The 72,089-nt window shown below is 35.6% G+C and overlaps 5 protein-coding genes across 9 annotated transcripts; 2 read left to right on the forward strand and 3 right to left on the reverse strand.

Annotated features, from left to right (window-relative positions):
- Window positions 1-16,212: 16,212 nt before the first annotated feature.
- Window positions 16,213-18,257, forward strand: LOC145608942 (photosystem II D1 precursor processing protein PSB27-H2, chloroplastic-like). Its single transcript, XM_081664521.1, has 4 exons — window positions 16,213-16,341; window positions 16,558-16,675; window positions 17,434-17,837; window positions 18,016-18,257. Exons 2-4 carry the CDS (start codon window positions 16,567-16,569, stop codon window positions 18,151-18,153), a joined length of 651 nt encoding a protein of 216 aa, XP_081520647.1. The 5' UTR covers window positions 16,213-16,341; window positions 16,558-16,566; the 3' UTR covers window positions 18,154-18,257.
- Window positions 18,258-18,789: 532 nt separating this feature from the next.
- Window positions 18,790-26,668, reverse strand: LOC145608046 (imidazoleglycerol-phosphate dehydratase, chloroplastic-like). 2 transcript variants are annotated; one of them, XM_081663649.1, is made up of 9 exons: window positions 26,511-26,668; window positions 24,809-25,067; window positions 24,482-24,606; window positions 24,286-24,390; window positions 23,897-23,989; window positions 21,476-21,550; window positions 20,729-20,791; window positions 20,124-20,233; window positions 18,790-19,298 (listed from the first exon to the last, which is right to left on the reverse strand). In XM_081663649.1, the coding sequence occupies exons 2-9, from the start codon at window positions 25,014-25,016 to the stop codon at window positions 19,271-19,273; spliced, it is 807 nt and encodes a 268-aa protein (XP_081519775.1). In that variant the 5' UTR covers window positions 25,017-25,067; window positions 26,511-26,668; the 3' UTR covers window positions 18,790-19,270. The 2 variants fall into 2 exon arrangements, with proteins under 2 accessions (XP_081519775.1, XP_081519776.1); XM_081663650.1 differs by having other exon boundaries at window positions 24,809-25,054; window positions 26,511-26,667.
- A 7,675-nt stretch (window positions 26,669-34,343) lies between these two features.
- LOC145607172 (uncharacterized) lies at window positions 34,344-35,105 on the reverse strand. The gene has a single exon (XM_081662914.1). The coding sequence runs from the start codon at window positions 35,103-35,105 to the stop codon at window positions 34,344-34,346; it is 762 nt and encodes a 253-aa protein (XP_081519040.1).
- Window positions 35,106-36,115: 1,010 nt separating this feature from the next.
- LOC145609471 (uncharacterized) lies at window positions 36,116-37,428 on the forward strand. Its single transcript, XM_081664955.1, has 4 exons — window positions 36,116-36,272; window positions 36,359-36,589; window positions 36,978-37,053; window positions 37,145-37,428. The coding sequence occupies exons 1-4, from the start codon at window positions 36,189-36,191 to the stop codon at window positions 37,183-37,185; spliced, it is 432 nt and encodes a 143-aa protein (XP_081521081.1). The 5' UTR covers window positions 36,116-36,188; the 3' UTR covers window positions 37,186-37,428.
- A 181-nt stretch (window positions 37,429-37,609) lies between these two features.
- Window positions 37,610-49,600, reverse strand: LOC145609470 (uncharacterized). 4 transcript variants are annotated; one of them, XM_081664954.1, is made up of 9 exons: window positions 47,100-49,600; window positions 46,462-46,594; window positions 46,254-46,336; window positions 45,002-45,240; window positions 42,963-43,049; window positions 41,000-41,099; window positions 40,259-40,463; window positions 38,368-40,170; window positions 37,610-38,247 (listed from the first exon to the last, which is right to left on the reverse strand). In XM_081664954.1, the coding sequence occupies exons 1-9, from the start codon at window positions 49,239-49,241 to the stop codon at window positions 38,180-38,182; spliced, it is 4,860 nt and encodes a 1,619-aa protein (XP_081521080.1). In that variant the 5' UTR covers window positions 49,242-49,600; the 3' UTR covers window positions 37,610-38,179. The 4 variants fall into 4 exon arrangements, with proteins under 4 accessions (XP_081521080.1, XP_081521078.1, XP_081521079.1 ...); XM_081664952.1 differs by having other exon boundaries at window positions 37,610-40,170; window positions 47,100-49,266; window positions 49,459-49,579; XM_081664953.1 differs by having other exon boundaries at window positions 37,610-40,170; window positions 46,462-46,591.
- Window positions 49,601-72,089: the final 22,489 nt, after the last annotated feature.

The raw sequence follows: 72,089 nt of genomic DNA on the forward strand, positions 1-72,089 counted from the left end.
CTTAGAAGCCAGATTATATGGCCTAATTTTATCTTACAAATGTCAGTAACTATTTTTTAAGTCATTTACTCAGGAAAATTACACTATTATCGTACTTTATTATTGAACACTTATTTAATTAGCCTTCTCCTGAGCACACTCAATTATTGTACTTTATTTTCAGACAAAAGGCTAAAAAAAATCTTCAAAGTCATATTTCACAAGATTTTGGACAGTAGATATAGACAATTTACTCAACTATTCTAGATTCCACAGGCTTAATACATAACCACTCATTTTTAAAAATAAAAAAAAAATATATATATGAATTTAGGACAGCATTATCCTAACAGCTTTTATCAACTATAATGATTCTCCAGATTTCAATGAGCAACACAACTTATACACAATAGATATTGAATAATTATTTACAACATTGTGAAAAAAATTAGCTAGACAAAATATTTTCACTACTTAATATTATCAACAAAAATCCTCACTTATCTACATTTTTCATATCCTACTTCAAACCTGACATTACATTAGCAAATCAACCATTAAATTGGCAAATCACTTCAAATACTTATATCAATGCAATCAATAGATCCAAAATAAGAAAAAGGAAAAGGGACATAAGATCAAAGCAAGCAACAAGAAAAAATCTTATACATACTAAAGTTAGATAGATTCAAACTTTTTTTTAAAAAAATGAGAACAAATCTTGATTGGGAAATAAAGTAAATAGTTTTAAGTATATAGAAACACAAAAAAGAACACATATAGGAACATTAATCCAAACTGAGCATAATGAACATACTTAATAATAAATTTTCATATTCAAACAAAAGCTTATCAATCACATATCTACCAAACCATATCCATAACATATCCAACAACTATGACCTTGTAAAACTAGAACAAACAAAAGCATCTCTAATATGCAATAAGAAGGTAAAAATAAAAGAGAATTAAAGTTTTTCTAAGCAACCAAAAAATAAGATAATCATGGTCCTTGTTAATAATGGTCAATCACACTTGAAAAAAACTGACCAAATCTACAAAATCCTGCAAATAATTTTAGAACACTGAAAAAAAATCCAAACACAGTATTATCTTTTAAATGATTCACAATAATATATTGATATAAAGTATATACATATTCTGACTATATATACACCTTAATATCTACCTCATTCAACTACAATCATAAGTTAAAAAATATACATCTACTTCTCATTACCCAGCCTAGATAATGTCTCAAAAAACTACTCAGAGAAACAATAGTTTCCACCTTCCACTTATCAACCAGAAGTCATTTTCAGCTTACCTCAAAATACCATTTTGTATAAACTATGAATTTACAATTAGCATCAAAGTCATTGCTAATATAGGACATTAGCATCAAAGTTGTTGCTAATGTCACCCTAATAAGTAAACTCTAGAACAAGTTTGTAGCCACCAATGCAACTTACTAGGTGAGCAACATTCTTGTGTTAGAGTTTCACAATAGTTATTTAGATGTATTGTCAATAAAAAGTATCATATAATTATTGACAACTAAACATCCAAATAACACCCAAGTCCGAAATCTAAAGAAATGGAGCTGGTGTCTACAAGAAAGAAATGGTCATCTTCTACAAATGGCATCAGACTCCACCAAAGGACTTGGGAAAAAACAAAATAGTGTAATCTACCAAGGGCCTAAGACCCATGGCAGATGAAATTGCTGGTGGTGATTATGCACCGCTACACTATGTAATTAAGGAAAAAACTATATAATTTGTCAAAAAATCATGGTTCATTAAATATACCTAAAATACTTATTGTATAATTCCTAATTGTTTTATCACACTGTTGGTTCTGATAATGACTTTGTTATGTAAGTAATTTAATTTGTTGCTTTGTTTGGTCTGCTTTTGTTTGGTGAGTAGCTTTGTTTAAGTTTATTTCAATTCTGACTTAGCGATGATAAATGCAGCAACATCTTTTACATTTACCTTACATTAAATTTAACCAAACACCTTAATTTAAAATTGAAATAATTTTTTGGCAGATCTGAACAATGTATACTATTTACCTTATATATTGAAAAGTTTTATTCAATCAATTATTATGTTTGAGAAAAGCATAAATTTTCAATATCAAATACTTGCTTATTCATTAGCAAGGAAGATAATTCACTGAACAATTACATGTTGAAGAGATGTATTCAATTAATTATTATATTTTAGAGAAGCAAAAATTTTCAATATCAAATACTTGCATAATTCACTGAACAATTGAACACAGAAATCTGTTACAAACAACAAGAATTCGACAATAATTGTACATTCTAATCACGCCAAAAAGACAATAGAAAAAAGAAAACTCACCAGCTTTCTTATGTATTTTTTCCTTAATTCAATCTACACAAACCTGTAAAAACATTATAGTACAACCATCAAACCTCAATTCGATAATAAATTACCAAAAAAAATTCAAAAAAAATAAGAGCATTACTTCATAATAAAGAAAAATCGAAAGAAAACCAGAAGATATTAAGCAAAAAGCTTTGATAACTATTACTTTTCCAATCCATAAATAACTCAAAAAAAAAGGAACTAAAACAACGTTGTACAATAGACATATTTGTATCAACCCAGTACCGTGTTAAGTATAAAAAAAATCAATATTAAGTATTGGACCTATACTTCCATCAGGCCCAAGCATTCAAAACATAACCTTCTTTTAAAATAAACAACTCTAACGTTTTTATTAAAATCAAATAAAATACCAACATTTAAGCTATAAATTATGCAATAATTATGATTATATTCATATTTAATTATGATTCATATTTAATTATATTCATTATTAATTCTGATTCATACTTAACTATAATTCATTTTTAGCATATAATTATAATCGTAAATTCCAACAAAATGAATGGTGAAAAATTACGTGTTTTATTAACAGTTAACCATAAACACGCTGAACTGAGGTCATTTAAACGCAGGGTTGTGAGATGTTTATGCGTGTCTCGCAGGGGCAATAAGGTAATTTTGTATTGATTTTGAATTTGGGCATAGTTTTATCTCATTTCGAGGTAAATGAATCCCGTTATTGTACTTTTATGTGTCGTTTTCTCTCCTCTTCTGAAGTTTATTTCTCTCTCCTCCGCAAAACACTCTCTTTCCCTCTCTCTCCTCTCGTTCTCTCTTCTCCGCGAAACACTCTGTTTCCCTCTCTCTCCTCTCTGTCCCTGGTAGTGCTTTTCGAGTAAGGTCGGCGGTGGATTGACATTGTTGGCGAGTCCGAAAGTTTGTCGGAATTGTTGCGGTGGCCTGTGTTGTTGTAACCGGAAGGCCGTCGACTGTTGTTTGGTGGTGTTGTCGTCGCCGGGGAACGGGAATTTGTAAGGTGTGGATATACCTTTACCTTAAAACTTCTAAAACTGAATTGACTGTATTAGGGTTTATAGTCGAAATTGAACACTATTGTATTGATTTTTTTTTGCTGATATGTTTTGGTTATTATTTGAATTGAAAATGTTATTTTGATGTGATTGGGGTAGTTTTGATGTGATTTCACTATTATTTGAATTTCGTTATTGATTGTTAGGGTTTGTAGTTATAATGCCTAATTTAATTGAATGTCAGAGTTAATCTGTTGATTTAGTTGAATTGGTGAGTTTATTTTTATATACTTATTTAAATGAATTTGGTTGTGGGCTGTTGATGTAGTCGAACTGAATAGGGATACTCTGTTGATTTAGTTGAATTGAATTGCATACTTATTGAATTGAATTTGGAAGGGCTGATACATATTTGGGCTGCATACTTATTTATCTGGTATGGGGTGGTTATAATGATGTTTTATGGGCTGGTTATGTGCCTAGAGGATTGAGAGTGTACATTGTTGAAGAGGCCTGTTATATGATGTTATTTTTGAACATATGTGCCTTTTAATTTTTGTATTAGGATTGAGAGGAAGTTGATTGGTAGTGCTTTGTTGTAGTATGACCAATGTATTTGTGTTTGTTGGCAAAGTACTGTGTGATGTGGATTTTGATTATGTTTCGGATGGGTTTAAGTGGCAGTGTTACGGTAGAGATGAAGAAGAAGTCTATAGTTCGTTCGATGAACCGGACAAAGTGGGGGGTGAGTTTTTTTAAATTAGTTCATTTGCATCATATGGTTATTTTTGCAGGGTTCAGTGTGTGTATTGAATGGTAAACTTCACTCTTAATTATTGTATTGAGCAGGGTCCATTGAAACGGGAGGTACGTAAACCTGTGGGTTCGTCATCGAACCCGAAGACATTGGGTTGTTCCAAAGAGACGGGTAAATTAAAGGGAATATTGGAAGATGAAGCTGATGAGGTTGGTGAATCTCAACATTCCAGCAATGAGGGTTCATATTCAAGTTTCGGATTGGTCAAGGTACTGATAAAGGAATACATGAAGAGAAAGAGTAAGAAGAGAAAAGGGAAGTATGTTGAAGGAGGGATGAGTAAGAAGGTAATTATGTGTAGAGTTCTGTTTGGTGGTTAAATGTATGTAAAATATGTTAATAATGTGAATTAATGGCAGTAAGTGTGGTTAACAAATGTTTAGCTTTTAGCAGGGATTTGAAACTGAAGGACATAGAGTTATGGCTGATGGTGCTGTCCTACGGACACATTTTGAGAAAATTGGGAAGGTATAGAGGAGTTGCTTATGTAGAAATGAGTGTTAAATTTTTTTTTGGTTGACAATTGTTAATGAGAATAGGTTTGATTTGATGTGTTTTGTGTTTTTCAGCAGCTTAATGTCGTTTGTCGAGTGGAGAAGTTTTGTGATGTGGTGAAGATGTTTGATGACACGAGGCGTCAGTTGGTTGAAAGTATGGGTTTTGGCGGTTTGTTGCATTTGGATATGAAGGTGATCCCGAGGCAGTTATGTTATTGGCTGATGACCAGGGTGTTTGCTGATGGTACTATGTTGTTTGGGGATGGATCTATTCTTGCTTTGGGGCCTAAACAAGTTAGGTCTGTCCTTGGTATTCCAATGGGGAATAAGGAGGTTCCTTTAGTTCTCGGGGATTCTGAAGAGGATACCTAGAAGATAGTGCGGGTGTTTCAACAATATGGAGTTGGGTTGAAGGGAGAGACTGTTTCCCTTAATTTAGCAGCTGCAGCACTATGTCCTCAGCTGGAAGATGGTTCTCTCGTGAAGTTGGAGTCCGAAGTGGATAAGGAGGATTTTATGACCGCATTTTTAATTGTGGCTCTTGGCATGGTTGTGCGCTCCACTACAAACAGTTCAAATCTTGCTGCGTCGTTGGTTCCAACTTTGGCAGTGGCTTGTGAAGCTAGAGAGTATGACTGGTGCACGTTTACCCTTGATTGGGTTCGTGACACTGCTGATAGGTTCCAGCAAAAGTTTCAGAAGGATGGATTTCGTGGCGGTTGTGGTGGGAGTATTGTGTTTCTGTTGGTAAGCCTTATTTTTATGTTTGTTAATTAGGGTGTGTAAGTAATAGACATTGATGGGAGTGGTTTATTATGCAGATTTTTTATTTAGATCACCTGCACCGTGTACCAACACTGTGGGGCGTATACCCAAGGCTGATGGCGTGGGATACAGAATATGTTCGTGCTGTTGTAGATGAAGACAGGAAGACAGATGAAGAGTTTGGGCAGTTGCCGGTGAGTGTAAAAATGAGAAATATTTTACTTTGCTAAGACAGATGTACATTAAAATTTACTTCCTTTTAACAGATGCTTGACGTTGCCTACGGGGAGGACCATCCTCTAGTGCCAAGAGATGGTGATGTGGAGCTAGTGGATAGGAATTTGAAGGTGGTGGATAGTAATGTTGTTTTTCCTGAGTCAGCTGTTCGTAGTATGGCGGATCAGGTAACTAGGCTTTGCTATCTGCATGCTATACCTGTATTTGGTAAAAGGAGAGGGTACAAGTTATTTGCTATCTGGTATGTTGTGTCTGTTGCAGGTCCTTGCCATGTTAACCCCTAGGCTAGTGAGCCTAGTGGAGGGGATAGTGGGAACTGCTCTAGGTAGCGGTTGTAAAGCTGGTGGTCAGAAGATTGCGAAAGAAGTGAACACCCTTAGCATTGGTAAAGGGAGCCAGCCCCATCTCAGTGGCAGTAGTAACAAGGGTTTAAAGTCCAAAGCACCAATGGAGAGGTGCAGGACGACTGAAGGGAAGGACTCATCATCTGGAAGTTATTCGACTAATGGAGAACCACAAGAAGCTTATATCCGAGAAACAGCTTTTGATAAGCGGTTGGAGACATTTGTGAAAGGTTGGAAGGATTTGAAGGATGAAAACCAGTAAGTTATCTTGTTAGTTTTTGTTTTGGTAGTCATAGGTTTTTGGAATGGGTAATTGCAAGCATGTAATTTGATTGTTTTGTGATCTGTTATTGGGTAGTGACGGGCCGTTGATTATCAAATGTGATGAAATGAATGCTAGTCGAAGGGACTGTTACGGTGTGATAGGTCCTAGAGCCCGGGTTGGTCATCAATATGTGCGGATGGCGTCGGTGATGTACACTAAGTATTGGGGGGAAGTGGAGTTTCAGAATAGGAGGAAAAGGATTTTGATTGATCCTTCGTTCGCTGTAAGTTGTTGTGTTTGATGTACTTGGTGATGGTATTTGATATATTATATTTTTATGATGTCTTTCTATTATGTCTTTCTATTATGGTATTAGATGATGATAAAGGCTAACGAATGGGATTACGAGAACCTGGCAAGGAAGTATTGCAAGATGTTGTTGTCAACTCCAAATGAGGATATTCGACTTGTATGTCAGCAGTTGTGGTGCATTTTGTTTAAACCTTATTGGATGCTTATCTTGTATGACATTTATGTAATGAATTTTACATTATGAAGCAGATTTACTTCCCTGTGCTTGATGGGTGTGCTAAGAAGTCAGACGAGCACTGGTGGTGCTTGTGTACTGATATGGTGAAGAGGCAGGTGTGGATTATCGACTCTCTGTACACTGACCCGTATGAAAAGCATGCCGTGCCTGTGACAGAACTGGTCAGTTAGTTAGGCAACCACTTTTACCTTTAATCAGCTATATATTTTTTACAGAATTATGTTATTTTTTTGAAATAAATTACTTGCAATGTTATTTAAATGGAATTGGTCAGTTAGTTAGGCAACCACTTTTACCTTTAATCAGCATATCTTCGTTGGGTCTAAGATTGCAGCAATTCATGTAATGGAAGTGAACATGGACATTAAACTGGTGAGTTTAAATGTTTTCAGTTGTATAACTTCACTTAGGAAGAGTCGCTACCACCGTATCTCTGTTGTTGGCCATACCGAGGACGTTCCGGGCGCTCCCAATTTCCCAAAAGGTGCAACATTTATTGTATGGAATGCAAGGAATGTGAACCGTTCATCTTTCAAGGAAACGTTTAACAAGCTCTACAATGCATTTTCCCCGGAGGTTGTGATTGTGACCGAGGCTAGAGCAGACGCATCCTTGCTTGGGTATGTGACTGATGTCCTGCAGGGGGTATTCTCCGTAGATGGATTCGGGTTGGTGAATGGGTACTTCGGGGTGTTGCTTATTTGGCAAAAGGCCGATGTATACCCTTGGGTGACTCATAGGGGTGACCTTGCCTATGGGCATCAAATGGGGGTTGATTTGCAGGTATTATTTGTTAAATTATTTTAGTTTATTCTTTTGAATTATTTCAGTTAATTTTTTAAATTAATTCCGTTTATTTTTTATGTTATTATTAAGAACACAATTTTGTAATCTCCACAGCCAGGAGCTAAATTCTTCCAGAGTCCCGAACATGAACACCCGGCTTCAACCTGGTTCGAAGATGGTGGGGGATATGATGATGGAGCAATCAACTCAGACAATGACCACCTCTCCCTGTAGTATGAGTTGGGCTGCGATTTAAGTTCATTATGTATTATCAATAATGAACTCGTATTTTGGTGTGTTTGGTTAAGGGTCGTACTGTTTTGTTGGTTACAATGGCTGTTTTTAGTATCCTGTATCCTTGTTATGTTAGTAAGGGACACTTGTGGCTTTGTTATCTTGTTAATGTCAGGATGTTTTAATGTTATATCTGTTTAATTATATGATGTTTGAATGTTTTCTTTGTCTTCCTGGAGTAAAAACCAAACATAAAATACGACTACTTTTATGTAATTAAAAAATTGGACAGCGAATTGAAATAACTCAATTATTATTTATAGCTACAATGGACAAAATCCAACACATACAGCGAATTCATTTGCATTAGGCAATGACATTACATCCATTTTTATGAACTACAAATACAAACTACCAGCGCCACAAGAAATGCCAGAATTGCAAATTTTGTCATTATTGAAATTTGCTTTTTGACCACCTCAACCCTATGCCAGAGCTCCACCACCCCATTGTTGTTCGTGCCTCGAATGAAATCCTCCTCCCTCGCCCATTGCCAAAATGAACAACACCTGCACTTGTAGTAAGGTCGCCTCGGAGAGCGAAATACGAAATTCGGATAATGATTGCCCCCCGCAATTGCATCTCTTCGCAGCCACCCAGACGATGTCGCTTGCTCCGGTCATGAAATTGGTACCATGGCGAACCGAAGAGGTTGTGTTCAATGACATTTTGAAGTTTATGTTCTACCTAAGCAAACTGATGTCGCATATGTATAGGGAAGGGGAAAAGGTGTGATCGAAAAGTTTAGGCGGTAAAACAAAACAACTTTGCCGCTCCTTACAAATTTCATTTGGGCACATGGCTTATATAAATAAACAAAAATGTTCCATATCTCTGAAACATAAGTATTACCAACTCCAGGATAAACACGTATATAGTGGAACCTTTTCAACGCTTAGCTGTATACTGAAGACACTAAAAGGTACATCAACGTAATCTAGTGGTACCAGTTCACGTATTGCAAACACGAATGACCAAAATTATACAGTCGTCACTATGGAGTCATGTTTCATAACACTGTAATAAATATATGTACCACTGATACGTCAAAGGCACAAAGTCAGATTAAAATGGATCTACAAATATATCCAGTTGTACTTAAAGATTTGTGAATGGTTCTAACCTTTTTGTAGTACTTGTATTTAATTAAACAGATATAGTGGTACCTAATCGACCTACAACTGCTTATAATTCATCGTCAATGGTATATAATGGAACCCTGAATGAAAGCCTAATGTTTCCCATTTACAACATCAACCACATAATGACCATGTAACAAGGTTGTTGCACATTGATCCACTTGAAACCCCCCCCCCCCCAAATTGAAATTAGTTTTGTATTTACGTAGTAAGAACACCTAATGACATGGTATTCATGTAATATGAACACCGAAACCGTATTATTCTGCAACGCATACACATACAAATGGGGTAATTGTATTGCGGGTAATGCCACTACTAATAAGATAATTACTATAACGTTATGTTTCTAGAAGATTCTAAAAGAAGACATGCAGTTATCAGATTTGTTGGTACGTTTAGGAGAGACCAAACCATGTTAATATGCATTACATTGCCACACAACAACTGGTTTCCCGTTTAACATCTTATTGTAAGTCATCAATTGTTACATAATACTTAGGTGTTTCAATTCACATTCATGCAATTCCCATTTTGCCTTCTAGTAAATTAACAAATAAAACATGTTTTACGTAATTATTAAACACATATTGCATGTTTATCACCCCATGTACACTAATTAATTAACAGATAATACATGTTTTAAGTAATTTTTTCCTGTTACACAACTGAAGGTACCCTACAAAGAGTAAGAGGTACCCTAATGTATATCAGATGGACAAATATTTATCCTAAACGAAACCTTTCCATATCATTGGATAAACCAGGAAATGAGTTGGTAGTTCCAGACAGATTCTTGCTTCCGACAGTAAAACAGGCTAGTTAGGGGTACCCTAACAAATCTAAAAGGTACCTTTTTAGATGCCAGTTAAACCCCAAAATAATATTCCCCGAATATTAGTACCTATGGCTTACGATCTACTAAGACAGGTGTTTGTTCTATTTATACCATTAAACATACCGTTAATTGACATTGCATGTCCATCAAAAATTTATACAGTCGTACCATTAAGAGTTAAAAACATACTATTGAAATCACATAAGGTACCATTCCACGCCAAGTTATTTTTCGCCAAATTCACAAAGTCTATGTCATAGGAATTACATGAATTTGACTTATATAACACATACGTATACACACCTCAAAGCTATACGCACATAAAATAAAGCACCTCCAGCGCAATATACCTTCAATGTGTCCCCAACTGCAATACCATTATCAGTGACAAACGTTTCCCAACCTAGGTGAAGAAACACAGGCCTACTAGAGGTAACTTCAACACCAGATAGGGTTACATCCCAAACACGACCGTTATTACCACGCATGACTCTAACTGAATCTGTTGCCCGACGAAGCCAGGGTCTCCAATTTGGAGGAAGAGGCTACAAACCAAAGATGAATTGAATATTTAACACAACTATGAAATGGTACAACTTACAACTCAGATAATTGTGACTATTGAGTTTACAAACAAACTTACAAGCTTGTCGTTAAAACCATTTCGGAATGCTATTGACGCACAAGGAAGACCTTTGTACTCCATCCTCTTTGAAGCTCCCTATTCCTTAACAACGATAAATTAAAAGTACAGTTACAGGGGATTTTTGTGATGGAGTATGAAGTAAGAGACATATATCTATACACACCTTAAATAGTGGTTGAATTGTGGCTGCAATCCATAGAACCATTGAACTAATAAAACCAGTACACCAATTGGGAAAATAGTCATCCCACAATTTATGTCTAAATTTGACTTGTAATGTAAAATGATGACCTTTAATCAACTTTTTTGGAGCATTTATCCTAGGAACAAGGTATACCATTTAAGTTGCATTTGTGTTAGTCATTTTAGCCTAGAAACATGGTATACCATTTAAGTTGGATATGTGTTACTCGTTTAAGCATATGAACAACTCCACCAGCCGTTGGAACTGCTTGGAATTCCACTGCTTCTTTAAGAGGTACCCTAGGTAGATTTGGAGGTACCCTAAGTAGATTTAGGGGTACCCTAGGTAGATTTGGAGGTACCCTAAGTAGATTTAGAGGTACCCCTTAAGTGGATTCACTGTAACATAACATCATTTCAGCACCTACCTGCCCCTAATGGCCCTTCCAGTCGAATGTTACCTTAATGTCAAACAATGGTATCTCACAGATATCTGTTGTCATCCAGCTCATGTGTGGCTTCAGATATCTGTAAACGCTAATAGTGGCTATACGCTTTTCAGTTGGAGATTGACAGTTTTAAGTGGAACCTTTACGTTGGTCAGTTGGACCTTCACAGTTTAAAGTCGAACCTTTACGTTTTTCATTTGCACCTTTCACAGTTATTAGTGGAACCTTACCGTTTATGTTTTCACAGTTGGACCTTGACAGTTGTAAGTGTAACTAGAAACAAAAAAAAAACATACTTACAAAATCAACAGATTTATGTTTCCAAAAGATTTTGCCTTCATTTACAAAAAATGCCATATAACTGGTACTCATATAACTTCTTACACCGCATCATATACCTTCTTATACCCCATCATATACCTTCGTATACCCCCCATCATAAGTTAGAGTTAATAAGTTTGAGTTTTTTTTACAAAAAAATGACCTGAAGCCCATTTACAACAACTTAAGCCCAATTAAATAACAGGCAACTCACTTCAGGTAAATGTTAGCAACTAACATTACCCACATCCCAGAATTACTACACAAAAAGGGTGGGGCGCATTGGATTGTTAAGCTACTACTTGGTGCTGCTAGACCCAGCACGGGTGGGAGTTTGGCTCATAGTACCAGGTTTTGTGCCATTTCCAGGCCTCACAGAGTACGGGAACTGAGAAACAGCCGTATTAGGCGACATGTAACCACCCCCTATTTGCATCGGCACTCCATGCATTTGATAGTACTGGTACGCCATAAAATGAGGGGGGTAAAAAGGCCTCGGAGTAGGAGAACTGCCAGCCCCAACAGACGGAGGACGCTGCACTCCAGACAATGTGGTGAAGTACCCCAAAGAACCATCTCCATCAGTCATTTGAATGTCTCCTACACAATGAGGACTGTAACCCATCATAGGAAATGGATGTTGCACCTGATCAAAGACATTCAATGAAGCAATCACTTCAATGTAGGACTGAAAGGTGATTCACAGAAACAACAAAAATTTTAAACAACGAAGGTCTTCTCCAGAAATTCCTTAATTACCTGAATAGAAGACTGGAGGTTGGATTGAGAAACCCCTGCAGCAGCTGCGGTTTGTTTCCCACTGCTCCTCTTACCTGGTTTCTTCGGATTCTCAACACACGACTTGTACCTTGACGTAGTAGTACGATGAGGAGGTTTCTTCGGAATTGGCGGGTCCTTTATGGTACCAAGTTCTACTGAAAGGTCCTTCGCACAACTCCCTTGCTTTTCAGTATCAGGTGGTGAAGCCTCTTTTTCCAAACAAACAGACGAAGGTGTCCCATTACACCCCAAAAGGTCTGATTTGTTACCGGTCAACATCGACAATTTCTCTTCTACTTGTATATCAAGCAGCTGCAGACCATTCAACACAACATCCGACGCACTCTTGCAAACAGATGTCTTACAACAAATGGGAGAGAACTTCACCATCATCTTATCAAATCTACACACCGCCTCCGTCTTGCTCGGATCGTGGTACTTCACTTTGACTCTGGTGTGCTTCCTAATTACATCTTTCCTCCAACGATGCAGGATGTACTTATCAGGAATTTCTCTGCAGTCGTTCATCTGATACACCATAATCATATGGCGACATATGATACCATGGCTATCAAAGTACCTGCATTCGCAATCTACTTCTTTTGTGATGCTATCGTATGTCACCTTGTACACACGTTTCCTCTGAGAGGGTACTTCCTTCCTTGAGTTCTTAGGTTTCCACCAAACAATATCCTCAAGAACATGTTCGATGACTGCATTAGAGATTTGCCGCTTCTCCAGACCTGTACAACAACATAAATATCCAATTCAATTTGGTAAAACATCACCTAGCATCATTCTTATAAATTGAATAACTATGCTATACGTGTGCCTCCCTACCAGTCACATACAGCAACCTAGTGCACTCCCTTTGGACTTCTTTAAATTTGGCATCCGTATATATTTTTCGAAACAAAGACTCCGCCGGGAATGCCGTCATGGGTTGCCTAACATATCTGGAGTTGTTATCATCAGCTCTTTTCTCACTAGTAGCCCTGACTTCTAGAGCCTCACAATATCTCTCCACAAATTCACAAAGCAATGTGTGCCGGCTCAAATAACCATCGAAAAAACTATGTATACTCTCAATCCTCTGGGTTGTCTTCATAGCGGCCCAAAACAGATGCTTCAGAAAGGTAGGTACCCACATATCACGTTCAGAAAACAGCCCTGTGAACACCCAACACAATTTACCAAAGGTGGCTCAACAAAATACACATCCTTACGATATATTTTACATCACAACTCAAAATTCAAAAACAATCACTTTCTGGGGTGTTGTATGTATCATAATTTGACAACTCAAAATTCTAACACACTTCACAATTAATACTTTTAACATGTTGTATCATAATTTTACAAAAAATGATTTATTAAACAACAGCATCTGATTACAACAGTAACAATAATACAACCAGTACTCTTTCAGTAACGACAGAACTACAACTGCCAACAGGTTCAATTAACAATAATTAATAACTACTGCTACACCACACAAGGTCAGAAACACATTACAAAACAGAGTTCAGAAACAAAGCACACACCTTCCAGCCACTCGTCTGCTTCACACTTATACTTCTTGATCACCTCAGGCCACCGTATTTCGAACTCTTCGCAGTCCAGACTATCGTAAACCGCACTCTCTAACTCTTCCTTCAACTCAGGGTAATTGGGATGCTTTCCAAGCTTTGTAGAAAACTTATGCAATATATGCCAAATACACCACCTATGTGTAGTGCCTTTCATAGTGTTCTTCAAAGCTTTCCTCATTGCAGGGTCCTGATCTGTAAGTATTGCTTTCGGTGTTTTGTTATGCATACACCTCAACCAATTGCTATAAACCCACTCAAAGGTTTCAGAAGTCTCTCTTCTAACAAGCGCACACCCAAATAAAATTGTTTGACCATGATGGTTTACTCCAACAAAGTTGCAAAATGGTAACTTGTATTCATTGGTCAAGTAGGTGGAGTCAAAACAAACCACATCGCCAAACTCCTCATACGCCATGCAACACCTTGCATCTACCCAGAGTACATCCTTCAGCCTCCCCTCCTCGTCCACTCGATATGTGTAAAAAAAATTTGAGTTGTCTTCAACCATACTCTCAAAATAGGTAAACATAGCTTTAGCATCACCTTCCTCAAAGATTCTTTTCTTCTCCTTAGCAACTTCTTCATGAAGATCTTGCGGGGAAAAAGGCATGTTCTCCACACCATTACGCTCTCTCGCCATTTTGTTATATATTTTCGCCACGGGAACCCCAGCTCTCCGTTCATTAAACAACTGCCTCACAACATGTGGATTCTCCACCAGAAACTTCTTCCTCAAGCGATTGATATTCTTCGCCTTCCCTGGAGTCGGAGTGTGTCCTCCATGCTTCAGTTCAGCCCTCTGAATAACCCATTCCCCACGTTCGTTAACATTAGCATACACATTCACAAGACACTCTACTTTCTTACTCCTCCTCTTCACACCCACAGAAACAATGTCCTCAACTATATGAGCATCAGTCACTAATACCTCCGCCTTCTTCCGCTTCCTATCAGGCAAACCAAAGCACTCACAAGTCCACAAACAATTCCTTCGCATTTTTGCATTAGGTCCTTTGCCTACTTTACAAGCACTTGTACGAACTACCCCAAACCCATTTTGCTTCCCGTATTCCCTAAAATATTCATCCAGTTCCTGCCATGTCTGGAAAACCATCCCTATTGCAGGAGGTGGAAGACCAACATTAACTTCAACATACTCTTCTATCTCGACTGAAATTGCAACACTACTAAACCCTTTCTTTGGAGTCTTATAAGACTCTTCACCAACCACAACCTTCATCAAGACACACAAAAATCATATATAGATATGGCAGAGAACTGTCACACAATATAAACATAAACAAACTCCAAAACCACCAGTTATTCAATCTCCTTTAACAATCACACTACAATTAATCACCCTAACCAATACAAACATTCTAAACACAGATTTAACAACACATATTTAACTCACATAAACCTTATCAATTACGATTAATATTAATTCACAATGTTTCAACAACAACTTATATTCACACATCAATTTCATACCAATCGAACCCAATTATCAATTTCAATCTCAAATTTCAACCACAATTACTATCTAATTTGCATATCAAAACATACTATAAAGGAATTCACAATATTTGCACCACAACTATAATTTCAATCTCAATTACAGCCTCCATAAATGAAACCCTAATTTTTCCCCTAAAATTTTACCAATTTATCTACTCAATTAAAATTAGCAAATAACTAACCTCTTTCAACAGCTCCTTCAAAGCAGCACCGTCACCCAGATCTTCGAACTGTCCTCCACCATCGTCGTTGGCAACATCGAGCGCTAATTCTTCCTCGCCGGTGTTACTAACGACGACATCGCCGTTGACAGTAACACCACCCATTCCAGTCGACGAAATTTAACCATATTAATTTGCGTGCTGTTTTCAGCGAACCCTCAGGCTTCTTTTACATACTCCCATGGTGTTTGCTTTCGGGGAAGAAAACAGTAGAAAGGCTCAGTTTTTCGCTTTTACGAAAATTCTTCTACTTTTGTTTTTTTTAATCAGCTGTCACTTTCGTTCTTTGGGACCACACCGTTGTAAATTTTACTATTACGTTATCTTTTCCCTCCAATTTCCACCACCGTTTTGCTTTTTTTCGAGTTTATTGCGAAAATGCCATTGAAAGACACTCTCCACGCATCTCACAACCCTCGGTTTGTACTTCCTGCGCTGAACTATCGCGCGCATCGCGCGCGATAGGGCAACTAGTATATGAAAAATGAGTCACTTTTCGCAAAATATTCGATGTACAATAAAATTATTGTAAACCGGAGACATGCAAAATGTTTTGTACACAACATATATACAAGGCTTCGAGCAACAGTATAGCATTATCAAAGGATTTTTGAGCTTTTGGCAAGCAGTCAAGCACCCCTCCCTGTCTCTTTCCTCCACTGAGCAGCTACCCTGAATTCTCATTTGGACCTGCTTCTGAGTTATCTCTCCTCCGTTGAAGCCTAGGTAAGATGTTTTTCATAACCATTGAATAACAGTTTCACAATCTAATGTCAATCGTTTATTTAATTTAATTCAATTCATGGTTCTTTTAAGGTGGATTGCTTATTGAACTGTTTGGTTATGGTTATATAATTTGATTACTGAAGTCCTAGAATTTGGTATTGATATCCTTAATCTGATGATCGAGTCAAATTTGATTGCTATTGTGTTGCTATTTAGGATTGAACTATGAAAATGGAATTTTTCTCCGTTGGCCGAGCTCGGCCGCCCCTTCTTCCCTGTCTCAAGGATGGGCGTCCGAGTAGTTGCAAGACGGCGATAAAAGTCGACAAAGACGGTAAATTCCGTGCACTTTTCCTTTCTTCACTCCTAAGTTTTTTTAGCAACCTGAGTTTTATACTTCGTATATGGTATACCGGTATTCATTTATCCATATGATAGTATTGTTACATTGCATAGTGTCTATTTATGCAAATAGCCAATAGTTTTGTGAAGATAATACGCCACATGGGAGTTGAGACTAGTAGTCTTACGTCGAAGATGAGGAGGGACTAGGGAGGATGAAGTTATAACTATTTGTACGAGTTTGGTGGTTATTCCATCCATAGTCAACTGGTTTTGTGATGATGTCTTGTTTAAATTCTTCTCCTATGTGAGCTTGGTTTACTGAATTAGTAAATTTTAAAATGCAATATCTTTGTTGTGAAGCTGATGAATTATATATTTTTTGTATACTATCGATTACAAATTGTATGAATGTAGAGAATGTTAGAATTTATATGGTTTTTGATGAGGATTTTAGGAAGAAAAGGTTATTTTGTGACTAATGATCTTTGAGGAGGAAAACTTACTGGTCTTTCGGAGAGAACGTTTTCTTGAGTTCTTGAATTTTCAAGATTCAGAAAAGGAAATGGGAGTTTCATCCTTCATGAGGTACATCAATGGCTGCAGCTTCTAAAGCTCTTTTTAAGAAAATGTACTTTGTTAAGCATAGAATGATACCAACCATTACATAATCTTTTAGTAAGAAACTCAGTAAAAGCCTACCTTTTCCTTCGAGTTTCATTCTCAGATGCAGTTCTTTTTGTGTAACAGGCAAATGGGAGTCTGAACATCAGTCAGTGCTATTTCTTGAGGAAACCCAATTGAATCGGAGACAGTTATGTACTGCAGCTTCATTGGTTGCCATTTTAACATTCCAACAGGGTATGATATCGGAACCAGTAAAAGCCGTAGATAAAGCAGATGATAATCAACAGGATGACAGTTTATTGGGCCCAATTAAATCATTGTTTGATCCCAATGAAAAAACAAAGTCAGGCAAAGTGTTGCCAAAAGCCTACCTAAAGTCAGTCAAGGAAGTTTTGAAAACGCTTCGAGAGTCGTTGAAAGAGGATCCACAAGATATGTCTAAATTCAGACGAACTGCAGATGCTGCAAAAGAATCTATTCGAGATTACTTAAGTAACTGGAGAGGGCAGCAAGCTGTAGCCAAAGAGGTAAGTGTTTTGTGATAGTATACTTGCAGCACACTGCAAAATTTATCTCTCAACTTTTCTTTTGATACATCACACTTACAAACACTACTAAGTTTAAGATTTATAATGAAGACAGAGCCAAAGATAAATAATATTTGTACCACTAAGCATTCTGCTAAGAGGTGTTTTGGTCTTGCAGGAATCTTATATGAAGCTGGAGGAAGTATTTAGATCGCTTGCTCGCTTTTATTCAAAGGCAGGTCCATCTGCTTCACTCAGTGATGAAGTCAAGTCTGAAATCTTGCACGATTTAGATATTGTTGAAGAATACCTGTAGGCTATTGCTGGATAAATTTTGCCTGTATAGTTTGATTTCCTGTTCTTTGTGTATACATTCTTACTGAAAGAGCTGTAACCTGTGTTTTCTGCTACCTTTTGACATATTTCATGCCGTTCAACCAGTCTCTGCACTGGTATACTTAAATAAATTAAGGTGGATTCAGCATAACTGTATAATCAACAGGCATTCCGTTTTATGATTTTGCAATGTACTTTATCCATGCTAGGCTTCAACCTTTTGCATTACTACTAACTTGATTTCTGGTTTGTTGTAAAAAAACCCTGACTTCTGGTTTTATTACCTCAAGTTGTAGCTGATATATGCTCCCTTTATCCAAAATTTTCGCGTTAACTTCTTTTATCATGTCCTAAAACCATGGTTGCCTTTCTAAAACTGGTAAGGACTTAGAATTGATTTTCCAGGTATACCACAACGATACGAATCGGACAGTAACTGAAATATTATAAAGATCTTTTTGTTATATCAATAATACTTTTAATCAAGAGGGATTGGGACAATATGATGCCTAATTTCATATAGAGATAGCAGATAGTTGCTAGCATTATAATTCAGTCAAATTGAAGTGCATCAGTAGGAACCTTAATGAGTCGAGGCTTAGCATAAAAACAACAGTTATTAGAATATTACAAGCCCTTTATATAATAGATATAAGGTCTCAGCTTGCTGCTCATTGATACATTATTTGAAGCCCAATTTGAGGACAGAAAATTCAGATACAATTCTACGGACATGTTTACTGAATTTGAGTGTAATATCCAAGCGTATACAACAATAATACCATGTTTAACTTCTACAAAAGTTGCTCAGATCACATAAAAACAAAAACAAAAACAAAAACAAAAACCCAGCTCTATTGTTCATTTCAATTTGTGATCCTAGCCTTTGCATTCCAACAACAATACTGGCAAATGTAGCACACCCTTAGTGTGCACTAAGATGTCAAGCAACACAATGATCTGTCTGTACCGAAAATAATAATCAGGCTTGCTTCTGCAGACACTTGGATAGAATACTTTAAGAAGTTGAGGCATCATGTAGGTGCAGAATCAATAATGGAAATTGCCTTGGACACAATTCCTGGATGAACTAATCGTCAAGCACGTGATAGAACCCCCTTTGAACTGGCCAATCAGAAAAACACAATTAGACATCTTGAAAATACAACCTACAAGGCAAAGCTTCAGACAACGACGAGTATCCAAGAAACTGATTGCCAATTTCCAGTTAAAGCAGGTGAGAAGTAGACGCTTTCCCTCCCATCCTTAACAACAGTGTATAATACAATGAAGAGCACATCCACAACATTTTTAACTGTTCATCATACAAAAATTTTACTCCTTTCATGCAACTACTCATCCTCTATCTACTTGGACACTCTGAAAGTACCTTTAGGATTTACCTCATTCACACTTTCCTAATATCCTGAAGCCTCATGGTAACTACGATGAATACATAAGACTACCAATATTTCTACTAGCAAAATTCTGCACATGTTGATACAGGAGACCAGAACTAAGACACAGGACAGCATATCACGTTACCTAATCATGTAACAGGGTGCAATGGTAAACCCCATCAGCATACTATAGGTCTACAGGAATAAGCCGAGACAAAATGTGAATTTAATGATCATTTGTATTAACACCAATCCGCGTGCGGTTGGGGGGGGGGGGTGTGGGGGCAGAAGTGAGTAAAAACACATCATATGCAACGAAATCTGGGGGAAAATATTATCCAAACATAAAAAAGTTCCGGGGGGGGGGGGGGGGGGGGGGGGGAGGGGGGTGGGGGCAGAAGTTAGTTAAAACACATCATATGCAACGAAATCAGGGGGAACATATTATCCAACATAAAAAAAAAAAAAATAATGGCTGAGTCAGGTGTGAATTTTGTAGGCCGATAATTCTAATATCAGCTATGTTTATTTTGTGCTAAAAATTACAAACCTTGGTACTGTCCCTGCACGACGGTAGTCATATTCTGTAGCCTGCCTGAGAGCCCTGGCAAAGGCCTTGAAAGTTGCCTCAATAATGTGGTGAGAATTTTTCCCAGCAAGCTGTGTCATATATAAACCTTTCTTTCATCAATAAAAATGAAATGCCAATACTTTCTCAATTGCTCAAAAAATGATGGAAGCTGAAGGCCTGAATTTTTTTTTTTTTTTAAAAAAAAAAAAAAAAAAAATACAACGAGCAATCATTATTCATTTCAATATTTTTATTAAAGCTTTCTATTTTTAAGCTAAGAAATAAGTATATTAACTGTGAACTTTAACCTCTAACTCTGTAAATATCATGCCTAGCTTAATTAGGCAATTATCCATGTCCATCACCTAACCCAGCTTGAACAAAATGAATACTAGGGTATGATCTTTGACAAATAATAAGAATAAAGGACATTATAAAGCTTCAACATGTTTAATACTAGTACGAGCATGATTAGCATAGCTTGTGACTAGAATGCATTACATTCATTCACAAAAGTTTCTAAATGCACCAAAAATGCTGGCTTATTATCTAATTTGGCTGCTAGTGTAAGAAAGAGAGCAAACCTGCCGAATGTGAAGCGTCATGCCAGAAGTATTCACCAAAGACTGGAAAAAGTGCTCCACAAGCTAAATACAGAGACCTCATGGTAAGTTATATATTTCATTCTTGCTTAAAAACAACAAAGGGAGCAAAAAAAAAATACAGGACAGGCAGCCAAAATGTTTCAAAGTTCTTAAATGTGATGGTGAGAAACACATTATTAGATTAAGTCATCTTAGGATTCTTAGCGTAATTGGCTAGGATAGAAGGTGTTCAATTTATATGCAGCTATGTTAAGTAGAAACATTAAGATCAGGCATATATTTTAATAAATTTAAAATGTACAAATACAGCAACTTATATATGCAAAAACCGCAGCTTATTTCCCAGATTCCAGAAAACTAGCAGAGCTATCACATAAGGCCAACTTGCAAAATTGCTATCTTCACAAATTATTTACTTCCAAATTTAGGTTGCAAGTTAAAATCTTATGACTGAATAAACAGGGGGGGGGGGGGGGGGGGGGGGGGGGGGGGGGGGGGGGTATGAGTACAGTTAGGTAATCCAAGTTTTAACAGAGTTCACACTCTAAGCAAATTTGCTTTCCAGCTAACAAAAGTGCAGGTGGGACAAAACCAGCCTTTTTTTCCCAAAATACAGGCATTAAATTTTTTGACATTATAAACTGATATCTTAATAATAAATATTCAACAAAAAACTATGTACTGCTTATCCCAACAATACTTAAATCATAGGTGTATAGAAGTAACCTGGGTATCATAAGTTCCAACTCTCTCAGTAGGTATTTGTAGATCATAGCTCAAGTGGGGTCTTCCAGATAAATCCTGAAAAAGAAACATGTGTGCCTCAAAAGCTCAATAAACAAGCAAATTAAAGGAAGTTGAAGCTTTGCAAATCGCAATAAAATCTATACATTTGTCATTCATATCAAATATCTATTATTCAGACAAAACATGGTGAATCTTCAATGGGAATAGCCATGGTATATGATAATATTATCATAACTTTTCTGGTAGTATGAATCGCTACGCTTCACGGAAAAAAATTAAAAAATAAAAAATTTAAAAAAAAAAAAAAAAAAAAAAAAAAAAAAAAAAACACACACACACACCCGTTAAAAAGTCAAATGCAACAGTTTTTCATCTTCATTAAGTAACTGAACAACAAACAACATTTAAAAAATATCAAGAACCCTAAGTGTTATGGCAGGGCAAAACAAAGACAACTAGATCTAGCATTGGCTCATCATCCTGTTGTTTCAGAGCCAAGGGGTTGAGAAAAATCAGGTCCTTCACTTTGCTTCTTAATGTCTTCTGGTTTTCTCGAAGTTCAGACATTCATAGCAACAATGCAAGAAAGAAAATCATTATATAGATTTACTCCAACAGATCAGAACATGCATACTTCATGCCAAGCACAGATAATGTTTCAAATAACTGAGTCCTTCAAACACTCACTGTCATAACACAAAAACTGGTTTGAGGAATACTGATAAATTTACAGCAAACATGTTCATTCATAGAAGTCACAATCGGTACTATAGCCTGTGTCCTCCCCTATAAAAGAGTACTGTTTATTGACAGTGATGCTACTTTTTTCAGACAGGAGAGTGTCATATTTTTTTTTTGCCTCGATTATTTAGGGACCATGAGAAATTTGGCAATTCCTTCTAATGACATATTTCTTCAAACAAGTAGTAAGATTTATTGCCTAGTTTTCATAATAAAACAAGCACAGAGAAATGTCTAATTTTTTTATGGCTAATTTTAGTCAATTTAATTAGAGAGGCACAAAGGTATGGTATATGTGTTACTGACTCAACTCTTGTTTAGCAATTCCAAAATTATAAATCCTCAACCTCCAAGTTTGAAGTCTTTTTGCAGAGTTACAACTGGCAGACTACATAACTTTTGTCCTTCACTCTTTCATTAGTATTATCCATCTTTCCTAAACCACCAGTAGTTCAATCATGCTCACTCAAATAAATGACAAGTCATTGTAGTATTAGACTTAATTCATATTAAAGTTTCAGTCTTGGATCAGTAGTATAAACTAAAGTCTTTCAAAACCCAACATTAAGAATCTCACAACATGCAAGAATGGATAAAATTTCATGAATGGTGTGCAGAGGATTTGTTCATGATATAGTTCATAGAAGAGTTGTCTCCTTTTCTTATGTAAACTACATTCACTTCAAGGCTGGTTCTCAAGGCTTCGTAGCATCAGCTTCATCCAACTTCCAAAAATACATATCTTTCAGTGTGGCCTTCCCAACTTAGGTTTTCATTGCATGTAACAATGTATATAACCTTACATCTAACAAACTGAAATGATACTTTGATATCTCTCTGAACATGTTTTGGCTTGCTTAAACCCTCCCAAGAATCATAAAACCATTCGTGGGTATTTCCACTTCATTAGGAATCTCCATCACAGTCTGAAGATTCTTTTTCTTTTCACTTTTTGGTTGTGGGAGGGGGGAATTGGGTGGTACATAAATTTCATATGTTTTTAGACTAACTGTATCCGTTATAACTTAATATCTAACAGACTGCAAAAGATCTGGAGTTGGGACCCCTTTTATCCCTTCATCATTCCATAAGGGCAACATTGGTAATAAACAACAGCAGCAACATAGACTTAATATCAAAATGATTTGGGGTACACTAACATGAATCGCCATAAGGAACCATCCACAAAAAATGAAACAAAGATAGAAAAGTTATAAAATGAACGTGGACAAAAAAAAAAAAAGAGAGAAATCTTAAGAGCAAAAGACAAGGGCAGAGTAAAGTGAAAACACAAAATGAGAATACGGAGTATAAAAATAAAATTTGAGAAAGTTTTATAAAAGAGGGCTATATGAAGATAAAAAGAAAGGATAAACATGCTAGTAAAAATATACAGAAAAAGTATGAGAAAAAAAATACTTAAAAACATTACTATAATTTCAGCTAATGGCCAATGTTATAACAAAAATCAATGTGCTTCAGCTTGTTTACAAGGTCATCATGGTTCTGCTAGAAAGCTCAGCAAAACATTATTAAATAAAGTTGAATACTGCGTACATACTTAAACCTCATGTGTAGTCAACAACTCAGCTGGCTCATTTATGGAATGGAAGTGTACAACAGTATAAGATACTAAAGGAGCACATAATGACAACATACCAGTGATACATGAATCAAAGCTTCATCCAGAGGTGCAGAGAAGTCACCGAATCTATTGATTCCTTTTCTGTCACCAAGAGCTTGTAGCAAAGCCTACATCAAGAAAACAAGAAATTCTAATGTAAAAGCATTTAAGCCGAGTTTTTATCTAGATTTTAGTTGAAACAGCCAGTAATACAACAGCAACAAACTAAACTCATAGACTCGATTGATAATCAATTCATAGCGACCCAATAAAGCAAAAAAGAATTTGTTAGACGTAATTGCACAAACTAACACATTAGCATTACTAGCTATTCAAAGTACATAGCACATGAAGAGTTTGGATTAAAGTTCATGGAAGATAATTAATGCCCAAAAAAAAAAAGGGACCGAATTTCTAAGCATACCGTTCCAAGGGCAAGCGCAACATCTTCATTAGTGTGATGATCATCAATATGAATATCACCCGTAGCTCTCACATGTACATCAAATAGCCCATGTGAAGCTAGTTGCTACATACACAAAAATCCATGATCAGAATATCTTCAGCCTTCAGAAAACAAAGAAAAATAATAATAAGCAAGTAGGATTGAAAATACTGACATCCAACATATGATCCAGAAAAGGGACTGAAGTGCTGCTATCAGTAACTCCTTTACCATCCAAGTTTATCTTCACAAACACATTTGTCTCTTTAGTTACTCTCTTCACCTCCCCAATTCGACCGACTAATCAAAACACCACAAAAAAAGAGAGAGAGAGATAACAGTCACAAACCTCATTAAATGTACTTCGCATTAATTAAAATTTGAATTTCAGTGATTGGGCAACTAAAGTCAACTTCAATTTCTCAGCTATTGCAATATTTTCAATATATAAAATATAAAAATTTGAACAGAAAATGAGAGTATAAATAATGAAGATGATCACCGGTGTTTTGGGAGGCGGAAATGGCAGGAGAGCCATTGTCATCCGCCATTGAAGCTCGAGGAGTTGCAGTAACTGAGTTCGTTAATTTGAGATTCTTAGAAATGGGGTTGTTGAAGATGGGTAATTGGGCAGGGAGATGGAGAGTGGTTGGAGAAACCCTAATTTTGGGGTTGATGAGGTGACAACCACCAGGTGTACAGAGTGCCATAAAATGAGAAATACCACCAGGGAGCGACTGCAGAAAGACTTGAGCCGAAACCTATTCAATTAATAATTTAATAACGCAGTAAAAACAAATGTCATCACATAAAATGTTGCAAAATCTAATATCATATAATCATATCATATTTATAAGATAAAGAAATAGGATCAGAACTTAGCACTTTTAAAATGGAGTAGCAACATACTCTTTCTTGAAAGGTTGAAAGGAAAGCAAACTTACATGAAGTAACCCCAAGGGAGTAAATTATTTATAGGTAAAATTGGTATAAACCACCTTTTTTGAAAAAACCACCTTTAAGTTTTTTTTTTAACTAAACCACCTTTTAAGTACCTAAATTTTTTATAGCACCACCCCTATTTCAAATCTAACATATTGCATCTCAACCATCCACTTCCAAATCATCAACCATAGCAAATCTTTCCCTTCCATATCAACCATCCACTTCAATTACCTCAATTTAGGTTTTGAGAATAAACAAATACTACAATTTAATTTTTGTAGCAAAATTAAGTTTGGTTTTATAGAGCTTTACTCAATTTAGTCATGCATATATTTAAAGGGGAGGGTCAAATGTTTTTGGAGGTGAACAAAATACATGATTTAGGAGCAAAAATCACAAGTTGTGGGCCCCTTTGACGTCTTAGTTAATTTTTTTGTCATAATTTGAAATAGGGGTGGTGCAATTAAAAATTTAGGTACTTAAAAGGTGGTTTAATTAAAAAAACATAAAAAGGTGGTTTTTTCAAAAAAGTTGGACATAAAAGGTGGTTTTTACCAATTTTACCATATTTATATTACCAAACAACTTTCATAAGTTAATTCAGCACCCATTCTTTTCAAAACTTCATTGGTAGGCTACTATCTATCCAAAATCAATAACAAGATATTTCCATTTTGAAGAATCAAAGTTACACAATAATGCATTATCCCTTTATACTAGAATTATCTAACTGTACCCTTCTCTCTTTAATTCTTCATATCCATTCAACAATACACAAGCCCAACCAAAATAATTAGAAAAATAAATATATAAATAAAATTTTTATGATAAGAATATACTCAATATTACAAATTGCATCCAAAATAAGAAACATGCACATAACATGAACAAAACTTTAGGGTAGTGATTAATCCATAAATTTCAATAGAAAAGAAAGAAAATCATCCAAAACAAGTATACTCCAGTATCATTGACCAACTCTTTATTGATTAACACATTAGCAACCAAATTTGATTCAAGTACCAAATTAGGTTCATAAGTTTACGAAAAGGTACAAAATCATAGTTCCAAATTTGATTCAAATATCAAATTAGGTTTGAAAAATCACATAAGTTCAAAACTGGCAATAAAATCATATATTATGATGTATCATAACCTTGGTAATTATAATCAATAGTTCAATAATCCACTTTTGAAGAATCTAAATTGATTATACTGGACAATAAAATTAACGGTAAACCCTAGAGATTGGTATTCACCTCAGAAGCTGCTTCAATGGAGGATGGAATATCAGAAGTCGCTGAATGGAGACCGTTGAGTGCGCTTCAATGGGGGGAACTGAGAGAGAGGAGGCTTATTGATGCCACACAGATTCTCAAAATGAAAAACAAAATTTATTTCTCAAGAGGTTAAATTAGTAAAATTACGGGTAAAATCCGCTACTTATTTACAAAATTGCTAGAATCATACTTGTATTTTGTTTCACTTGTTTAAAATTTGGAATTTCTCTAGTTTATTTGTTTACCTTTTGAAATCTATCATATTCTAAATAACTAGATTAGTACGCGTGCGATGTACAAATTTAACCAAAAAAATTTAATTTTGCGTAAACTAAAGTTGTTTATTATTGAAGTAATTTTAAAATCAATACATAACTTACTACAACAATGTCAACAGTAATAATAATGTTTGATACTCTATCCCTTAATACAATGATATATTGGTATGTACGAAGTGAAAAACAAAAACAAACAAAATAGGGATGTGATATGATAAAATGAGATTAAGGCTCTGTTCTTTTGAGCTTCTGGGCATAGCAGAGTAGATTAAATTTCAACAGAGTAGAGCAGAGCAGATTTCATAATAGCAGAGCAGAGCTGAGCCGAGCAGAGCAGATTTCAACATTATAATTAATACTATAATTAGTGTTATTATTATTAATGTTGTTGTTATTATTATTATTATTATTAAGTGCATATAGATTTAGGTGAGTGAAAACATAAATGTATGTGTACCATATTCAACATATGTTAATAGTAGAAAGATAAAAGACAACGGTTTACTTATATTTATTTCACAAAAATTTAAATATAATGATTTAATGAGTAATAATGATTTTACTTATAAATTTGTCTTAAGCATATATTTTTAACCCTAAAATAATGATAATATATAAAGTATTACTTGAAAACAACCTCTTTTTTTTTAATTCTTAAATTGTATGGAAAGATTTGAAAATTAAATTTAACTCTATGAACCAACAATCAATACCCACATAAAATGTTTCTACATATTGTGATTCCAATATCAAATGTTTATAAAAGAAATTGTTATTAATTGTTATCATTATTATTACTATTTATTTTTTTTGAAAGAATTGTTATAATTATTAGAAATTATTAATTAATAATATTATTAAATATTAATTCTTAATAGTTTGAATTATTAAATATTATTATTGATAATTATTTTTATTAATTATTATTATGATTAATAAATATCAATCATTATTATTGTTAATAATTATTAAAATTATTTTTAATGTTAATAATTATTATAATTATTCAAAAAAATAAATTATTATCATCAATACAATATTAATTATTATTGTTGTTATTATTAATTATTATTTGGAAATAGAGCAGAGCATAGCAGAGCCGAGCAGAGCAGATTTCTTTTGAGCTGAGCTGAGCAGAGCCGAGCAGAGTAGAGTAGATTTCTTTAGAGCAGAGCAGAGTAGCTCTAAAGAACGGGGCCTAAAAGAGTTTAGCTAATAGTTAAAGCAATCTTGCAATTTTTTGGGAAAAGAAAATAGTTCCATTAGTCTATTTTCTCCAACACAATATAAGAATGCATCTCATTAAATAAAAAGCATGATTACAAAAAAAAAAATGACCATATAGGAAATCATATTATACATTTTTTTTTATAAGAAATCATATTATACAATTAAATATTATTTTTACAAGATTTTGGCAAGAAAATATACGAATTATAATATATTTTGAATAAAATTGTAGTTAATTGTGTATATATAGAAGATTTAAGAAAACCAATAACAAATCATATTATATAAATATTCTCTAAAACTTCTTTGACAAAAGAAGATGGGGGATGGTTTTGGAGGGAAAAAAAACAACACCATGAAGTCATTCTTGGTATCTGTTTTAGTATTATGTTATTGATTGCTAGAAACATATTTTGTTTCACTTGTTGAAAATTTGGAATTTCTCTAGTTTATTTGTTTACCTTTTAAAATCTATCATATTCTAAATAACTAGATTAGTGCCCGTGCGATGCACTGATTTAACCAAAAAATTTTAATTTTGCGTAAACTAAAGTGGTTTATTATTGAAATAATTTTAAAATCAATACATAACTTACTACAACAATAATAATAATGTTTGATATTCTAGCACTTAATACAATGGTATGTATGAAGTGAAAAAGAAAAACAAACAAAATAGGGATGTGATATGATAAAATAAGATTAAATAGAGGAAATGGAGTTTAGCTTATAGTTAAAGCGATCTTGCAATTTTTTGGGAAAAGAAAATAGTTCCATTAGTCTATTTTCTCCAACACAATATAAGAATGCATTTCATTAAATAAAAAGCATGATTACAAAAAAAATTGACCAAATAGGAAATCATATTATACAATTAATTTTTTTTTTAAAAGATTTTGACGAGAAAAGATACGAATTATAATATATTTTGAATAAAATTGTAGTTGATTGTGTATATATAGAAGATACAAGAAAACCAATAACAAATCATATTACATAATATTCTCTAAAACTTCTTTGGCAAAAGAAGATGGAGGATGGGTTTGGAGGGAAAAAAACATCACCAAGAAATGACGTGTGTCATTCTTGGTGTTTGTTTTAGTATTATGTTTTTTTTTTTTTTTTTTTTTTTTTTTTTTTTTTTTTTTTTTTTGACAACAAGTATTATGTTATTGATTATAATAATTGTCATTCATCCAACAATTATATTCTCTATGTTCCTAAATAATTGACACATTTTTTGCTCAAAAAAAAAATGACACATTTGACTTTTACTAACTTTGACCATCATTTTTTTACTAACATATAAAACACAAAATTTATCATGAAATATATTTTTAAATAGGTATTAATAATACTTATATTTTCTATTATTTACACCTTTAAGGTATTATTTGTGAGATATAAAATATTTATGCGATTTAATGAGTACTAAACAACTTTATTTCTATATGCACAAACATTTATCGAAATTATGTAGGTAATTAAATAGTGCAAAAATCAAAATGGATACTTAATTAAAATCAAAATCATCCTCTTTCTCCACACCATTTCCTTCCAACCTTTGCCCCCTCTAGAATTTTAAACCCTACTAGCCACCTTATCTTTTTTTTTGAGAAAACGTTTAGGATGCCTTATATTGATAAATTGTCCATCAACACATAGGGAGACACCTCACAAGGACTATGGTTCTCCCAAACTTGTTCAACACCAAAAGGAGTTAAACGAGCTAAATTGTGGGCAACGGTATTTCCGTCCCTTTTTACATGGCACCATAAAACAGAAGAAAATGTAAACAAGAGGATAGAATATCATTAAGAATAGATTCAAGGTTTGTGAAGAAGATCGAGGCCTTTGATAGACGATTGATGAGAATCTGATTGTCGGATTCGATGATGATGTCAGAGAGGGCATACCTCTTCGCTAGTTTAATAGCCATGGCTGCAGCTTTGCCTTCAGCTACTATCGGAGTCCAGTGAGCTCTCGTGCGACGGCAGGCAGCAAAAACAACCTCCCCTTTCCAATCTCTAGCCACGACCCCTAGTCCAACCCAACCATCCACAGATAACGAGGCATCGCAATTGAGCTTCACAACTCCCTCTGGTGGGGGCTTCCACGATTTCGGGCTGCTGCCCCTTTTAATTCGAGCTCCCCCATAAATCTTCTTAGCATATGTACTGCAATCAGCTGCAAGGCGATAAGTTCGCTCAATGATCAAAGGATGGTAAACCTCCTTTGAATTAAAAATCATGTCATTTCGCCTACACCATATGTACCACATAAGAATCGATCCCCTGCAAACCATTTTCGAATCCAACTTGCTCTAAGACTCAATAAGCTCCAAAAAAGAAAAATCAGATGGCCATAAGGACATAGCTACATAGTCACACTCCTCCCAAAGTTGTCTTACCATAGGGCAATCAAATAGGGCATGTTGTACAGTTTCTGGGCTGCCTTCACACCAAGGGCAATCAACGAGATCAGTCATATGTCTATAGTTAAGATAAGCTTGCACGGGAAGAGTTCCAGTGCTAACCCGCCACAAGAAATGCCTGACTTTTGGAGTGACGTCCAATTTCCAAATTTCCACCCAAGCTTTGTGGAAGAGGTCGAGGTTACACGACTTGCCGAGCATATAAGCTGATTTTACAGAGTAGGGACCATCATAGGAGAAAGCCCACGCCACATTATCCGGACCAGCTTTGGAGCTCAATGGGATGGCCAAAATACTACGCACATCTACCTCATTGAAAATAGCTTCAATGCGTTGCACATCCCATTACGAGAACCATGATCAATCAAGTCACTTACCCGAGAGACCTCATTGGAAATCGGAGAAGTAATGAACCTACTCTCGCCATTATCGACCCAAGGGTCGTGCCATATATCAACCGACGCTCCATTACTTATCCTCCACAACAACCCCTCCTTAAATAGAGCTTTGGAGGACCAAATGCTACGCCATGAGTAGCTGCCCCCAAGTCCCAAATTCGCATCAAGGAAAGATTTCCCCGCTTAGTACTTTGCACTTAGGACTTTGTTTAATAAGGAGTTCGGGTTGCTTGTTAATCTCCAAGCTTGTCGGCCTAAGAGAGCATCATTAAGCACTCTCAAATCCCTGAAACCCATGCCTCCAAGGCATTTTGGAGTACATAGGTCCTTCCAACTTTTCCAATGCACACGCTTTTTCCCATCCTCTTGACCCCACCAGAAACGAGCAATCATAGCATGAATATCATCAATAATCCCTGCCGGAATTTTGTAGACACCCATAATATAGGTTGGAATAGCTTGAATGACATATTTAAGCAAAATCTCCTTCCCTGCTCTCGATAGAAATTTTTCCTTCCATCCCGATAATTTTTTCCATATTCGATCCTTCAGAGCCGAAAAAACCATCTTTCTTGATTTTCCGATGATGGTCGGAATCCCAAGATACTTACCATGTTTATCAACTCGCCGCATAGCTAGGATTTCCAACAATTCTTCTTGCACAGTCGTACTGACAGACTTACTGAAAGAGACCTCCGATTTGTCATATTTAATTTTCTGCCCGGAAGCTTGTTCATATATGTTGAAAATTTTGACAATTTTTAAACACTCCCTTCGGTTGGCTCTTGCGAATAAAAGACTGTCATCTGCAAAAAGAAGGTGAGAAATCACCGGCCCACTCCGGCTAGCTTTAGCTCCATGAATAGAGCCATCAACTAAAGCTTTACGCGGTAGACCTGAGAAAGCATCTGCAACTAGGATAAATAGATACAAGGATAAGGGGTCTCCCTGCCGGAGACCTCTAGAAGGAACAACCGAGCCACAAACATTGCCATTACCAATGAAAGAATATTTGACTGTAGTTACACAGTCCATAATGGTGTCCACCCAACGGCTGGAAAAACCCATTTTCAAGAGCAATTATTCGAGGAAAATCCATTCAACTCTGTCATAGGCCTTACTCATATCAAGCTTCATCGAAACCAACCCCTTCCTGCTTTTACATCTCGTTTTCATCGTATGAAATACCTCTAGAGCAACGAGGGCATTATCTGTGATGAGTCTGCCCGGAACAAAAGCACTCTGATTTTCAGAAACAATGCCAGGGAGAATAGACTTCAACCGCATAACAATAGCCTTCGATGCAATTTATACAAAACATTGCAGAGGGCAATAGGCCTAAATTCCGCCATTAGAGTAGGGGATTTCACTTTAGGGATCAAAATAATGTTAGTATTATTAACAGGGCCGATAGATTCATTTCCCTGTAAAATATTACTAAATGCCAGGGAGAATAGACTTCAACCGCATAACAATAGCCTTCGATGCAATTTATACAAAACATTGCAGAGGGCAATAGGCCTAAATTTCGCCATTAGAGTAGGGGATTTCACTTTAGGGATCAAAACAATGTTAGTATTATTAACAGGGCCGATAGATTCATTTCCCTGTAAAATATTACTAACCAAACTAGTGACATCATCGCCAACAATATGCCAAAATTTTTTAAAAAATATAGCATGCATACCGTCAGGTCCCGGAGCCTTGCAGGGGTGCATTTGGTTCAGAGCGGCAAAAATCTCATCTTTCAAAAAGGGGCGCAAAAGCTCAGAGTTGATTTCTGGGGATATCCTACATTCCGTCGACTCAAGAACTCTATCACAAGCTTCTTCCGAAGGAGTACCTGCTGTAAACAAATTTTGATAAAAGTTCTCAACAATCTTCTCTAAATCCTCATCATCCTCTTTCCATATGCCGTCAGAATTAAAAAGACCCTTGATCTCATTTCTGCTTTTTTTCTGCGAAGCTTTATGATGGAAATACGAAGTTTTACGATCTCCATCCTTGATCTCCGAGGCCCTAGACCGCAAATACCAGTGAGCTTCCTGCTGATCATAAAGGTTATCAAGTCTTTTTTCAAGGTCGGCACAATTCGCTAAGGATTCATCTGTCACTGTACCCCTCTGCGCCTCTCTCAAATCCTTCTCAAGAGTATCAATTTGCTGCTCAAGGTATTTGAATTTGCCCCTACTCCAAATCTGAAGGTCATTAGCCACAAATTTGATCCTATCTTCCAACCTTCCCACATTGTCACGCCAAACTCCTTTCACAATCTGCTCACATTCATCATCAAGCAGCCAACAAGTTTCAAAACGAAACCTTTTCTTTTTTTTCTTCTTTTTTCGTCTGTGAGTCCCAAACTTCAGAAAAATCGGGGCATGATCAGATTTGCCACGATCTAAATTCTCTACTCTCGGGTATAGCATTTTGTCGAGCCATTTTCCGTTAGCCACAAAACGATCTAGTCTTTCTCTAATAAAAGTTCGAACTGACAGGCCTCGTTCCCAAGTGTACCATTGTCCCTCAAAGCCAAGGTCATGGAGATCAGAAGTGCATTACGGAACTCTGGCATCTCTCTTCTCTCAATATCCACACCCCCCTCCTTCTCATCATAAGCAAGAATCTCATTAAAATCTCCCCCGACCAACATAGGGCCATCAAAGTTCTCACATAAATGCCTAATAAGAGACCAAGTCTTGTGTTTATTACTAGATTCGGGCCAACCATATATACCAACAAAACTCCATCATAACCCCTCTTTTGTTTTAACATCCCCATAAATATAATTTTGAAAGTAAGAGACAAGAGCATAATCAATATTATCATTCCAGTACAAACATAAGCCACCCAACCTACCAATGCTACTAACACCAAAAGCATACGGAAAACCAAACATATTTTTTTTTTGTTATTTTCTGCAATACTTTTATTAATTTTAGTTTCAGACAAAAATAAAATTTCAGGAGCTAAAACATTGCACCACTTGCGTAGTACTCGAACTGCTCGGGGGCCTGCCATTCCCTGGCAGTTCCAACAAAAGGTACTCATTGGAGAGGGCGGGGTTGAGCCATGTCAACCTCCGCCGGACTAGTAGAGAAAGGAGTCACCTCAGGGCTGGTTTTAGACCGTTTCCCAAATGATGCCTTGCTCACTTCCACTTCTTCAGAGCTAGTAGATTGTTTCCGTTTTCCTGTAAGAACAGCTTGGTCCTCCATAGATGAGTCAAAATCTCTATCAATGCGCTTCCAAGTCCTCTTAACTACTCCTTGTTCACCTTGTGTTGCTTGAAAATTATTTTGTGTTCCCGAGGAAGGCACCTGATCTGCTGTAGAGAGAGTTAAAGGGGGTTCAAATTGATGATTGAGGGCATGCTACTGCTCAAAACCAGGTGGAGCTCGAGGGGTTTCTACACCAGTCTCAATCACACCCCTCGAAAGAGATTCACCTTGGGTCTCTATAGCTTGCTGCTTGTCTAATCCTGCTTCGGTATTCTGCTCTGATTTTGCTGGTGAAAGAAAAGCTTCCGGGCAGCCCCTGGAGGACCCTTACGAATGGTTCGCGAGTCATAATAACCTGGAAGTTTAAGAGTGCCGTGACCCTTCAGCTTGGCCATCCACGACATTTCTTTCTCTCGATCAATTGCGGACAGACGACTTGGTTTCTTTGGTGAAACGCCCAGCCAAGGTCCATACTCATAAACAACCCCTTTTTCCACTTTCTCTGCCTCAACAAATTGACACTCAATGTCAGTGTGATCAATTCTACCACAGTAGTAACAGAAACCAGCAAGCCGCTCATATTGCAAACCACACCACTTCGAAGAAAGAGGACCAGTAGCAATTTTAATCCCTCTCCGCAGTGGTTTTTTTATGTCAACTAGGATTTTTACCCTTAGGTATTCATCCCAGCCAAGAGGGTCAGAGTCATCGTACTCAAGAAAACCCCCTAAATGTTGCCCTACTTCATAGGCGAAATCTGCAGATCGTTTATTAAAGGGAACGTCCCTAATTCGCACCCAGAACGGAGAGTTCTCAAAGCAAACTTCCAAAGGTTGTTCATCGCCAAATACCTCCGTCAAGATTAATAGTTTTTTGTCAAAAAACCAAGGGCAACTATCCATTACCCTTTTCTTATCTTCTTCGCTAAAGAATTGAAAAACAAACAGGTTTGTTTCCACCATTCTAATAGCCACATTATCCCTGACCTTCCATACATTTAGGAGAGTGCGCTTCATCGCTTCGATGTTGAAAGGCCTTCCAGTCAGCAGCTACCCTACCAATGATAAGGAAATTCGAGTCTTAGTGTCCTCATCGACACCAATTTCAAAGTTATCACCAATAACCTTATTTTCCTCCTCCGTTAGGGACAATTTCTCTAAGTCATCAATCAAATTCGAAGCCATAGGTAAAATCGCGAAACAGAGATGAAAGAAACGGAGCAATTGAGGGGAAAATCACAGAAAAACCACAGGAGAACGAACGAACGAAACTGCCCTAGACGAGGGACGAGGGAACCCTAGACGAGGGACTTTTTGAAATTACTAGCCACCTTATCTTTCTTCCCTCATCTTGAAACTTCACTAATTATTATCTTTTTTAAATATTTCTTTCAAATTTCTAGGTAAAAATGTCATCTTTAGGAAGTCATTGGCCAATTGTCACTTTTGATGAATTGTAAAAGTGAATAATTCATGTAATGTTTGATGAATGAATTTTAAAAGTGAATAATTCATTTAATGTTTGATTAATGAATTGTAAAAGTGAAATCATATAAAAGTGAATTCATGTCACGTTTGTTCAATTCTAAAAGCTTTCCAATAAGAATTTCCCTTTTTATGTTTTGTTTAAAGTGAATATAACCTAATATTTTATCTATATACTACCTCCGTTACACATTATTTGCAACGATTAGACATTTTTCCTCTCTACTTTATGTCAAATCGTTGTAAATAATGTGTAACGGAGGTAGTATCTAAATAGTTTTATTACTTTGATTTTTAGTCAGTGCACAAACTAATTTTTAAACAATCTAGATTAGTTGTTAAATTTTTAAAAGATTGGTTGAAATAAAATTTGCATTATCTAGACCACAACCAGCTAACCCAAAAGCTGAATAAGGGTTTCCAAATTTAAAAAATAAATTAATTAAATAAAATTACAAAAATAAAAGAGAAAATTAGGAATATCTGCCATAGTGCCACGAGATCATTCCCGAATCATACAAAGTACATATACCCATATGTGTTGTAAGCCAAGTTTCAAGTAGAAAACTATTTCATCCAGGGGCACCGATCAGCAGCAAACAATTCTCCCGAAAGATGGCGCTTGCCAAAGGAGTATGCCTTAACCACATAGCCAGAGAATCCGCTGACATCAAACGCCTCGCCACTTTCTACCAACAGGTTGTTATCGTATTTGTTCAAATTGTGTTCTCCGAACAAATTATTTTGGGACGGAGGGAGTATAACTATATGCTTTATTGTGGCAGGTACTCGGATTTGAGCAAATAGAGAGTCCTAAATACGGTGAATTTGAGGTAATACGGATGAAGTTACCCCCTTCTTTTTCTCTCCATCTCATTCAGAGGAATCCTTCTACCAAACTTCCAGAAGGTCCGTACAGTGCTGATTCTGCTGTTAAGGATCCTAAGAACCTTCCTAGAGGTCATCATGTCTCCTTCGCTGTTTCCAATTTCGATGAATTTGTTCAATCTCTCAAGGTATTTCATCAATTTCAATTTCAATTTCAATTTCAATTTCTGATTAATCTGCTATTTTGTGATTATCTATTTTTGTTAAGAACTGAGGAATTGTTAATTTTCAAGTGCCTTTTCCCTAAATGGAGAATAATACTTGGGTTGCTTGATTTCTGTAATACACCCGAGTGTATGATATACACTGTAAACCCGTACTATGAAATTACGAGTAGTTAATATAGAACTTTCCTTGGATTGTTTAGAGTATTGTAATTGTACGCGTATAGTATAGTATTAGAAGGATGTATTGATGACAATGTAACAAAAATGTGTTAATTCCTGCGTTTAGAGAAACAATAAACTGTTGTTGACGTTGAAATCATGAGATAATAATGTATTTGCTGATATACAGGAGAAGGGAATTGAGACATTTGAAAAAACTCAACCTGATGGAAAGACAAAGCAAGTGTTTTTCTTTGATCCAGATGGTAGGTTTTTGATTCTCTTGCTAAGGTTAATTATTTGAAGTTAGATTTTGTTAGCTTATACTGTAATTTTTAACTTGTGAATTGACTTCAGGTAATGGCTTAGAAGTGGGGAACTTCGGAACTTCTCAGTAAAAAAAAATATCCGAAAATTCAGTTGTTGAATAAGATCTGTATTTTGGTTATAACTAGAAGTAAGCCTGTATAAGTAGGTCTTGGATTTCAAGGTATCACAAGTTGTAATCTCAAAGTACAAGTGTAAGCAATTGTCTTAAATAAATTCGAACATTTGTAATAAGTAATAATCCCAAGAATGGAGGTACTTTTAAACTTTTTTGAAAGTACTGAAACAAATTGCATATCATATTATTTTGAAAAGCTCTACTCTTTAGTTTTCAGCTCTTTACCACAAGACCAAAACTAGCCTGAGTATACCCCAAGATGGTACTTGGCATATTTATAGCACAATCTCAGAATTGTGAAAATATTTAAAGTAAACCAATGTTCTGAAAATTCAGAAAATTGGTATATCATGTTACCGATTAATTTCATCAAATCATGATAATTAATAATCAAATTTAACATTACGAATAAACAGCAGCAACTGCTGTCATGAGATCAACCGGCATAAATTACACATGATAATGGGTATATAATAAAGCCTGCCCTTAATCTATACGCCAATTTATACACATCAACACAACGTTACATTGGGTTTACGGACAAAATTCAGTGCTGAAGCTCCATCTCCAAAATTTTGTAGCACTCATATAGACTAGCTATCTCACCTTTCAGGATCAACCTCTGATTAATTAAGGGCCAGAATACAGAACCCTCTATGAAGAAAAATCATAGCCACATTGAGTTGTTCAGCGGCACAGCCATGTGGTTTAGAATATCACAACCAAACCAAGTGGACTGAGGAATTCATGACCAGTTGGTTAACAACCTCCCAACCACATTGAAAATGATGGAAAGTCGTCAGATTCCAGAACTTTTGCCAAACTTTGTGGACAGTTCACATGGAGCAAACTAAGCATCAACATGTGCCCAATCTACGGTATATGTCAAGCTCACCTGTTCTAGCACAGGTGACTCCTGTCTCTACTGTCATCATCTGATGTCTATTTTACATAATACCTTGATCATGGAGCTCAGAGACACACACCAAGCCCGTAACTCCAATGCTGCCATCATCTGAAACAAGAGGAGGATCCTCATCACTATTTGTGTTTGCATCAGCAGCATTGACAGAAACTTCACAAGAAAAATTACTCATTGGTTGGACATTTGCAACTTCTACAGGCTGCACCTCACCTTCTAAAGTTGGCTGCTTAGCAATACCAGGCTTCTCTATCGGACTGGTACTAAGACCTGCATATTGTGGAGAATTGCATGCCCTGTCATCAACAGGCATTGCTTCTATGCTCTGACCACATTCCATAACATTGATCTTAGGCTCATGCACCAGATCTTGATTGATATTGTCAGATACATTTAAGGATTGTGAACCAGAACAAACATCAATTTCAGCTGGGAGAGCATCGTCTGCTTCAACTTTTGGGGGATTAGAAACATTATCTTCAGGAGGTTCTACCATAGGTTTGTCCGTTACAACATCAACATGAGATGCTTCTGATGAAGATATATCTTTTCCATTATCAGCAGAATTTCCAAAAACATGTATTTTTGGTTCATGAGCTGCATCTAAATCATTATTTTTGGAAACATGCAAGGATTTTGAGTCAGAAAAACCATCAGCTTCAGCTGGGACTATATGAGCATCATTTGCTTGAACTTCAGGAAGATGGAATATTTTATCTTCAGCTATCGGTTCTATCATTGGTCTTTCCATTACAACATCAACATGAGATGCTTCCAAAAGAGAGTGAGCATTCTCATAAGCAGCAGCGTTGCCAGAAACATGGATCTTGGGTTCATGAGCTGCAACTGGATCAGAATTGTCAGATACATGCAAGGATTGTGAACCAGAACAAACACCATTTTCCTCTGGGACTACATGAGAGTCATTTGTTTGAACATCTGGAGGATGATGAATAATATCTTCAGCTGTGGGTTCTATCATAGGTTTATCCATTAAAACATCAATATGAGGTGCTTCTGATAAAGAGTGATTTTTTTCATAAGCAACAGATTCAGTTTCGGAAAATAAAACCTCATCCCTCTGGTATTCATTATCACTCCTTTGAAACTCATTTAACAGATCATTATCAGAAGTAACAGCTAATTTACCATCTGCAGGTGGTGACCCTAATTCGGCAACACCCATGTTGGCTCCCTGTGTCAATTTACAGTCAGCAGATACCCCCACATAATGGCTTACAGAGGAATCATCCAAAAAACTTTCCTCACTTGCATCTACAAAATTATGATCTTTCACATCACCAGCAGACTCATAGAATTTGTTATCCAACTGCTTTCCAGAAGCTGTAGACCCCAAAATTCCCTCATCTGAAACCAGTGGCTTAACTTCACCTGACACAGGCACAGCTGCAGAATCAGTTTCTAGGTAAGGCTTACAGAAATCATGTGGGGCGGCAGTTGCTGCACTTGCATCTGCAGAAATGTGATCATTAACGTCACCAATTGACTCATTGAGTTTTGTGTCCAGCAGCTGTTCAGAGCATGTAGTTTCTAGGATTCCTTCAATTGAAACTAGTGGCTCAGCTTCATTGAAAACAGCTGCAGAAGCCGTATGCAATGAAGGCTTATTATCATTGGAATCACATGGAGTAGCAGCCTCTACATTTGCACCAGCAGAAATGTGATCCTTTACATCACTGGCAGACACGTTGAGCTTGGTATCCAGCTGCAGTTCTGAGCTAGTAGTAACAGAATTTTCTCTTATCTCCTCATTTTCAGTAGGCAAAGTATTAACTTTGTCACAGCATTCTGCATGTGCACTATGCATGGACTTATCGTCTGTGCAAATGGCATCATGATAACCAAAATCAGTAACAGGTATGTTTTTCAACTCTTCTTTCTCTGGCTCTGCCGCAGCAGAGCAAAGATCGGGAGGGGAGTGAAGATCAGATTTCTTTCCTAAACCAGGCATGACTGAGGCATTCTGATCATTTTCAAATGAATGTGCTCCTGCCACTACAAAATTATGCATCATTTATTAAAACTCGATGAAGCAGGGTACAAGACTATTCAAATTTAAATCCTCTTTCAAACCAGTTTTTACCTGCTAAGCCTCTATTACTGATGTCTTGATCCAATAACTTCTTTTGGAGCATATCAGTTCCTGGAAACACCAACATGTTTCCTGTCTTCATGATTTGCTTATCTGATTCCTCAAGAGTACTGAAACCAAAAACAGTAGTCCAGGTATCCATCAACTCGGAGATAGCAGGAATAAGCAGTTTCTCAACTTTAAGTGAGCGGAGAGCCTGGGACATGGAAGACAAAACCTCATCATTACAACTGTACATAGCATGTTCTACAATAAAAATGTCAATACATCTTGCAATCAAGAAGTTGTATAGGAGTGTATCAACAAACAATAAAATCTCAGAAGCTGAAGTAACTAGGCATTTGCTCAAAAGTCAATTTGTAGAGATTCCAAATTCAACAATAAGCAAGCACACCACAGATATCAATTCCATTCATTGACAGTAACTTAATGATCAAGAATCATCAAGGCTCTGGATTTTAAAAATCCTTGCTTGAACTCAATAAGGTTACCGCCAACTACTGTGGGAAGCAAGCAACTTGCTGCATGTAATAACACTGAAACTATATGAAATCACTCAGGTACAACCTTGAAAAAGTACACATCACATCGGCAAAGATGGACTATTCCATGAACATTAATGTAATGATTGCCGACCTTATTTTTACATACCCATTGGATGGAAATTGCAGGATTTTCCACATAAAACATGAAATATTAAGAATACATAGAGCGGGAAATTTGCAGCCATACCGACTCAATGGCTGAGAAAAGTCGACGGCACATCCCTTGACGCCTATAAATGTGACGGGTTCCAATGAATGGCATCTCAGCAAACTGTGTACTCCGTAACCTGGCAAAGAAAACCCATAAATGTAATCTCAGGCAGACAGAAATATCAAATTTAGTAATGGAAGTAATCCAGATGAGAAAGCATCCAAAAAAAAAGACATTCGAATACAGAATCTAGCATGCATAAAGGTGTCATAGTGCGGAAGCTAATCATAGTCAAACTCTGCATTGGCCTACACAACAGACAGATAAGGCTTGAAGAATAAATGGTAATATTGAGGTCTCTATCTATATAAGCTTCAACAAGTCAGATTCTTGATAGTTGATGATTTTAGCATTTTATTTATTATTTAATTTTATTATTTAATCAACTCGTGTTTTTGCAAACTTTACTTATTTCCTTTACTTATCTCCTCTCCTTTTTATCCCTAACCACTCTTTTAAAACTCTCTCAAATTTTATTTGTATACTCTTTCTGGCTCTCACTTTACACACCTTTTTTATTCAAACTTTTATTCAATCGATCATCTGTTATGCAAATGTTCCTTGTTCGGACGATTCCTTATGACAATTCATGTTAGCAGACCCCAAATCATTTCTGTTCAAACCAACCAAGAATTTTCAAACTAAGCCAAAGGCAGGGAGCTCAGAATTTTATTAGTACCATGGTTAATTTGTCTCAATTTGCAAACTTGAAAACTCTTTCAAAGAGGAGATGTTACATATATTTATTATATGGAATATTTGTCTGAAAGGGACATATATGTTCACTATTATGTTTAAAGTAGTCTAAAAGGACCTTATAAGTTTATTCTATTGTTTGGGGGGACCTTGAGGTCGGAATCCAACAATAATTGATTTTTTTCCCTGATGTTAACCTCTCATATGAACTTAAAAAATGACCCCCTTTTCTTTTCTTTTTCCTCCACGATTTCCCTCAAATTCCCTTATTTTGATTTGTGTCATTTGGGGATTAGAAAAGAGAGAAGGGGGTATTGGAGGGAAATCGTGAAAAAAAAGAAAAGGGGGTCATATATAAGGTCATGTGAGAGGTCAACATCAAAAGGGGGGAAAAAAAAGGCAATTATTGCCGGATTCCAACCTCAAGGTCCCCCCCACCCCCCCAAACAACAAAATAAATTTATAAGGTCCTTTTAGACCACTTTAAACATATAAGGTCCTTCCAGACAAAATAGTGAACATATACCCCTTCCAAACAAATTTTCCTTATTATAATTGAAAAATTAAGAAAGATTTCTTGTGAATTTTGATGAAGCTGGAGCAATAAGAAAGAGATCCAAAGCAAAGGACAATAGAATGATTAGGGATGAAATCAGAGGGTCAAGCTTGCAGAGCCTACAAACTACAAGAGCAGCTCAGCTAATAGCCTAAGTAGGGCTCACGCAAAAAAGTTATAACCTCAATATTCTTCCAAATAAAAACATTCCTACTTTAATTTTTGCTAATACTTTTAGGCCTCATCAGTATAACTTGTGCTGGTTTACACAAGACATAGCTTTCTTATTCTACTGAAATTCAAATAAAACACAAGCCTTCTAAACTGAACATGAACCTGGCTATCATAGGCTTAGGAAGCTAAACCAAACACAAAATTGCAATGAAATAATTTTCAGATACAATCTCTGTGGTTCTGTTTAAAATCACATTGACACCCTTGAAGAGGGGGGGGGGGGGGGGGGGCGGTGTTAAGACAGGTGACTGGTGATGAGAAGCTTGTAACTCAAATAAGCAATTCAGAAAAAGAAAAAAAAAAAAGCAGAGTTATACGACTATGAGAATCATGATGAGCATTATGGCTCTTACATCAAATACAACGATATTCACTGATCCAGAACAACTTATTAATATAAATAAAATAGCAAACAATAAACAGTTACCACCATAAAATTTTGCAGCACTATACCTGATAGAAGCTGCGGCTATAATCTCATCACCCTTCTCTAGAATAGCAGTGTAAAAGCCACTGTAATCAAGTCTAGTGATATTTGACCTGCATAATGGAAAAAGCAGTTAGCCTTGGTACTCCAATTTTTACAACTTGCTAGTATATTACACGATATTTCTACATACAAGATCTATTCCTCGTCCACCCATCCAACTAAGCACATGCATTTCACCACATTCGTCTTAAGAGCATGACAATGTTCAAAGCTAACATTCCGCCTCATAAAATACTACAGGTCTAATTGCCGAATGATACAATTTCCCTTTAATAAGACATGGCATGCTATTAGCACTCTTCCAATTATGAGCGGCATCTTTATTCAATCCCCATTTGGGTGATATATCCAATATAGCTGAGAAAACCATCACCTTGGGATAAACCACCTATCCAACATGAGTAACTCTATTAAATTGACACTCTAGATACACCATCTTATTTTCATTCAACTTAATGCCTTGAGATTTCAAAGTCTTTCTATGAATCACTAACATACTTCCACACCTTTCTGTCTCATCTAACACAATATCAACATGATATCATCTGTAAACAGTTAAACACCATAAATTATTGTATGTTATGAGTGTGGTATATCATCTTGAATTAAGCTCATCAATCAGCCCATGACTTGGTAAAAAGTAAACGATAAGCCAAAATGAAAAGAAAAAAAACTATTGTACTCTAACCATAGTAGTTGAAAGAGTGGTGCATCTCTCCCATACATACCATTAATGATATAATTATATCAATAAATAATAGCAAGATGCCTTTCTACTCAAAGCCCACCAAAAAAATTCCCTTTTACATTACCATATGCTTTCTCCAAACCAATGAAAGACATGTTAACTCTTCCTCTTATCATGATAGTTCTCTACTAGCTCTATTGGTTGTCTCATACAATAAATGGTATCCATACTTGATCTTTCCTACATAAAGCAAATTAGCTATCTATGATTTTGATCTTCACACTTTTCCTTAACCTTTGCTGAATTACTCGATTTCATAGTTTCATAATGTAGCTCATATCTTGATTCCTTGATCGTTGGCACTTCTCACAGATGTCACCTTCATTCATATACAAATGGATTAGGGTACATTTCCAACACTCCAATGTCATCTTATTATTTCCCAAAATCTTTATGAAGAATATTGTCAACCATTCGATTCCTATTTCTCCAAATGTCTTTTCAAGATGTCCAATTTATACTCCCTTTGTCCCAAAAATGGTTGCACACTTTTCAAAAAGATTTGTTTAATTAGTTAACACAATTCATTTTAAAGAAAGGGGCCACATCTTATTTTTTCTCTCATAGATTAATTTACCTACTATCACCTATCTCATCTACTTTTTTTCTCAAACCTCAATAAATTAAAAAAATAAATTATCCACTATCTCGAATCACATTACTTTTTCACTATAGTTCCTCAATTTACAATTACCCACTACCTCTAACACTTGTTCTCCCAAACCATTTTGTAAATGTGGAAATTATCCCGAATTACTCGCATCACTTTTATTTCAAAGTTGTCCTATACTCCTATATTACTTGCAATACTTCTATAAAAAGCATGAATACTAAATTTCTTTATTATTTCTCTCACTTACTTTGGGACATCCACATGCACAACCTCAAAAAATAATGATATATTTCCCACTTAAAAAAAAATAAAAAATAAAAATAAAAACAGCGTCAACTACCTCAAAAAAATATAAAGCTAACTATAATGCCTAAAAGTGTTGCATTTTTTTTCGGGAAGGAGGGGTAATAAGTAATGAAAGATATTGACTATCAGAATTGTGAGTAGGAGATTGCAAAATAAATCAATCAGGGCTTTAATTTGAAGAACGAATACACTGCTTTTAGCATACATCAAAACAAGACAACTTAAGAGAGTAGACATGGAGATTAGACTTGGGATCACACATAACTTAAAGGGAAATGCAAATACAAATATACAGATGCAGCTAAAACTCAAGCACAATGACTCTTTGTTCTTACCCACTGTTGTAGAGAACACTGTGAATCATATTAATCCCACTTCTCCTGTCAACTATTGGCAAAAAACATTCATCCATAACATTAAGAGCAACAGCCAACTTCGAATTCCATTCCACCCTCTGTGGATAACCTCGAACAGAGGTGTCAGAATCAAGATCTGTCCGATGTATAAGAGACCAAAACAATCCAGCTTCCAATTCATGTTTGACCCCAAGAAGCTTTTGAAAGTGCTCAGAGAGCTGTGCAGTTGACAAAGACCCAGAAATAAGTTAACAATTTAACAACCAGTTAGAAACATAGAATATCTAAAATGATGAAAACATAATGCTTTTGATATAGCAAACCAAATATTATATGTTTGGATCTTGTGTACTCATAGGGAAGGAAAGCAAGACTAATTTCCTTGCATGCAGAGCTGCACTAAGCTTTTTTCTCAACAGGTCTGTTACTAAGCAAAAATATACTCCGATACAAAAGACACATTGTGCATTTTCTCAAATGGTATACTTAATTCCGCAACAAATGTATATAGTTCCTCACACACTAATAAGAAAACAAGATGCTATCCTCATTTGGACCACATGTTATCAAGGAATACATGACACCAAATCATAAATATAGAAGCAGGCACAAAATAAATAAGTTCTAAAATCTCAATCTTAAAATTCTCATAGAAAAATTCCTCCGTTTTTTTACACTTGCAACAATTTGACTTTTACACTATCATTTGCTTCACTTTGACTAGCTTTAATGATTTATAGCTAAGCACAAATATATTGATGTGGAATCTTGTTAGATACGTCTTGATTTGTACTATTTTAATATCAAATGTGTATAATTTTTGCATATTGATAATTAACAATATTAACGATTGAAGTAACACATCGGCAAGCGTGAAAAGAGAAGTGTTACAAGAATAAAAATAAAAAAATGAAAACAACCGAGGAAGTAATGAATATGTAAATAAATATGATTTTTAAAAAATGGAAAATTGTATGTACATGATGCAAAATCATGATAAGAGAAGCAGGCGCAAAATAAATATCACCCGTCAACCAACCAGAATAAGACACCTCTTTCTAACTCTAAGTTAACATATGGTTAATCATAGAACAATTTAAGTTCCAAACTCCCAATCTTAAAATTCTCCTGGAAAAGTAAAAATGAATAACTTTTTAAGAAAGAGAAAATTGTATGAATAGACATACACCAGCATAGGCACAAAAAGACAGCATTAAAAAAAAACAAATACCTCTTGACATGTCTTCCCACAAAAAGGAGGGCGGTTCAAGTAATTAGAAGTATCATCGAAGTCCTCCGCACAGGAGCAATGATCTAGAGAATATAAATAGTTATATCAAAAAACAAAAATAAAACATGAATTGTTGGTCTGGAACCAGAAGCTCATAGGACGAATACTTGATTTTACTAATAGAGAAACGTGAGAAAAGAAAACTTACATTTTCTCTCACATAAACTGCAAGTGAGCACTGCATCCTGTCTATTGTCATTTTCCTTACTGAAACTCATGTCTGCAAGGCCACAGAATTTGCAGGAACAATGTGGGCAGTGCCAATCACCAGGGGGAAGCTTCTACAAGAAAAGTGCATTCTCATAAGAGATGAGCCGCTTATGTGATCTACCCACCATTTTATGATCTTAAAAAATAAAAAAATAAATAAAATTTAACAATGCAACTAAGTAACATATTGCATATGGCTCAGGAAGCAAATGAAGTCCTTAATTGAACAGAATTTATGAACCCATGAAGATCAGGAAAATCTCCAACAGTCCAACCCCTCAAAATCAATTCCCCCCCCCCCCCCCCCCGGCGGGGAAAAGTAATAATAGTTAAATTAATTAATTAATAAATATACATTAATATATATATATATATATATATATATATATATATATATATATATATATATATAACTGTCTTAAATTGTTTTCGCTTAAACATAAGTTTATCATGCAGTTTTAACACCAGTTTGAAGAGGTAACACAATATAGTTACATAGAAGCCTAATGACAATGCTTCCATAGGTTGAAATCTTATCCTGAATAAATTTAAACATTAAGTAATGCAGTAGCTCACCTCAATGCCTAAGCAGTTCTGATGAAATGTTGATGGACAGCTGTCACAACAAATCAAATTCCCACCATCACAGCAGATGGCACAGGTGTCATCATTAGGATCATCCCCATTAACATCTATCTTATTATAGCCATTACGTAGAGACTCCTCCTGTCTGTTCCATGCGTCAACCTGGCACTGCATCAGGGAAGCCCCAGAGCTTAAATATATGTTTTGGTATGGCTGGCGAAGTTTGCTTGCTGCATGAATCTCAAACTTAGAAACAGTAAGAATTTTACTACAACAGCCACAATGAATTCCTTCTCTTGTGATCCAACCCTCGAGCATGACTCGTGTGCATCTACGGTTCATGTAATGCACCTTCTCACTAAGATTCACAGTTCCAGAATCAATCAACCAGGACAACAAATTACGTTTTCCAGTGTATGGAATGAAGCCATCACTCACAGAATTCAGCCCCTTCCCAGAATTACGAACTAGCAACGTACACCTGCCAATCTTTTTACTTTTCCTTGCATGAATAAATTTTTCACCCCTGTCCTGCATCTTACTATTTGAATTGCTTTTACCCCTATTAGATTCTTTCGGTGCACCTTTCAAGGATTTACCACTGCGTTTCATGAATGAACTCAACTTGTCGTCTCGTCTGCCACTGTCTCCACTGTCAGTATCTGACTCATCTTCTTCGAAGCTACCACTGGTGACTTCTTTCTTTACTTTACTCCCTGCTTCCTCTCTTTTCTTCCTTTTCGACTCCTTCTCCATCTTCTTTCGCGTTTGCCTCGTCAGTTTACTCAATACATTCTCCGATATTGGAGCAAACGAAGAGCAGTCATCACTAGCCTTAATGCTGCTCCCTTCTTCCTCGAGTTGCTTTTGTAGTGCGTCATAAGCTTTTATGATTGACCAGTAAGCTGTACCAGTAGGGTTAACATAAACCGCATCAAAGTAGTCTCTTCCCCGCCTAGGTCTATAATCTATTGTCCAGCCTGCAGTAAGAAGCATGTTCCGTATTTTCTCACGTAACAACTGCTTCTCTGTGCCACTGCCACGCTTGACTTTCCCTTCCTTCAGCTTGATTGGCTGAGCACTTTGAGGTGACTGCATACTTCCTCCACTCCTCCCTCTTTTCATGGACCGCTTAACTTGCATACTATCAGTTTGCAGCTTTGGAGAAGAGTCATTATCCTTGGCTTCTTCATCACTCTCCTCACTGCTCTCAGCTGGTTTCCGCTTTCTTCGTTGATTTTTGTCCAGCCTATTCGCTGTAATTGGCTTTTTGGGCAGATTTTTTTCTGAATATGGTGAAGCACGGATGGCAATGTTCTTTGCAGCTAGTTCTTGAGACCTAAGAGCTACATTATTTCCTTTGACATGTGTATACATTTGTGAAAATTGTTCACTAATCTCCTCCTTATGCTTGACCCTCACTTTAAGTACACCGTTCTTGCCCTGTAGTCTAATAGCTTCATCAGACCCACCAAGTTTCTCTTTCCCCAATGAAACAGGAAGCTCACTCCTCATTTCAAACCCTCTCTTACCAGAATAAACATCACCCACACTAATCTTTTCACTACTGGAACCCCCACGGAATGAATTCCTTCTCTTATAGATAATATCACCCTTGCTCGACCCACTATCGAATTCTAACCCACTACTATTATTCATCCCTGGCATCGCGCCCATAAACCTTCTCTCCTCACCCCCAATTCCTCGGTCATAATAATGCCTCATCCTCATCATTTCAACATCACTCAAATCATCATACTCATCAAATTCATAAACATCAAGTTTACTTCGTTTCGGCCCTGCCCCCCTCATCAACCCATTACTACCAAAACCCATCTCCTCATCGAAATCGTTATCATCATACATAAGTGAACCACCACCACTAACTTGATTCACCCCACTCACCCCTCGCCTCGGATAGAATTCCAAAAACTCTTCATCACTCGACTCAGGCTCACTAACATTCAACCTAGGTCTCTTCTTCTCTTTCTTTGATTCATGGAGCTTTCGGCTTTTCGAAGATCCCACCCCACTAACCCCATCAGTCTTTTTCTTAATAATCAAACAACCTGAGGAGCTCCTATTCTTCACCACACCACCCGAATGACGCCCACTACGATTTCTTCCCTCCATTTCAATAACAAATCATCACCATCACCTGAACCCCCCAAAAATCCCCAATTTTTCACATGGAAATTCCAATCATATTCGCCAAAATCACAAAATCAAACAAGCCAAAATTGGAGTCATAGAAATTAATTCTACAAACAAAAATCCTCAGATCTAAACTCAATTGAATGACAAAACCCTAAAATTTTGGCGAAATGAAGAAATTGCAATAAACTCGTACCTTATTTGGAGCAGCAAAATTGAGGGGGAAATTGAAGTGGCAAAGTAACAATTGATTAATCGACGAAGCGATCCAACCAGGAAATGAGGGGAGGAAGAGAGAGAAGCACGAACAAAGCTTCTTGGTGCGTAAAAAGAGAGACTACTTTATTTGCAGGTTTTTTTTTTAAAGATAATAATAATTGTGTTAATTACTGTACGTATTTTTTTCGTGTCAATATGTCATATGGAGTATAATACTCCCTCTGTTTCTTTTATATGCATCATTTTGACAATTACACGACTTAATTTTTTAACCTCTAAAAAATGAATAAATATTATTATATTATATATCTAATAATATCTAGTTTCATAATATAATTTTGTTACAATTTTTACTAATACACAATTAAAAATATTTATGGTTAACGTAGCGTCTCGGCAAATGTGCCGGTCAAACTGATACATTTAAAAAAAACAGAGGGAGTATAAATAAAAATGTTGTTGTTTTACAACAAACAAAGGATTTTAAGGAGATTAAAAAAAATTAAAAAAAAAGGTTATATTTTTATTAGATTGTACGGGATCAGAGCATTATGCCATGAATAGTATTTGCTCGATATATTAAACATGCAGTGAAATGTCTAATCGAGCATGAGGTTTTGAGTAGCAATATTTATTCTTGCATGGGAAAGCTTAGCAGTGATATGTGGCGGTATTCTTAATATGTTCATATTACGCATATGATGCGTATTACAACACTCTTAAACGGATTTATATAGGATGAAACCTACCTAAAATTTACATTAGGCAAAAACAAATATTACCGCTATTGCATTTATATGTTTATCTACCTCATTAAAACCTTGCCAAGAAAAACCTTGTTGGATAAAAACTTGGACAGCTGAAGGGAGTACAACATATATAGGGCTCCCCTTAATTTTACTCAGATAACAAAGACGACACATGCCGGTCATATGCACGAGTTTTGAAAATGCTAGGTGGTAATGCCTTTGTGAACACATTAGCTAAGCTGTTACATGCTTGGATTTGCTTGACATCGATCTTTCTTTCCTTCCTTCTCCAAATCATGAGTAGAAAAGAACTTGGGGTCGATGTGTTTCGTTCTATCTCCTTTGATATAGCCTCCTTTGATTTATTTGTGTAATGCAAGTAGTGTTATCTTTAAAAATTGTAGTTAGGCTTTATTCGGTTGTTTTGATGCCGCTTTCTTTGAGCAATTGTTCGGTCAAGTATCGCAACTGTACGTATACATTCCCTACCAGCTTCATAAAAGGCAATCAATTTAACTTGGTTTGATGAAGTCGATGTTAGTGTCTGCTTGGTTGACTTCCAAGAGATTGTTATATTGCCATAGCTAAAAAGATAACTTGTTTGTGATTTTGATTTTACTGGATGTGATAAGTAGCCTGCATCATAATACAAGCGTAGGATTTCCATTTCTTGGATATAAGAGCCTAAATCGATTATTCTGCATATATAACGTAGTGGGTGCTTCACTCCATTCCGGTGTCCATAGGTTCAAAGCTATACCTTGCTAACAAGTTCATTGAGAATGCAATGTCTTGCCTAATGTTAAAGGCCAGGTACATCAAAGCTCCTATTGCACTTAGGTATGACACCTCTGGACCAGGTACATCTTCATCTTCTTCTCGAGGTCTAAATGGATCATCTTTGATGTTTAGAGAACGAACAATCATTGGTGAACTTAGTGGGTGTGTTTTGTCCATGAAGAACCTTTTTAATACTTTCTCGACATAATTAGATTGATGAATAAAGATACCATATGTAACACCCTAGAAATTCATTTCCTTTAAAATACCAATTTTGCCTTTTCAAATTATGAAATAGGAAATTCCAAGACAATACCGCCACCCTGATAATGAATAAGGAAATTATCAAAGACACACAGCGGAAGACTCGTTTCAAAAACCCATTTAAAATAAAACCAACTTGTAAAGTTAAACCAAACGAAAGTAAATTCAAACTAAAGTCAACCTACAACTTGGAACCATTGTAGGCCCTTTCAAAACCCAAAATCAAATCATTAAAAACATTGTGTTAGTATTATAAGCAATTAAAAAATAATCGAAGCAGATAAAGCATATCATATTCTCAGAGAATCTAGGCAAGATTCGCTCTTCACTCATTTCCCAACATGAATATGCTTCATCACCTAAAATCCTTCTCTTTACTTTGTCCCCACTACTCGCCATTAGGAATGGGTCGTCGTAGGGCCAAAATAAATATAAGGTCAAACAAACATATAAACACATGATCAGCAATATTGTTGAGTACATAAGTGTAAACGAATCACACTAACATGCTTACTGAAGGAGTTATGTCTTCGTCGTGTGCAATTACTAGACATATAATTGGATCAAATCATGGAGATAATTAAGTCCGGACATTTGGGTCGTCGTTTTGCCATAGCTAGAGGTACTTACGATCTTTGGACTAATAAAATAGGCCAAAACCCAATTGGACGGATCCTATAAGGTCACACAAAGGGGCTAGATCGAGCATTAGAGGACAAGGCCCATCATGGGCCTCATCACTCTAGGTGGCCGGCCATGTAGGGGATTAAGAGGGCTTTTGGGCTTCGTGCCCTAGTCTAATTATAATGAGATTATAAATAGACTAGGTGCCTAGGTTTGCATGGATGTAGTTTACTGATCTTTTGATCAAACCCTAATTAGCAAACACGAAACCCAACCCCTCTCAAAGTCCTCTCTCTTACGGCTCTCGCCTCCTCCTCGGCGCCGGTGGTGTGTCGTGGTGGTGGTGGTTCGTGCGGTAGTCGGTTGTCCGAAAAGGTGGTGATCGCGGTTTTCCTCAATCACTCGACCAATCTAGTATTGGTGGACTGCTCGTTCGAATCTCGTGGACTAAGTAGAGGAGCAACACTTGGGATTCTATTCTCTCCCTAATTTGTCTGTCGAATAGCTATGTGGAATTCACGCTTCAAAGGTATGATTATGTGTCTTGTGTGTTATGCATGCGATTCGTGGGATTAGGTGTTTAATTGAATATGATTCATATTATTTCCGCTGCGTAGTACCTTTAAACTCCTACAGTGGTATCAATTAGCCTCTTGCATGAACGCGCTTAATCATAATAATATGATTATTTGATGTCCACGTTAATTTTATAATAAATTAAGTGGGAGAAATTAATTTAATTATGGTTCAATTGTTATTTAATGTGATTAAACTTTTGGAATAGATTAAATGCGATTTAATTATGCTCAAATAGCCATGAAGATGACCTAATTAAACCCTAAATTATTCGAAAATTGCGAACCCTAACCCTAATTTACTCGAAATTTTTGACCATATTAGCCTTAAAAATATGATTTTTGATGCTTATTTTGATTGATTATGTTTTAAATTTATTTCATGATTTTGATTTGATTGATTTATGCATAAAAATGTTTTATGTATGATCATAGATTTAATTTTAAAAGTTAGAATTAAATTGGGATTAATTTTATGATAAACCCTAATTTTAAAGTTGAATGTAATTTAATTTTAATCTTATGGACTGATTTAATTTAATTATGATAAGTGTTATTTAAATTAAATTAAAACACAAAAAAAAATATTATTTATAGCCGGCAACCGCAGCTGGGTGGCGCAGCCACGGCGGTTACTGACCAGGTGGTAGTCCGAGAGGGAGGGTGGAAGGGCAGGAGGTCCAAGGTGGCTGTGGGCAGTAGCGTGAAAGCGTTGCATGGCTGCTGCCACGGCTGCCACTGCTGCTGTTGCTGCTGCTTATGCGGTAGTGGCTGCCGTAAGGTAGCCAGCCACCGTGGCTAGCCAATGCTAGCCAACCACGGTGGCCTGCAGACCACCAGCAGAAGCTGCTGCACGCTGCTTTCGGTAGTGGCTGCTGGAAGGCAGCCAGCCACCGTGGCTAGCTTCGGGTAGCCAACCACGGTGGCCGGTGTGTGTGGCACGTTTTTCCGAAAAAAAAAATCTGTTTTTGAAAAATTATTTCAAGATAATTTCAAATTATTTTGGGATAAAATCAGTTTTATTTTGGATAAATATCTTTTGTTTTAGGATAGAGTCAAATATTCAAAAGTTGTTATATTTGATATTATCCATATTTAAAGTTGTTAAATGGTATTTATCCATAATTAAAGTGGTTAATTTTGGATAAGATTGATTAGGATATTCTGAGCATATTCCAAAAGGATAATAATTGATTTAAATAATGTGATTATCCCATAATTAGATTAAGATGTAATTGATTTTAAAATTATTTGATTGGCTAGTAATTAGGATAGAATCTCCTAAATTAATTAGAATAATCATGGAAGATTAAATATGATTTATCTTTCTAGATTAAAATATGATTTGATTCTATCTCATGACTAAATTAAATATATGGTATTTTATAAACCGTCATGAATAATATATGATATTATCTAATTATGATTATAATATAAGATATTTTAGGAAATGTGTTGACTTTATTATGAACATTCGATGTTGTACTTTAGACAAGCATGTTGAGTGATTTATTATATGACACTTTTATAATATATGACATTATGTTGCTATATATAGACTAATATGACCCATAGATTCTTAAATACGATCTGCGCATCGTGAAGTATTTTTGAAATCTAAATACGGTTTGCGAACCGTTAAGTATTTTTGTAACTTTTATTTAAAATAAATAGAATAGTTATTTAAATAGTGTTAGTTCAAAGAAGCCCATGAAGTGAAGGCCCAAAGGAGCAAGGTGGATGGAGATCCATGATGATTCGAGTGGGAGAATTTTCATTTCTAGGTTTCTTAGGACTAAGGGGGCATACTATGTCATGCTTTATTTTATTGCATTAGTAGATTATGCATGTTAGATTTATTTATGTTGATTGATGATGAGCTAGAGTTCACTGAATAACCACAACATAATAAATCTAGGTCCCAGTAATATTGAGATTGCTTTTCCAATCAAAAACCCGATGAAACCTTCGATATTTATGATGGGTCATGCCAAAGCAGGGAGTCGTATTATATCTTTGGGGAGTGGGGGTAAAACAAATTTTACAATTTTGATTGGTTATGCTAAAAAAGGTTACCTAAAGAGTTTAGAACCTTGAAGCAAAGGGAAATAATTAAACATGTGATGGTTAATTATTCAACCAAGATTTGCAAGAATTGTAATCAGTAAAGAGTTTACTCACCTTGAAAATGTAATGGTTGATGGTAGGGCCAAAGTTCGGTCAATTATTGCACGAATAAAGGGTCTTGGAATCACTTAAAATTCAATTGGGATCATTTAATTATTGAATAAAGTGCTTTAAAGTTACCTAATTAATTCATTTATGGTACTTTAATTATTAAATTAAACATAATTATTAAACTTTGCCTTATTTTGACACAGATGGGTAGCCATAATCACAATGACAACAATGTTTACAATTTTGCGACCATTCCTTGAGAAGGATAGGTTGATAGGAGAAAACTTTTCCACTTGGGAAAGAATGCTAAGGCTTGTTCTAAAATCTGAAGGTAGAGAGGATGTCATTGACACCCCATTGCCAGGACCTCTGCAGAAAATCCTACTGCGGCAGAGATCAAGAAGCACAAGGAAGCTCATGACAGAACTATGGCTATCACTTGCTTAATGATTGCTACTATGGAGCTTAGTCTTCAAAAGTGTTTTGAGGACCAGGATGCATATACAATCATGCAAGAACTCAAAGCTTTGTTTAAGAAACAAGCTAGAGTCGAGACGTACGAGCTCCATCGTGAGATTCTGGATTGTAGGATGGAGAAGAATGCCACAGTTCATGATCATGCTTTCAAAATGATCGGCCTAATTCAAAGTATGGAGAAACTGGGGCACCCATACAGTCACTACTACATTTTTGACCTATTGCAACCCCCAAATCCGTTGCATTAGGCGTTAAAAACTGTGGCATTAGGCCTATTGCAACGGCCACGTACCGTGGCATCTGCTGGCGTTGCAGTAGGTCTAATGCAACGGCATATGACACCTAATGCTACGGCATCAATGATCCGTTGCATTAGATCAATACCTGATGCAACGGCAACAGCATTGCCGTGGCATTAGCTATAACACCTAATGCCACGGTTTCCTAAACCTAATGCCACGGTACATATACCCTAATGCCACGGTTCCCTATAACTAATGCTAATAATAATAATAATAATAATAATAATAATAATAATAATAATAATAATAATAATAATAATAATAATAATAATACAATTATAATAAGAATTTTCAAAAAAATAAAAGTAGAATTTTATTAATATAAATGAAAAGCTTATACATTGTAATCTATACAGAAAATTACAAAAATCAAATTATCACTAGTTAAACTAATAAAAAACAATTAAAATTTAAAACTAAATAATTTAGTCTCCCAAACAATGTTTTTATCAATTCTTTGGACGACATCTTCATTTCTTTCTCCTGCTTCTCCAATTTCTCAAGTAAAGCAACCCGGGAAGCATCTTCTTCAGCTTAAGTATCTATTTTTAGCACTGTTTACACATATCCAATAGATCTAAATTAGACAAATCAAAATGGGATTATAGAAGAATCGAGCCCTATAAAAAAAGTAACTTGATGTTGTTTTTTTTTCCTCCTTGAAATTGAAACAGGATGCTTGGCCCTACTCTTACTGCCATGTTGATCAGAAGTATAAACCTGGGATTGCACACATAAGAGAAGCATAATGCGCACAATATTAGAAAAATAAATGTCATTGGAAATGGAACAAGTACACAAAATAATAGGATAAAAAAATTTACCAAATACCATATCATATGTAACAGAAGCTAGTAAAAACTCTCATTGCATTTTGCTCCTTTGTCTTACATGTAAAGTTTTAGCATATACAAATCTATTGCAGAGTTTGCAAGATGTTTCTAGATCATTTGAGCATATTAACTTTTCCTATAATAATATAGTACATAGTTTAATTATTCACCTTTACATATTTTAAACTCACCAAACATATATTTTCTACGACCTAAAACTTAGAAGGATATAATACAAAAATTTAAGACATAGACTTAAGGTGTAAGATTTGGTAGGCAACTCAGCTCCAACAGTAAAGTCCCCAGTATTAGAGCCCAAATAATGAGCTTTACTTGTCTCAACTTAGAGAATTATATGGAAGATATTGTGACTGATAAGCAGCAAGGAGCCAGGGACACAGTCCAATCGGGTTAAGATAATGGTGATGCTAAGGTTTCATGTCCAAGATAAATTCTTAGATGCAAGGTTCTTTATTTTGCAGGTATAAATTTGTAGGGTAATTAAGCAATAAAGCAACACTACCCATAAAAAAGTATTAGCAATCCCATATGCTTTCTTCAAAAATAAAAGAGTATATTCATCCCAAAAGTTAACACTTCCGCTTTGATAAATCAATATCAATATAAGAATTATTGTTGTTTCAACATCACAAGAAAATCACAGACATATACCATAACACCAATAGCTTACATTCAAAAGGATTATCAAGTATATGAAACAAGTCACAATTCCAATATAACCAGATTAGTTCTATATAATTTCTATAACTTTTTCTTTTTTATAAAGTAAGTTTTATGGGGAGGAAGAATAAACCTTTGAGACTTGATAATGGGAGGGGGGGGGGGGGGGGGCTACAATTAGCTCACTAACAATTTTATCTTTTCTTGAGCCAATATCATATTCTCTTTTCTTACTATGTGCTCCACCCAAAATCCATAATCAAGGTTTAAAGGATGAGTTGTCTGCTTATATAAAATATATATGAGCATATCTAACAGAATTTTTTCAAGTATTACTAATTTAAAGATTCCACTATGATTCAAAATTCATATAAATGAGTTCTATTACCATTCAATACAATACTGGTTTAACAGCATATCAAACTAAATGGTTGCTAACGTTATTACGGAGTAGCTCTTTGGTTTTCATTTATAAAATTAGTTGTTCCAACCTTTGCCTACTCGTAGGGACATTTTGAACATCCATGTTCTCCATGACATCTATACATATTTGTACCACAAAATAGGATTAATCTCAAAGAATAATGAAACTGCATACTTGTTGATTTACTTACCATATAACATTGTAAAGCATTTTATGACAGAATTATATAAATAACCTTTGTCAAGTGACTTGTAGCATATTCTCTTAATCATATATCAAATGATGACAAAATTTCATTGGCCTGTTTCAAGGAAGGTAATTAGGGTGATACTGAGATCACAAGCATAAAACTAATGTTTAGAGAAGCAATAAGACTAGTAAATGATAGATATATACCTCAATAAGGGTGACCTTGATCTGGTTTTTAACATGAGCATACCGTTGGCTAACATACCCCATGAGCTATCAATCAATGTACAACATACACAAGCAATTAGTGGAAACCAGACATAAAGCTAAAGGAGGGAGAGAAAGCAATTTTGCTAATGTAACATTAAGCTTAATTAATTGTAATGGACTAGGTTATTTTGAAGCAAAATTAGTGAATTTAACTTATGATTGACACTTTGACAGTTAGATTATGCTCCCAAATAAATATGCTAATGCATTTGTATCCAATACATGACAATTTATACCTAATTTATTAGTATGCATCAGGACAGTTATGTTGAGGCTTAAGAGAAACTCACACAGCCCTTGAATGGTTTGAAATCCAGGTAAAAAAAGATTATCATGTTTAGAGTCACCAGTAACCACTAAACATCTATTGTAAATTAATTATTGACCAATTGCAATAATACAGAAAAAATAAAATGAATAAAAAAACATGAGAAAATTACCTCAGAAAGTCTGAAGCATGTTCAAGCGTTTAGCATTACCACTTTCAAACCATAATTATATTGAGAATAATCGTTGAGAATAATTATTAGCGACGACATTAAGAACAACAGCTGATTAGATAACTGAAAAGTATTATGTAAATTAATGTCATAGCACACGAATTTGACAATTGCAACATTTTTCATTATAAGGCAACTGAAAGAAATTATTTAAGCTGCTTCTTCCCAATTGCTCCTCTCCCACAATTTAAACCATAGAAACTATTAGGTTGTTCAAATTATAATTTAAAAAACACAGAGAAATGTAAAATTGCACCACAAATTTAAAGACTTGAGCAAAAAATAAATAGATAAAAAAATAAAAAAAAAGGTGAATTTGAATCTAGGGTTTTAATTTTAGACGAAAACTTACAACTTGGAAAGCTGACAACCAGAAGAGACTGAGGGACACCGTCGGATCAAAGGATACATAAATCGCCGGTGAAAAATATAGAACGGACCGTCCTCAGCAAGTATATTATCTCCGGCATCGCAGCTACCACAAAATGTCAATCCTATTCTGGCTAGCTGACGGTTGGTGAGAGATCCATTTCTAGCTAGTTCCTCACACATCTAAATCTTTAATCACTCCTTTAATTCAAGATGCTGCTTGTAATTTTTGGGTTTTGAATTCGTAAATTTGGGTGAGGAAGAGAACTAATTTTTTTCTTCTGTGTACAACCCTTTTTTTTTTTATATAGTGAGAACAGCTAGTTGATTATGATTGTTACTCGTATGAAGGATAGAAAAATTGGGTGGGTTTTTTAGGAAAACGTTTAAATTTTGGGGAAAATTTAGGAGGGATTTCTTTACGCGCCTATATTTTCATGATTAGATTGCCCTATTGCAACGGTACCTTTTAGCCGTTGCATTAGACCCTTCTATTGAGGAAATATGAAGTAGTCGTTGCGATAGACCTAGCTATTGCCACGGCTATATATGTAGCCGTTGCATTAGCCACATTTTAGCCGTTGCATTTGATAAAAAATGTAGTAGTGATGATATGTCAACAGACAGTATTCTCCACTCACTTCCAGAAAGTTTTAGCCAGTTTATTATGAACTTCAACATGACTGCAACTACAAAGACCATGAATCAGTTGCATGTAATGATGGTTAGTGTTGAAAAGCAGATCCCTAAGGAACCTAAGAAAGAAGTTCTTATGATCCAAAAGGGAAAGGGGTTCAAGAAGAAGGGGCAAAAGGCTAGTGCCAAGAGTAAGGGCAAGCAAGTTGCCAAGGCTCCTGAAAAGCCTAAGGCGAATCCAAAACCCAAGGCTGCAAGTGAGAGTGAATGCTTTTACTGCAAGAAGAAGGGGCATTGGAAACGCAATTGCCAGAAATACCTTAATTTCCTCAAGAAGAAGAATAAAGCATCAACCTCAGGTATAATGCTATAAACATTTTAACTTTCACTTAGGCATATGATACCAAGCTGCAGTGCTTAACATTATTAATGTTGCGCAGGAACTGCAAACAAGTGAGGCTAGCATGGAAATGAAGCTTGATGGTGCACTAGAAGTGTTCGAATGACCAAGAAAGCTTCGTAGTTTTAAATTCTGAATTTTATGATTTTAGACTTATTTCCGGTTTTTGATGAGACAATATTTCGGTTTATTTTCTTGTTTTGAATACTGATTGTTTTACTTGGCTTGGACAAGTGTTGATCCATGCCAAAGGTAATAAATTGTTTTCATTTTGTTAGACATGAGTTAATTTTGGTTTTATGACATTGATATATTTAGATCACAAAAGTAAATTTAGATGATTCAAACACTTACTTATAACAAAGTAAGATTAGGTCACATAAACCATTTGCACATTCAAAGTATAGTTGGATGGACTTTTATTCTTATACGATTATGAATCACTTAAGAATTAGTAGTCATGCTTGATAAGTTATGATGACCAAGTTACTTTTTAGTTGAAAGGGTAAATGAGCTAAAAATGACCTTTTTGGAACACAAACATATGCTTCGTGTGTACCATAAATTCAAGATTTTGCAAAAGATTTAACTATTTCATTGCTCTTATTAATGGTTTAAGTTAATATGTTGATAATTACTTAATGAAATAAAAGCTGGAATCATTGAAATGTTCAAAATTCCATAATGAAATGTAAAATCAGTTTGAGAATGAATAATTAACACCACAATATGATTGTTGTACTCAAAATAAAAGATCATCTAAAGGAATTATGTAATTAGTTCACAATCCAGGAACATTACAAGCAAATTCTATGTTAAAAGCAAGAATCAAACTTTTCTTGCTATGGTTCGATCCAAGATTTAATGATTTACAAATATTGTTTTGAGGATATGCATTAGAATAACAACAATTGCGAATATACTAAACAAGAAACTTAACCAAAGCAGTAGAAAAGATGTCATAAGAGTTATGAACGGGAAATGTTCCAAAATTATCTTTTCTAAACAAAATAGAGGGATTATGAAGTCAATGTAAAATGTTTACAAAGATGACATAATGCACCCTAAATCAGAGGTATTATTTCTACAATCGCGTAGAAACAAAATGTTTGTTGCTCGCGATAGTGTCTTTATAGAAAGAAATGTCTTCCTACAAAGCCAAGTGGGAGTAAAGTTAGATCTTTATGGGATTCAAAACGAGCAACAAATGGATGTGGATAACACTATATCAGAGACAAAGGCGCATGAAATCAGCTAATTTGATAAAACATGTGTCGAAGAAAGCTAATTCAACTAGCGAGGCTTCTATCGTCCCACTTGAATGAAAGACTTCAAAGAGTTGAAGAGAATAATTCTATTGTTGCTCATACCTATCGTAAGTTACTTAGAATTAAAACAAATAGTTTGTTGGAATTCTAGTAAAAGGTGGATTCTAAAATTTTCCTATTGGAATGGTTAGAATCCATGCTCTACAAGCAAGCTTTGGACAAGTGCCAACCTAGGAAATGTCTTAAAGCCAAGAAATCCAGAATGGACTCCATGTCTATAAAGATGTGCTAGTCCATGATAGTCTTACAAATGGGATCAAACCTATTAGTTGGGTAAGCCTATTCTTTGGATAATTCTAGGTGTGGAGATCAAATTCATTTTCATGAAATGTTCTTGATGGATGGTATGTATATGATACAACTTAAGAGTTTTGAAATCCAAAAATTCCTAGAAAGTTTTGCAAACTTCAGAAATTCATTTATGGATTGAAGTAAGCATTAGGGAGTTGAAACATTCGTTTTGATTGGGCAATCAAACAGTTTGATTTCCCTGAAAGAATGAAAGGGAATCTTGTAGAGACAAGAAGTTTAGTGAGAGCAATTGGTCTTCTTAGTCTTGTATGTAGTTGACATACAGTTCATATGAAATGATACATCAATGCTTGAATCAATCAAGCAGTGGTTAATAAAAGACTTAGGAGATGTTGAGTACATATTGGGAATCAAAATCCACAAAGTGAATCTTGAAGAATAATTAGACCTAATCAAGAGACTTTTGTTGATAAGGTTCTTGACAGGTTCAAGATGCAAGACTCTAAGAAAGGAATTATTCCCATGTCTCATGGAACTACGCTCAGTAAAACTCAATGCCTTCAAAAACTAGTAGAGTTGAGTTGTATGGATAGTGTACCTTATGCTTTTGCAAAAAGGCCCATTGTATGTGCCATGAAATGTACAAAGCAAGATGTTACATATGACTTGTGCATATGTAGCAGGTTCAAGCAAATTCAGAAAAAGCATACTAAAAGTTACCAAGAACAAATCCTTGAGTACTTGAGAAGCACTAAAGGAATTTTTCTAGTTTATGGTGTTAAAGGTAAACAAGATGTCAAAAGGTTTTACGGATGCAAGTTTTCCAAACGGGCAAGATGATTCTAGATGTTGATCTAGATGCATAATTGTGTCTTTATGGAGAAGTACAGTGAGCGTGAATAGTTCAAAGCAGAATGTTGTTGCATACTCAATATTAGAATATGTATAAAGAGGAAGTTCGGATCAAATTGGCATGTGACTAAAAGGTCACCTTTGCTAAAAGCAAATGAGCCAGGAACACATCACAAATCCAAACCAATAAATATGAGATATCACCTCAGTTATGAGATCAATGACAAGCGGGATGGCGTGATCTGCAAAGTTTTATATATTATGAGTGAGAAATCACTAAACCCCTTCTAGGCCATAGACTAAGGTATGAAAGTCATATTAAAGTCTTGGATTGAAGCAAGTTATGTAATTCAAGTTGTGTATGTTTTGAGAAAACGTATTACATAAGAGATGCATCAATTTGCAGAATTATGTTTAAACTAGAAATTATTATTTCTCTTATTTAAGTATGGTTTTGGAAATTAAATAAAATGTCCAAAATAATTATGAATTGATGGGCTCATCAGGTGATGACCTGGTGAATGAAACCCCACAGGTGAACAAAATTCATATATTATTTAAGTTCCTAGTTCGAGACCATTAAAGTGGACATAAATGATTTTAATAAATGGACTAGCATGTAAGATTGATTGGATGACGCAGTTTCATGGGCTATAGGGGCATACTGATGCTCGGTTAATCACTTGGATATGCATGAATGATGCATGATCGAACTATTGACCTACTTTGAAGTTCAAGTATAGAGCTTCCGAATATATAAGTGGATTCCTTTGACATGAGTGAAACATTGATTTCATTCAATGGATGCCATGACTGTGGAACACTCAAACGTCTGCCCGTAACTGGAGATTATAAAGGGTGTTACCTGGTTATTTCAAAAGTTGAGTGGGAGCCTTGTTGCCACAAGATTGGATCGAGTCTTCCTATTAAATTAGTAAATGTGTCATGGCCGCTTGAAGAGGGAGAATTCAGAAAATACATGGCCGCGATCAAATGCATTACTCAGTAGTCATTTGGTTTTGTAATTCCAACTCAGATTTCAAGTAACGATTTGTAAATTAATATAATCTCGGCATGAGATGCAATCATATTATCTAATCGACACATATTGACTTAAGGAATTTGAATATTGCACACTTGTCTCAGACAAGTGGGAGATTGAAGGAGTTATGTCTTCGTTGTGTGCAATTACTAGATATATAATTGGATCAAATTATGGAGATAATTCAATCCGGACATTTGGGTCGTCGTTTTGCCATAGCTAGAGGTACTTACGATCTTTGGACTAAAAAAATAGGCCAAAGCCCAATTGGACGGATCCTATAAGGTCACACAAAGGGGCTAGATCGAGCATTAGAGGACAAGGCCCATCATGGGCCTCATCACTCTAGGTGGCCGGCCATGTAGGGGATTAAGAGGGCTTTTGGGCTTTGTGCCCTAGTCTAATTATAATGAGATTATAAATAGACTAGGTTCCTAGGTCTGCATGGATGTAGTTTACTGATCTTTTGATCAAACCCTAATTAGCAAACACGAAACCTAACCCCTCTCAAAGTCCTCTCTCTCACGGCTCTCTCCTCATCCTCGGCGCCGGTGGTGTCTCGTGGTGGTGGTGGTTCGTGCGGTGGTCGGTTGTCCGAAAAGGTGGTGATCGCGGTTTTCCTCAATCACTCGACCAATCTAGTAATGGTGGACTGCTCGTTGGAATCTCGTGGACTAAGTAGAGGAGCAACACTTAGGGTTCCATTCTCTCCCTGATTTGCCCGTCGAATAGCTACGTGGAATTCACGCTTCAAAGGTATGATTATGTGTCTTGTGTGTTATGCATGCGATTCTTGGGATTAGGTGCTTAATTGAATATGATTCATATTATTTCTGCTGCGTAGTACCTATAAACTCCTATAGTGGTATCAGTTAGCCTCTTGCATGAACGCGCTTGATCATAATAATACGATTATTCGATGTCCACGTTAATTTTATAATAAATTAAGAGGGAGAAATTAATTTAATTGTGGTTCAATTGTTATTTAATGTGATTAAACACCTTAAGCGCATAAAGCACCGCAAATCCTATCCTTCGGTGTTTAAAACACCTTAAGTGCACTTAGGCACAACATTTCATTTTATTCCTCTGTACGAAGACACTTAATATCTCAATTCTCATGCTTATAGCATCAATAAAAATTATATGAACCATAATCAAATCCCCTCTCACTACTAGAAATAGGTCGATTTCCGACGAACTGGTTGTAGGCGTTTATAGGTACTACGCAGCGAAAATAACGTGAATCATATTCATAAAGCACCTAAACCAAGGATCATTGCATAACACATAAAGAACACATAATTGTACCTTTGAAGCGTGATTCCACTTGCGATCGAGCACGAACAAGGGGAGATAAAGAACCTCAAGCGTGATTCCTCTACTTGGTCCACGGGCACAGATTAAGACCTCCACTAATGCTAGTTAGTTGCAATTGAACCCTTCAATTGACCTTTTACGGAGAGGAGACACATACTAACCAAGAACCACCACGAACCACCACACGCACCACCAAGGGGTGGCCGGGCGTACGGATGAGGGGAGGAGAGAGATAGCCGTGAGTTAGAGAGAGGATTGGGGTTTTGGGTTTGGTTGCCTTGATGTCAAAATTCGCCGTGTGTGAATTATGACTACTTACTACAAACCCTAGGCATGGATCTTATTTATAGATCTCATCTCTAAATAAGAGCCCATGTCAAAAGCCCAAAACCTAATTCCAATCTAACTATGCTAGCCCAATCCAATTCATGATTAGTTAATTGCTCATGAGGCCCATTAAGGGGCCTCTAACTTGCTTAACCCATTACCCTTATGTGTGACCAATATAGGATCCATTCTAAAGGGCTTTGGACTATTTGAATAGTCCAAAGATCATCTCTCATTGTCTAGCAACAGAGGATGACGCCCCAATAGAATGAGCTTATTATCTCCATAATAATGATCCTTGATATATCTAGTAATTGCACTTATCGAAGACATAACTCCTTCAATCTCCCACTTGTCTGAGACAAGTGCGCAATATTCAAATTCCTTAAGTCAATGTGTGTCGATTTGATAATATGATTGCATCTTATGTCATGATCATATTAATCTACAAATCTTTTCTTGAAATCTGAGTTAGAATTACAAAACAAATGGTTACTATGTAACACATTTGAGCACGGCCATGCATTTTCTGAATTCTCCCTCTTCAAGGGGCCAAGACACATTCCTAATTAAATAGGTAGACTCAATCCAATCTTATGGCAACCAAAGCTCCCACTCAACTTCTGAAATAACCGGGAAACGCCCTTTATAATCTCCAGTTACGGGCAGACGTTTGAATGTACCACAGTTATAACATCCATTGAATGAGATCAATGTTCCACTCATGTCAAAAGAATCCACTAATATATCCGGAAGCTCTATACTTGAACTTCAAAGTACGTCTATAATTCGATCATGCATCATTCATGCATATCCATGTGATTGACCGAGCATCACTACGCTCCTATAGCCCATGAAACTGCGCTATCCAATCAATCTTAACATGCTAGTCCATTAAATGAAATCATTTATGTCTAGTTTAATGATTCCGAACTAGGAACTTAAATAATATATGAATTTAGTTCACCTGTGGGGTTTCATTCAAAAGGTCATTAACCTAGTGAGCCCATCAATTCATAATTATTTTGGACATTTTATTTAATCTTGAAACCACGATTAAATAAGATTGAAACTTTGTTTCAATTGATAAACATAAATCTGCAAGCTAATGTATTACTTTTGTAATATGCTTTATCAAAACATACACAACTAAAATTACATAACTTGCTTCAATCCAAAAACCTTAGTATAACTCTCATACCTTGGTCATGAAAGGGGTTCAGTAAGTAGAGTTCATGAGACATTCTCATAAACATGAACTTTGCAATTTCTAAATCTTATAATCATTTTCATCTCCATACACTAAGAATTTTCCTTCGCCCTTTCGCAAGGAATTTAGGAATTTCTAATTCATATTCCAACGTTACATTGGATTTCGATTGAAATCTATCATCACTTGTTCTTTAAAACACGTGAGTCAAATAGACGAGTATAGTCCATGGCATGCATGATGCATCCTTTGCGAATTGCATAAGGATCATCACTCAAAATCTTAATTTCATCAACCTTTCTCAAGGTATTGAATCATTAAGCAACGTGCCATGTAACATGGGATTGAAAACTCTTTTCAATATAATGTTGAACCTTATAAGAATTTTATCAATATAAGCTTCTTAACCAAAACTCAAACATCCTTCGAGACCTATCTATATAGATCTTGAATCCCAAATGTACTCATCTTCTTCTTCAAGATTTTCATACAAAATGCATTACCCACCACTTGACTCTTCAAGCAATGAATAATTGCTCTTTATACTAGACCAAGAAGACTTCATAGCTCCCACTAAACATCTTGTATACACAAGACCTTTTCTTCATTTTACAAGAACACCAAACGATTTGATTAATCTCACAAAATTAAGAACATTAACTCCCTGATGCTTACATCAATCCATTATGGATCTTTTATGCATCCTTAGGATTATTGGATCTCCAAACTTTTGATTGTATCATATACAAATCTTATTTCATGAACAATTTCAAGAAAGTGTTTTGAAATCCATCTACCAAATCTTATAAGGTAGAAATCACTAAAGTATCTTTAATAGATCTTTGCAACATGACTAATGTAAAGGTTTCATCGTAATCATAGTCATACTATGAATTGGCTGAATCCTTTAACAAGTCTTTACTTTAGTTAGAAAACATTTTTCTTTCTTGTCTGCTTTGCTTTACAATGGGTTTCATCCAATTTAGGCAAATTATTCAAGTGTCATACACTTGCTTACAGACTTAGAATCTATTTCAGATTTCCTAGTTTTAAACCACTTGGAGTCATAACTTGTCAAATCATCTTTATTACTTGCATAATCATCATGTTCCAAAATAAATATTTTAGAACTCTTAGTCAATATGAAATCATATTTCTTTGTCTAAGTTTTACATATGCTAGTCATCATTGTGGGTTTTTATGCAACAACTGAAACTCATACAACAACTTTGTTTAGTTTTCAATGAGAAACGACAATTGAGGATGTGCACTTGGAATGTACTACCTTCGACACATGGTATTAATCCCATTACACTTAATGAGACCACGCGTTGTCATTTGTAACATGAGGTGAATCATGCTCATATTGTTGCTGTTATTCGATTACTTCTCGAATTTCTTCAAGATTTTCGAAATCATTTTTCTTGAACTCTTTCAAGGCTCTCGAACTTTTCAAGATTCTTATACTCCCACTTGCCTTTTGAGGAGACACATTTTGCATAGGGTGAACCAATCATAGTTTGAACCACGTTTGTTTGTTGCTTTTCTCGAACTCTTTCGAGATTTATACTACTCCCACTTGACCTTTTGGAACAATTTCCATAAGGGAACCTACTTGAGCAACAAACATTTTGTGCTAAGTATGGTTGTGTAGTAGTACCCCGTGCTCTATATAGGAATCGAACATGCATCAAACGGTTTAATACATGTTTTATTCCTTGCTTTGTAGAAAGACTTAATAAGAACTCTTCTTATCCATATCACATATGAAGCCTTTGCTACATTTGATTTGACGTATGTAGTTTGTTTAGTTTTGTAGCTTATCTTAAAAGTATATCCCTTGAACAATGGTTGGAAGATAGGTAATTTACATCCATTATCAAAATATATCTCATATAGATTGATAGCCCTTCATAAACACTTCACAAGGTTTGCTTTCGGAGTTTGTTGTAAAACGATTTCACAACTCTTGGATGTTTATCAAGGTCTTGGCTTAAATTCTCATTATCATGATCATATTGAAATATTTTGAATGTGTTGCCAAGTACATGTCTTGACTTAAATTTTCACAATTACAATCATATTGTAGTGTAATCATTATCTTGTCAAGTTGATACTGAACTTCATACTGAACATTTTGAACATTTCAAAATTTTCACCCTTATGTTTCAACTAAGCACAAGTAGTGATCATATGACAAATGAAGTTTCATTGTCGTCTCTAACCTTTGAACCTTTGGTTTTATTACATCGATATGTATTCGACCTTGAGTTCACATCATCATTTCTCTAAATGGTGACTTTGTCAAAATTTCAAATTTGAATGATAATTACATATATCAATGGATTCATAATCTAATGATATTGAAAGTCCATCCCTTTGGATCTTCCGTATGCAATTTTCATTTTCATTCGAATTAATTGACATATTAGAGACAATATATATATATATATATATATATATATATATATATATATATATATATATATATATATAGAAATGGTTTAACTATTTCTATCATATAGAACTTTAAACCTATTTAGCAATTCAAAACACATTATGACTCAAAGAAGCATAGAATAACATTTATTCAACGTTTTTGAATCTTTGATGTTAAGTCATTACTAACATTGAATAGTATTTCGTTAATGGCAAGAATAAATAACATTTATTTAATTCTAGCCAATAATAAGGTAAGGTGAAATATAGGTTCTACTTGTAAAGTTGCAACTTTTGCTTCCAGACTTGTAGATTCTACTTGTGAAGTAGCAACATTTGCTTCTAAACTTGTAGATTTATTCCTCCTTTAGCTAATTTCTTCCTTTAGTTCAACCAAATTGTGCAATGAGTGATCTAAACAAGACATCATATGTCCAAGAAGTGGCAATATGCTAAATCAATTTCTATAATATACTTCTTAAATTGGAACATTTCCATTCTTTTACCTTCCAACTGTTATGAGGTAGTTTCTAATCAATTGGAATTGATCCATTTAATTTGAAACATTTGTTGCTCATAACAACTTTTAGCATATAAGTAGTTCTAGGTTTGAGAAGTAGCAACTTGTTTGCATTTCTTGGCCTATAACTTCTTATTGCAATCCTCATACATTCCTAAATCTTTCCCTTTTGAGCCACTTAGAACATTTCTCTTAGGTTCAAAATGATACCTTGCTCAACTACTTTAAGCACTTTTCATGATTCTGCTAAGTCTATTCTATCATTATTTATATTTGAGTTTAATCAAGTATTAAACTCTATATAAAGTAGATGAAGAATACTGCCATTTGATCAACTTTTGATCATTGAGATTTCCAATCACTTTCTTATATTCAATCATATTGAAGATAAGAGATTTTATTGGACTTTTATACTTGTCTTTTGGAGGGTTTGTACCTCTCATCTCATTATATCCCTTGAAACATTTTTCAAAATGAAGATGTGTTGGTATTTTACTCAAACATTTTGAATAAAACCAACCTTAGACATGTGACATGAATTTCTAAAACTTGCCTTTTAGAACAATTTTAGCAAAATTGGAATATGGATTATCTTTTAAACTTTTTAAGAACGTTTCTCAACTTTATTTTCAATCGAGGAGATTATATATAATAATAAAATTAGAACGACATGTTACTTATAAGTAAACGCAAAATTCAATTATGTTTAATTATATTTAAAGTACCATAAGCGATTATTAAATTGGTAACTTTAAAGCATTTATTCAATTTTAAATGATCCCTATTGAATAAAATGATTCCAAGATCCTTTATTTATGCAATAATTGACCGGACTGAGGCCCTGCCATCAACCATTACATTTTCAAGGTGAGTAAACTCTTTACTGATTACAACTCTTGTAATTCTTGGTTGAATAATTAACCATCACATGTTTAATTATTACCCTTAGCTTCAAGGTTCTAAACTGATCTTTAGGTAACCTTGTTGAGTATAACCAATTAAAAGTGTAGAACGTGATTTACCCCCACTTCCCCAAGATATATTATGACGCTCTGCTGAGGCTGACCCATCATAAACGATCGAAGGTTTCGTCGGGTTTTTAATTGGAAAAGCTGCCTCAATATTACTGGGATCTAGATTTATTATGTTGTGATTAAATAGTGAACTCTAGCGCATCATCACAAAACATCAATAAAATCTAAACATGCATAAAATACTGAATGCATAAATAAGACATAGCATGGCCCCTAATCCTAAGAAAACTAATAAAGTAAATACTCCCACTTGAATCATCATGGATCGCATCCACCTTGCTCCTTTGGGCCTTCACTTCATGGGCTTCTTGGATTTAACTGCAACCTTTAATTCTACTCTATTCTATCTACTACTTAAATAAAATAAAATAAAATTACAAAATACTTTATCGGTTTGTAGACCGTACTAAGATTACAAAAATACATCACGATGCGCAGATCGTATTTAGCAATCTACTGGGCCATACTAGTCATTATATAGCAATAAACAACATCATATATTATAAAATTGCCACATAATAAATCACTCATCATGCTTTCCTAAACTACAACATCGAATGATCATAATTCATAAAGCACCTAAACCATGGATCATTGCATAACACATAAAGAACACATAATTGTACCTTTGAAGCGTGATTCCACGTGCGATCGAGCAAGAACAAGGGGAGATAAAGAACCTCAAGCGTGATTCCTCTACTTGGTCCATGGGCACAGATTAAGACCTCCACTAATGCTAGTTAGTTGCAATTGAACCCTTCAATTGACCTTCTACGGAGAGGAGACACATACTAACCAAGAACCACCACGAACCACCACACGCACCACCAAGGGGTGGCCGGCCGTACGGATGAGGGGAGGAGAGAGATAGCCGTGAGTTAGAGAGAGGATTGGGGTTTTGGGTTTGGTTGCCTTGATGTCAAAATTCGCTGTGTGTGAATTATGACTACTTACTACAAACCCTAGGCATGGATCTTATTTATAGATCTCATCTCTAAATAAGAGCCCATGTCAAAAGCCCAAAACCTAATTCCAATCTAACTATGCTAGCCCAATCCAATTCATGATTAGTTAATTGCTCATGAGGCCCATTAATGGGCCTCTAACTTGCTTAACCCATTACCCTTATGTGTGACCAATATAGGATCCATTCTAAAGGGCTTTGGACTATTTGACTAGTCCAAAGATCATCTCTCATAGTCTAGCAACAGAGGATGACGCCCCAATAGAATGAACTTATTATCTCCATAATAGTGATCCTTGATATATCTAGTAATTGCACTTATCGAAGACATAACTCCTTCACTGGTTCCAACGGACACTAAATTCCGTCGAAAATTTCCGACGGAATATAAATCCGTCGGAATAATAGTCAGTAAATCCGTCGGAAACTTAAATTTTTGACAGAATAAAATTCCTTCGGAAAGTAATTAATAAAAAAGAACCTTAACCTCTTAACCTAAACCGGCCCCCCTCTTTATATCATCTTTTTTCTCTCTCTTCCTCCGCCCTCGTTCTTCTTTCTCTCTCCTCTTCTCCTTCTCTCTCCTCATGTCTCTCTCCTTCTCCGCCCTCTTTCTTTTTCTCCTTATTCTTTGTCGGGGTTCATCTTCTTCTCCTCCCTCCTCTTTCTCCTCTTTTCTTTCTCCCTTTCCCTCTCTTCTTCGGCCTCCTCCCTCTTAATTTCGGCCTCCTTCTCTATCTTAATTTCAACTCATTCCTTTTCTCTCTCTTCTCTTTGTCTTAGGGTGGTGGGTTTTCTTAATTTGACCCTAAAAAGCTTAGAGGAACAACGAAATTCGAAGTCTCATGGTCAAAATGAAGGTTTTAGGTGAAATTTGACCGTGAAAACTCTAGATCTAGAGTTTTTATGCTCGAATTTCGCCTCATTATCCCAATTTATGGTTTGGTTCGGTGAAATTAAGGTATGTATGTATCTCTTGTTCTTTTTTCTTAATTTTGATTTTATTTTGTTAATTGTTTTTTGGGATTTTTTTTTTTTGAAAATTTATGATGGTGGTGGTGGCTGTTGG

Source organism: Chenopodium album, chromosome 23 (assembly GCF_948465745.1).
Source record: "Chenopodium album chromosome 23, dcCheAlbu1.1, whole genome shotgun sequence".
NCBI classification, from domain to species: domain Eukaryota; kingdom Viridiplantae; phylum Streptophyta; class Magnoliopsida; order Caryophyllales; family Amaranthaceae; genus Chenopodium; species Chenopodium album.

Excerpts from the sequence above, each read along its gene's own strand:
- LOC145608942 (XM_081664521.1), top strand. The coding sequence starts at position 16,567 with ATGAAAATGGAATTTTTCTCCGTTGGCCGAGCTCGGCCGCCCCTTCTT. Across the intron at positions 16,676-17,433 it reads GATAAAAGTCGACAAAGACG|GCAAATGGGAGTCTGAACAT; the intron begins GTAAATTCCGTG and ends TTTGTGTAACAG. Across the intron at positions 17,838-18,015 it reads AGCAAGCTGTAGCCAAAGAG|GAATCTTATATGAAGCTGGA; the intron begins GTAAGTGTTTTG and ends TTGGTCTTGCAG.
- LOC145608046 (XM_081663649.1), bottom strand. The coding sequence starts at position 25,016 with ATGGCACTCTGTACACCTGGTGGTTGTCACCTCATCAACCCCAAAATT. Across the intron at positions 24,607-24,808 it reads TTCCGCCTCCCAAAACACCG|TCGGTCGAATTGGGGAGGTG; the intron begins GTGATCATCTTC and ends TGTTTTGATTAG. Across the intron at positions 23,990-24,285 it reads TTGCGCTTGCCCTTGGAACG|GCTTTGCTACAAGCTCTTGG; the intron begins GTATGCTTAGAA and ends TTCTTGATGTAG.
- LOC145609470 (XM_081664951.1), bottom strand. The coding sequence starts at position 49,241 with ATGGAGGGAAGAAATCGTAGTGGGCGTCATTCGGGTGGTGTGGTGAAG. Across the intron at positions 41,100-42,962 it reads ATAGCCGCAGCTTCTATCAG|GTTACGGAGTACACAGTTTG; the intron begins GTATAGTGCTGC and ends TTTCTTTGCCAG. Across the intron at positions 40,464-40,999 it reads TTTTCTCAGCCATTGAGTCG|GCTCTCCGCTCACTTAAAGT; the intron begins GTATGGCTGCAA and ends TCCATGTCCCAG.
- LOC145609471 (XM_081664955.1), top strand. The coding sequence starts at position 36,189 with ATGGCGCTTGCCAAAGGAGTATGCCTTAACCACATAGCCAGAGAATCC. Across the intron at positions 36,273-36,358 it reads TCGCCACTTTCTACCAACAG|GTACTCGGATTTGAGCAAAT; the intron begins GTTGTTATCGTA and ends TTATTGTGGCAG. Across the intron at positions 36,590-36,977 it reads AATTTGTTCAATCTCTCAAG|GAGAAGGGAATTGAGACATT; the intron begins GTATTTCATCAA and ends GCTGATATACAG.
- LOC145607172 (XM_081662914.1), bottom strand. The coding sequence starts at position 35,105 with ATGAAGCGCACTCTCCTAAATGTATGGAAGGTCAGGGATAATGTGGCT.